Consider the following 72,089-nt stretch of genomic DNA (forward strand, 5'->3'; position numbering starts at 1 on the left):
ACCAGTGGTTCCAAATGTGCTTTGGGGCTATGGACATAGAGTACCATATTGTTGTCATAGAGTGAAATAATGATAGGCCTCAATCGGAAGCTCAATGTGGAAGTTGAATGCCTGCGGTTGGACCACACCCACTAGGGGCTCGAGAGGTTGAGCGCAAATAATATTGCGGACATTGGGCACCCCTGGAACATACCCCTGTGTATATGCAGCACCTCCAACGTATGACCAATGATGCACACCTGGACTACATGGCAGGCGCATCCATTTTAGGATTGCTTGGGGCATCCCCATTAGATGCAGAATTGTGAACATGTATGTCCACTCAAATGAATCAAAGGCTTTAGTGGCATAGAACCGGACTTCCGTCTCTTTCACAGCAGTGTCAAGCTGGGCAGTAGCGCGAACATTTTGCACAGATGATGTGTCTTGGAATTAGTGGGTATAAAACCCGACTGGTCTAGCAGGACTAGATTTGTCAGCACCGGGTAAAAACCCAGAAGCCAGTATTTCAGATCTATATTTATCAGCAAGAGGGGGCGATATGAATCACAGTGCATAGGCATTTTGTCAGGTTTAATAATGCCATGACTTAAGCTTCACAGAGGGAGGCGGCAATATCTGCTGAGTTAATGCTTCCTCATACATTGCATGTAGCTGATGGACAAACTCTTTACAAAATTCGCAAGTTAGGCCATCTAGTCCGGTGCCATACCACTGGGGAGCATTCAAATAGTGTATTTTACCTTGGCTTCTGTAATTGGTTGCACCAAATATTGGGGAGAGGAGATGGCCTAACGGCTAGGACGGTCGACTTCAAATCTGGGGAACCTGATTTGAGTCTTGGCAAGGACGTGCAACATCCTGTGATTCTGGCCTAACAAAAATTAATGTGTCCATATGCAACGAAATTGGTGCTCCTGTAAAGCTCTCTGATACCCAACACCTTCGGGTCAAGTTTGCGCTATATAAAACTCTGTAAAAGAAAAAAAAGAATATATATATATATATATATATATATATATATATATATATATATATATATATATATATATATATATATATATATATATATATATATATATATATATATATATATATTACCTACTGGCGATAGCCAGTAGGTATATATAGTTAGGATTTTTTTCCTATGGGATTTTTGAAAATTCTATGTCGAATAACTTTGGCTTATGAGGACAGAATTGGCTGAAATGTTCAGGAAAATGGAACATTTTGTTTCTGAGCAGCCCCTGAAAATTTGGAGGGGTTTCGTCAAGGGGGGGCCGAGAAAAAAGGGGGGTCCCAAAACGTGTTTTTCCCATGCAATTTTCCATAGGGCGGTTGGCCTCACTTTTAGCCTGAACGGCTGAATGGATTTACACCAAACTTGGCAAAATTGTAGGGACTGGTAGCCCGATGTGCCTTTGCTATGTCTCAAGATATAGGCTCCAGTGGTTTTTACGAAAATTAACTTTGAAAAATATATATTGGGCTACATTGGGCTATATATATGTTGGAGCCCAAATGTAGCCCAATGTAGCCCAATGTAGCCCAAAGATGGCCGCCAGAGATAAAAAAAACCAAATGTAGCCCAAATATCACCAGATGTAGCCCAACTATAGCCCAATGACAGATTGTCCCAGAGTGTTCTAAAGAACAACTAGAGTGCTAACAGTCCTACTTATTACAAAGGTATGGCACACCTGAAGCCATCTTGATTGGAATAAAGTGGTAACTCTTAAAACATTTAATTTAAAAAGGAACAAAATGAGGGGGTTCATTTTGCCATAGAAAGTATGATTAGCGAATATATGACGAAATCCCGCATACCATCAGTCCGCAAAAAAAATCCTGCATGTACTATTAGGCCGCAAATTAAAATAACGAAAACTTTTAGAACGAATATGCCTTTAGCATACACTAAACAACTAAACTACCCTAAACCCTAAAACACTACCCCCAGCATTACCCTACACTACACAAACAGTACAACACTACCCTAAACCCTAAAACACTACCCCCAGCATGACCCTACACTACACAAACACTACAACACTACCCTAAACCCTAAAACACTACCCCCAGCATGACCCTACACTACACAAACACTACAACACTACCCTAAACCCTAAAACACTACCCCCAGCATGACCCTACACTACACAAACACTACAACACTACCCTAAACCCTAAAACACTACCCCCAGCATGACCCTACACTACGCAAACACTACAACACTACCCAAAACCCTAAAACACTACACCCCAGCATGACCCTACACTACGCAAACACTACAACACAACCCTAAACCCTAAAACACTACCCCCAGCATGACCCTACACTACGCAAACACTACAACCCTAACCTAAACCCTAAAACACTACCCCCAGCATGACCCTACACTACGCAAACACTACAACACTACCCAAAACCCTAAAACACTACACCCCAGCATGACCCTACACTACGCAAACACTACAACACTACCCTAAACCCTAAAACACTACCCACAGCATGACCCTACAATACGCAAACACTACAACACTACCCTAAACCCTAAAACACTACCCCCAGCATGACCCTACACTACGCAAACACTACAACACTACCCTAAACCCTAAAACACTACCCCCAGCATGACCCTACACTACGCAAACACTACAACACTACCCTAAACCCTAAAACACTACCCCCAGCATGACCCTACACTACGCAAACACTACAACACTACCCTAAACCCTAAAACACTACCCTCAGCATGACCCTACACTACGCAAACACTACAACACTACCCAAAACCCTAAAACACTACCCCCAGCATGACCCTACACTACGCAAACACTACAACACTACCCAAAACCCTAAAACGCTACCCCCCAGCATGACCCTACACTACGCAAACACTACACCACTACCCAAAACCCTAAAACGCTACCCCCCAGCATGACCCTACACTACGCAAACACTACAACACTACCCTAAACCCGAAAACACTACCCCCAGCATGACCCTACACTACGCAAACACTACAACACTACCCAAAACCCTAAAACACTACACCCCAGCATGACCCTACACTACGCAAACACTACAACACTACCCTAAACCCTAAAACACTACCCCCAGCATGACCCTACACTACGCAAACACTACAACACTACCCACAACCCTAAAACACTACACCCCAGCATGGCCCTACACTACGCAAACACTACAACACTACCCTAAACCCTAAAACACTACCCCCAGCATGACCCTACACTACGCAAACACTACAACACTACCCTAAACCCTAAAACACTACCCCCAACATGACCCTACACTACGCAAACACTACAACACTACCCTAAACCCTAAAACACTACCCCCAGCATGACCCTACACTACGCAAACACTACAACACTACCCAAAACCCTAAAACACTACCCCCAGCATGACCCTACACTACGCAAACACTACAACACTACCCAAAACCCTAAAACACTACCCCCCAGCATGACCCTACACTACGCAAACACTACAACACTACCCAAAACCCTAAAACACTACCCCCAGCATGACCCTACACTACGCCAACACTACAACACTACCCAAAACCCTAAAACACTACCCCCCAGCATGACCCTACACTACGCAAACACTACAACACTACCCAAAACCCTAAAACACTACACCCCAGCATGACCCTACACTACGCAAACACTACAACACTACCCAAAACCCTAAAACACTACCCCCAGCATGACCCTACACTACGCAAACACTACAACACTACCCAAAACCCTAAAACACTACCCCCAGCATGACCCTACACTAAGCAAACACTACAACACTACCCTAAACCCTAAAACACTACACCCCAGCATGACCCTACACTACGCAAACACTACAACACTACCCAAAACCCTAAAACACTACCCCCAGCATGACCCTACACTACGCAAACACTACAACACTATCCTAAACCCTAAAACACTACGCCCAGCATGACCCTAAACTACGCAAACACTACAACACAACCCTAAATCCTAAAACACTAGCCCCAGCATGACCCTACACTACGCAAACACTACAACACAACCCTAAACCCTAAAACACTACCCCCAGCATGACCCTACACTACGCAAACACTACAACACTACCCTGAACCCTAAAACACTACCCCCAGCATGACCCTACACTAAGCAAACACTACAACACAACCCTAAACCCTAAAACACTACCCCCAGCATGACCCTACACTAAACAACCACCACAACTCTACACTACACTAACACAACACTACACTACACAACACTACACTACACTACACAATCACTAACCCACGAAAAAATTAACACAAACCCACTTACCTCTCTCGTCATCGTGGTTTTCAAAACGCAAATGCATTTACCATACATGCCTTTAAAACGTAATTCTTTGTAAAGGCATGCGCGATAAATGCACATGCGTTTTGAAAAAATGCGGGATAATGGTATGCGAGCTCAATGACCTTGCGGGATAATGGTATGCGGACTGAAAGTCTGCGGGATAAAAAATGCGGGAAAATGGCTGCAAACCATGATTAGCAGCAGACTTCCCTGGTGAGCACTAGCTTTACTACAGTGATCTAATGAGCAACTAGAGTGCTAACATTCAGAATTTATGGCAAATTTGTGACACATCTGAATGCCTTCTTGATAGAACCAAAGTAAACAAGCATTGAAAATGCAATAGATCTCGCCCTCGTTTAAGTTAAAGCCATTCTGTTTGTAATGAGGTGGCTTTTTAGCTTTGCTTTTATTAGTGTTTTTAAAACTTTCATGTAAATAACATGCATATGTATGCATATATGTATATGTATGCATGCATTTATATTTATATAGATATGCAAATTACATATGTTTATATATGTATATTACCTACTGGCGATAGCCAGTGGGTATATATAGTTAGGATTTTTTCTCTATGGGATTTCTGAAAATTCTATGTCTAATAACTTTGGCGTTTGTGGACGGAATTGGCTGAAATTTTCAGGAAAATGGCACATTTTTTTCTGAGCAGCCCCTGAAAATTTGGTGGGGTTTCGTCAAGGGGGGGCTGAGAACAAATGGGGGTCCCAAAACGTGTTTTTCCCATTCATTTTTCCATAGGGCGGTTGGACTCACTTTTAGCTCGAACGGCTGAATAGATTTACATGAAACTTGGCAAAATTGTAGATATGGTTTGCCCGACGTGCCTTTGCTATGTCTCAATATATGTGCTCCAGTGGATTTTGAGAAATTAACGTTTAAAAAAATATATATATCTGTGACAGCGCTCCGGTTAGCGCCCCGGTTCGCGTACCTGACGCGTAACGGAACTTCGCGAAGCGAATCTGATTGGGTCTCTGGTGTCTGTCAACAATCTAAACAAACCGGAGCAGCCGCCATCTTGTCTCTCGGCACGATCGAGAGACAAGATGTGGTGAAAAACGAAGGGGGAAATGAAGGAAAGGGGGCAAGGTAAACCACTCCTGACCCCCTAGGATTGATGAGGGGGATATTAAAGTGCCCCGCGGGGCAAAAAATTTAGCGATTTTACGCCGTAGAGGCGCGTCCCGGTACGCGAACCGGGCAGCTCACCGGGCAGCTAACCGGACAACTAACCGGCAGCGTAGCTGTCAACATTGTAAACAGTCCGGAGCGGCCGCCATCTTGTCTCTCGGTAGGTTCGAGAGACAAGATGTGGTGAAAAAAGAAGGGGGAAATGAAGGAAAGGGGGCAAGGTAAACCCCTCCTGACCCCCTAGGATTGATGAGGGGGATATTAAAATCCCCCGCGATTTTTCGCGGTAGAGGCGCTTCCCGGTACGCGAACCGGGCAGCTAACCGGCAGCATAACGGGAGTCCGCCATCTTGTGTTTTTGGAGCGTCCGGTTCGCGTACCGGGTAGCGTCCCGGTAAGCGTAACAAGGGGAAAACCAAGAGAAACAGTAAAAAAAAAATGAAGGGAATAGATTTCCAGCAAACTTGGCAAAATTGAAGGGACTGTTTGTTTGATGTGCCTTTGCAAGGCCTCAAGATATGTGCACGTGTGGATTTTGTCTAATTAAGGTTAAAAAAAATATATATATCTGTAAGCGTGCTCCGGCACGCTTACGTTACGGGTTTTGTTTGCGCTGCAGAACCGATACGTCACGGGTATGCGACGCGTCATGAGGCGTCTCACGTGGCTACGTGATACGTCACGTAATAAAGAATATATTTTACAGCTATAGATATTAGCTTTTAAAAAACCAATGAAATTCACTGAAAAAACCATAGGTTATAGACCATATATAGTTAGGAATTTGCATTTACAAAACCTTGAAAATTCACTGAAAAAACCATAGGTTAGAGACCATATATAGTTAGCTGGACATTTTATTGACATAAAACCAATGAAATTCCATATATAGTTAGTTGCACTAACTATATATCGCGCACCCGCAATCCACTGCTGATGATGTCACATATTACATCATTCATGACATGGTCAGTGACATCACTGATGACATCACTGATGACATCTCAAATGACATCACTGATGACATCTCAAATGACATCACTGATGACATCATGACACACCAATACCAGTTACTACATACGCACTTACTGATTCCTACGTCTACACCAACATTCACTCATTCACCCATACAATCACTCATACATACAGTCACTCATTATTACAACACTATCATATGCACTCATACACCTATGCAGACACTCACACACTGCCACTCATCCATGGAGTTACTCACACACCTAGTCAGTCCTGTAAAGAATCAATCACACTTCCATTTCCTCATCTATACAGTTAAACACAGAACACCATACTTCAGTGACATCACTGATGACATCACTGATGACATCTCAAATGACATCACTGATGACATCTCAAATGACATCACGACACACCAATACCAGTTACTACATACGCACTCACTGATTCCTACGTCTACACACACATTCACTCATTCACCCATACAATCACTCATACATACAGTCACTCATTATTACAACACTATCATATGCACTCATACACCTAGTCAGTCCTGTGAAGAATCAATCACACTTCGATTTCCTCATCTATACAGTTAAACACAGAACACCATACTTTTCACACATATACTAACACATACTTACTCTCTTATACAATCACTGATACAAGTACACATTGATATGCACAGAGTCACACACCTCCCAGCCAGCCACACACACACTCAGTCTTCCATACATCCACTCATTCTTCAATATGTAAAACATATTTAAACTTTACAAAAACACACAGACACTAGATGATGTCATCAGTGATGTCGTTTGAGATGTCATCAGTGATGTCATCAGTGATGTCATTTGAGATGTCATCAGTGATGTCATCAGTGATGTCACTGACCATGTCATGAATGATGTAATATGTGACATCATCAGCAGTGGATTGCGGGTGCGCGATATATAGTTAGTGCAACTAACTATATATGGAATTTCATTGGTTTTATGTCAATAAAATGTCCAGCTAACTATATATGGTCTCTAACCTATGGTTTTTTCAGTGAATATATATATATATATATTACCGCTGTCTGGAGGACAGCCATGCCTAGGCCATGTCATCCAGATATTCAACAATCTCTGCCTCCACAGCTGAGCTGGAGGTGGCACAGGGGTAGGAATAGAAATCCAGGAAAGTGGATAAAAGGTATTGTGCCATTACGGTACTCTCCCCCAGGATCAGTGATTTTGCCAATGTATGTGCCAAGTTTGTCTTCCACTTATTGACCAGGCTATGGCCTGGACAGCCTCCCTCCTCATATGTTCTCACCATATGTCGGTGAGAGAGGTAGTGCAGTTCCTGCTCCACTGTGTTATTATGTTTTGTGATTTGCTTTCCAATGGTAGTAAGCTTGCTCGTTTGGGGCATAGTCTCATAGTCCCGTTCCAGGTTCCCAAGCGTGTCCTCTATCTTGTGCGATTGAGTGTGTATGTCATGAAGGATTCCAGGCTGTTTACCTATGCAAAAACAAAAAACAATAATCTAACCACCCTTATTAGCTTCTCAATCAAGAGACACATTGACCCTCCTGGATGGAAGTTGTGTCACTGTGCCGGCCAGTCAAAGTCAGATACATGTGGAGCGAACCAGCATCATATAGAAGAGTTTTGTGCCATTGACAAAATACCAGACCAGCGCTCGTCATTCAACAGCACTACAAACAATTACACTTGGTGAGGAGAGTACCCTAGTCATTGTTCACCAGGCTACGTGAATGTCGGTCCTCATGTCTCAGTGCCCTTCTGGGCAATCAATAGCAGCAGGTGTAAGAGGAACCGCAACACAGGATCACCAACATTCTCTATATTCCCATCGCCTCAGGTATTCGTGTTGTAAAACTTCGGTGTCCAGTTATTTGCTACATTTTGTGAAAAGTATTTTAAGGAACTCCATTGCTGCCTTGAGTGTCATCAAGATTTTTGTGCCCCCCCCCCCCTATGTGGTCTATAAACAAGCGGGTTGGGGAAAGCATTGCTTAAGGTATCTCCTCTTTCGGCAACCTCTTTTTGACTGGCAGGAACTATTTTATGGGCTGATTGTGCTGCTGCTGTGAAGTCCAGGAAAACACCACACTATTCCATTGGTAGTTGATGTCTTTCTTGTCCCATGCCAGCCGGAGCACTGTGTCTTGATTGCTGCAATTTAGTAATTTTGCTATTATTGGGTGTAGGGCACTGGGAACAGGCTCTGCATGAGAGATCTATGTGCTCTCTCTACTACCAGCAAGTGTGACAGAATGTCAGAACCAAAGATGTCCACATATTGCTCCATTTTGCCTGTGTCTTTTTAACTCTGGTATACCAGTGATGTGTAAATTGTTATGGCAGGAGTGCACTTCTAATTCTAAATTCTTGGCCTGATTGACTGCCAGCACCGTCTCCATACTTAAACAGATTGCGTTCAATGATTGTATGTCATCTTCCACTGTAGATATGCACTGCTTCGCTGCTGTTATATGTGCCGTTTGCTTTCCAATTTGGTAGTCAGATGATACATGCGCAAGTTCAAAGTGTCTATCTTGCCATCAATAGATTGCAGACTCTGCTGCATGGCAAGAAGTTGGATCTCAAGCACAGCTACTCCCCGGGCCGGTGTATCTAGATCGTGGTCTGAGGCTGCATCCTGTGAGGCCTTGGTAGCATCCCCCACCGCAAATGTGAGTTGTGTCTGACTCCTATCCATTTTCCCCATTGTTGCTAGCAAGTGCAGTTCAATAATGTTAGAGGCAAGAGTGGTGCTCCGACTCTCACCTCTTTTGGGACATCACACCACCAATGCACCCAGGCCACAAGCACCACAGTGCTAGGATACACCGCATGCTTAAGATGACCACTGCCACTTATGCGAAGTGACGCATCGCTGCGTGAAAGCAAGGAGGTACAGATACATCAGTATTTCTGTTGTATGTGTATGGCGCAAAACTGAAACATTGCTTTAGTGTTAGAACAATAACAATTCCCAACAGGTTTCAATTTAAGGCAGTTAAGTAATGTATGCAGTCTGCATTACAAAAACAAGAAACAAGGAGGCTCATATGGTTTAAAAGCTTGTTATTCACCAAAATAAAGGGGGGTGTTACACATGGAAATACAGTTAAACAGCACTGTAGAGAGGAAATCATGTGACAACCCGAGGGCACTTGGTGAGTGAAGAATATATACGCTTAGTGAAAAGTGAAGACGCAAGTGCTGAAGGTGAACAGCGTGAACGGCGCAAGGTGACAAGAAAGTAATACAGTGATGGCTCCGCAGGGTTAAGTTAAATTCACTTAAATCGTGGAATAAACAGTTTTACAGGAGCACAAAACGTAAAGAGGCGCCCTAAAATTGCGCTGTGATGTCGACGGCGTTTCGATCCCCGTGAGTCGGGATCGTCATCAGGACAGGGTTGTCGATGCCAGACAGTGTGGCTCACGTGGTTCCGGAGCCTCGCACTAACCGCGAGCAGCCCATACATCAAGAGCCCTCAACGCCCTCGGCTGCCTAGCTTGATTCAGGCGCTGCCCAATCTACCAAGCCATCGACTGCGCGCTTATCCTCCAGACGCTGCATTCACAGATGTTACCAGGGCGTCCAGCGACTCACGGGATCTACACCACGTGAGCCACACTGCCTGACATCGACAACCCTGTCCTGATGACGATCCCGACTCACGGGGATCGAAACGCCGTTGACATCACAGTGCAATTTTAGGGCGCCTTTTTACGTTTTGTGCTCCTGTAAAACTGTTTATTCCATGATTTAAGTGAATTTAACTTAACCCTGCGGAGCCATCACTGTATTACTTTCTTGTCACCTTGCGCCGTTCAAGCTGTTCACCTTCAGCACTTGCGTCTTCACTTTTCACTAAGTGTATATATTCTTCACTCACCAAGTGCCCTCGGGTTGTCACATGATTTCCTCTGTACAGTGCTGTAATTCCATGTGTAACACCCCCCTTTATTTTGGTGAATAACAAGCTTTTAAACCATATGAGCCTCCTTGTTTCTTGTTTTTGTAATGCAGACTGCATACATTAATTAACTGTCTTAAATTGAAACCTGTTGGGAATCATCGAGAGGGAGGAGTCTAGGATGAAGCCCAGGTTACGTGCGTGATCTGTAGGTATGGGTGCTGTACCCAGGGCCGGTGGCCACCATGAGTCGTCCCAGGCAGAGGGGGATGATCCTAAGATGAGGACTTCCGTTTTGTCAGAGTTTAGTTTTAAATGGCTGTTCCTCATCCATTCGGCTACTTCTTTCATTCCTTCGTGTAGATTGGTTTTGGCGGTGTTTGGGTCTTTGGTGAGGGAGAGGATCAGCTGGGTGTCGTCTGCGTAGGAGATGATGTTGAGGTTGCGTTGTCGCGCGATGGATGCGAGGGGACTCATGTAAATGTTGAAGAGGGTGGGGTGGAGGGAAGATCCTTGTGGTAAGCTGCAGATGACTTCGGTGGCCTCTAATTTGAATGGGGGGAGGCGGAATTTCTGGGTTCTTCCGGCGAGGAACGAGATGATCCAGTCCAAAGCTTTTCCTTGTATTCCGACGTTGCTGAGGCGCTGTATGAGGGTGCTATGACAGACTGTGTCGAAGGCGGCAGAGAGGTCAAGTAAGATGAGGGCAACTGTTTCTCCGTGGTCTAGTAGCATTCGGATGTCGTCTGTAGCTGCGATGCGGGCGGTTTCGGTGCTGTGTTTGGCTTGGAAGCCGGACTGTGAAGGGCCGAGGGAATTGTTGGATTCGAGGAAGGCGGCGAGCTGATTATTGATGGCTTTCTCAATGACTTTGGCGGGGAATGGGAGGAGTGAGATGGGGTGGTAGTTCTTAAGTTCAGAGGGGTCTGCTGTGGGTTTCTTCAGAAGGGCGCTAAGTTCGGCATGTTTCCAGCTTTCCGGGAAGGTAGCGGAGTTGAAGGAACAGTTGATGACATCGCGGAGATGGGGTGCAATGATGGAGTCTGCTTTGTTGAAGATGTGGTGGGGATATGGGTCGGTTGGAGAACCTGAGTGGATGGAGTAAATCAGGCGGATGGTGTCTTCAGTAGTGATTGGGTTCCAGGTGCAAAGGTTGTGAGAGTGCTGTTTTGGTTCGGTGTGGGTGGAGTGGACTGTTCTTCGGGCTGGTTTTCAAAGCTGTTATGTATGTCGGCAATTTTGTTGTGGAAGAAAGAGGATAAAGAGTCGCAGAGGTCTTGGGAGGGAGTAATGTCGTTAGTGCCGGCGGTGGGGTTGGTAAATTCTTTGACGATGTTGAATAGTTCCTTGCTGTTGTGGGCGTTGTTGTCGAGTCGATCCTTGAATGCTGATTTCTTGGTGGAACGGATCAATTGGTGGTGTTTGCGGGTGGCGTCCTTGAAGGTGGTCAGGTTGTCAGTGGTTGGGTTTTTTCTCCAGGTTTTCTCGAGGGTGCGACATAACTTCTTGGATTTCTTAAGTTCATCGTTGAACCAGGGGGCCTTTTTGCTACCTTGTTTGATCTGGTGGTTTTTCAGGGGGGCTAATTCGTCAGCGCTGTGGGTGATCCATTGTGTGAGTTTGGTGGCGGCTTGGTTTGGGTCCGATGAAATGGCAGGAGGGTTTTGGGTAAGCGATGTGGTGAGTTGGTCGGTGGTGATTTTATTCCAGTTTCTTCAAGGAATAGGTTGTGGGGGGTGTGAGCAGGGCATATCATTTCAACACGTAGGGCAACTTGTATTGATCTCTGCATTATGTGCTATATCATAGACGCCCCACTCATTTCCACACCGTATAACATCTTTTAAATCATTTCTTCCACAGGGAGTAGCAACAGCCTCAAGAATGCAATGCCATAGGCAGTGTGAGCGGGGCACACAATTTCAGCGCAGGACCCCCCTTTTGATCACCGCAGTGTCTGTAGTTTTGTGCCATCTACCAATTGTCCCAACAATGCCCAAAATGCATGGCATTTCCCCGCAAGGAGCAGTGACAGTCTCAGGAGCGGAATGCAGTGGATTGGATTTGTCAGTAGACAGGGCTCTCCGCAGGCATCAATTGTCCATTCACCTCTCTCAGCCCACACAGCCACACATCATATTCACCAAGGGGGCTTAAATGTTCCATCAGCTCCCATCTGGTAGCAGTGTTTAAGGCTGTCACATGCCTCCCAGGGGGACTTCTTGGCCTGTGAAGTGCAGTCCCAATGCTCGGGTTGGCCCAATATTAGTCTATCACCAGACCTCTCGTCCATTGTCCAGAGCCCCTTTACAGTCAACTGCAGCTCAATGGGAAAGAGGACACTGTTTTTGGGACATATTATCAAGAACAGTGTTAAAATTATTGCTGATATAGCGGCAGGACCTTGCAGCTAAAGCGGTGATAATGGGCTTGATAATATGCCCTTGAGAATTCCAAACGAAGCCCAGGTTCACACCCGAACATGTGTCTCTATGGGAATTCACAAGGGCATATTATTAAGCCCATTATCACCGCATTAGCGGCAGTTTCCTACCTCTAAAGCGGCGATAATTCTGAAGCTGTTTCTTGATAATACGCCCCTGTTTCTGTCTGCTGCCATCTATTTCGCTTTGCCTCTCACAACACATATTTCCAACGTGACACTCCAGCGTCACAGTCCACTGGGGCCCTGACGGCTTCTCTCTCAGTATACAGCTGCACTGCAGTTAACTATTGGCATCTCCCACAGTGGCGAGCCCCACAGACCACGGGCACGGTAAGATCATTGCATTCGGGAGGATCATCACCGCAGCACATGACATGGCTGCCATCTTTGTCCCGGTAGGCCTTTCAGGTGGCTCAACCCTTATGGGCCAGGGTGCGCTCACCTCACTATGCCTGGGGCAAATTACGGGGCATGTAGTCCCCTAGGGCACCTTACACGCTTGAACCTTCATCTGCTGCATAGATAAATGCTGGATTGCAGGATAATTGATTGATTGGAGCTCCTTACCACCAGAGCTGCACTGAGGAGCAGCCACTTGCCATGGGCTCTCTAGCCCCGCCACGTTTTGGACAAAACGTCACATTTGTGCAAAAGAATATGGTAAAATCACACATGGTGAGAACAGCAGTTGCTTGTATTCTCTTCAATTGCTTTTTCCATGCTCCTGCCATTGGATTATTTACTTGAATGACAACTCAAATACTTGATGTGGTGTAATGGCATAATAATAAGACTGCTGTTCGTTATTCCTATGTGGCTGATTTAAAGTACTGCAGTGACTTAAACTGTAATACCATATAACAGCAAGGATGACATGCTTGTTTATCTCAATAATAACCTGCTGGCAAGGCAGTATTTCTGGCAGATATTCCTCATGTGAAAAAAAAGTTTGAATCTATGTTAATTGCACACATCCCAAATCCAGTAATATAATTACTGCATTAGTGGTATGACTGCGGGTGTAGCTTGGTGAGTATGATTCTATGGGGATTGAGCTTCAGTGATTGCTGGTGACCTTTAAAAGTGGTGAGGCGTAATTGTTGGCTCAAACTCATTAATGTAATACCTGCGCAGCTGAGGAAAATGGTGATACAATCCCTCCTCATCTGACATTTGGACTATGGAAACTCCCTCTATCTGGGTTCACCTAAATATGTCATTAGGAGGCTGCAAGTGGTACAGAATGCGTCCGCTAGACTCTTTTTAAAGATCCCCAACCTCATCTCTTCTGGGAAGCACTTAAACAGCTCCACTGGCTACCCATTGAGGCTAGAGTTAAGTGTAAAACTCTTTGCATCGCTTGTAAAGCTATAAACAATTCTGGGCCGGAAAAACCGAAGAACTGATAATCCAGGTACATTCCGCCTAGATATCTCAGATCCGGCCAGCAATTGCTCCTAAAAATGACCAGAGTTAAAAGAGCCAGATGGGGAGGTAGATCTTCCACCCATCTGGTACCTAGGTTGTGGAATGCCCTCTCACTGGAAATTCGTGCTGCTCCAAATGAACTAGCTTTCAGAAAGAATGTGAAAATCTGACTTTTTCCACAATAATTAGGCATTGGCTTAGCTTGTTCACTGTCAGAGCTCTTTTTAGCTCTGGGAAACCCCTGGGCAGCCATGCGCTCTATAAATCCAATAAATAGAATAGAATACAATAGAAACTCCAATGAGCCATGTTCTTGGAGGGTTCTCTTACATGCATACTAACACTAAGTTTACTCTCTCACTCTGACTCACTCACTCTTACTAGGTCTCACTTAATTCACGCAGTTTCACTCATTCTACTCTGACCCACTCTGTCTCACTCAGTCCTGCTCATTCCCTCTCATTCTGAATTGCTCACTGTTACTGTGATTCACTCAGTCTTATACCCTGTAACACTCAGTTACAGTCTTTCTCACATTCATTCTCACATACTCGCTCTTACTGTAAGTCATCCTCACTCACTCACTGACTCTCTCTCACTTTAACTCACACACACAGTCATACAGACATTTTTACAGTGCTGGGATTTCACCAGCCATAAATAATCTCTTTGATGGCTGGTGCAGGCATCCTCAGGCAATGTCACTAGCTCCCTCAGTTAGTTGCAGGACCCAAAGCGGGTCTGTATTCTATTTTTACTATATCAAAACTGAATAATTATTCCCTCTTGATATAATAAAAATAGACCAGAAAACAAAAAGGGTGCAGTGTAGCTGTGGAGCCCATAAAGAAAAGCTGCCACCAGTCCATTGACACCTATGCACATCCGAGAGCCTACTGTCCAATGCAATAAATATTGTACCTGATGAAATGAGAAACTCCTGTGTTCAGAATTTATTAGGAGTGATAATTATTGCCTACTCTGAGTTATCTCCTTGAAAATTGGGCATAACATCCTGATGTTGGGAATTTAGAACTAAAGCAGGGCAGCCGGATAATGACCTTTACTAACAACACTAAAACTAGAAGATAGAGTGTGTGTGGTGTCTGTTTTTGTCCATCCCAAAACAAGATAAGAGATGTTTTGCTTAAGATTCAACCAAATGATCTCATTAGTGTGAGTCACTGTTTTCACACACCCAACCCACTTCTACAGGGTATGATGAAATAGTCCTTTTTTACTCTGCATAAACTGCCTGGAACTAGAATCAAAAAAATGTTGTCCTCAAACCTGGGAACCAAAAATACAACATCCTGATACATTTATTTTCTAGAGCGCAGATGTTGGACTTGGTCCTTTTTGCAGGGTTATCACTGAACTTTTTGCCTTCCTACTCTTTTTTGTCTGACCTGTTTTTGTTGGTTTTATTACTCTGGGCACTTTACCACTGCTGATCAGTGCTAAAGTGCATATGTTCTCCCTATTGTGAATTGATGTATGGATTAATGATTCCATAATTGGCTTGTTTGGTTTACTGGTCAGACCCTAGTACAGTGCACTGAGTGTGCCCAGGGCTTGTAAACCATATGCTGCTAGTGGGCTTGCAGCACCGGTTGTGACACCTACAGAAGCAGCCTGTAAAAGTGTGTCTACGGCCTGCCATTGCAGAGCCTGCGTGCTGTCTGGTACTGTCATGCTGATTGGGCAAGTGCACCCACTTTCCAGTCCCTAAACCTTCCCTTTTCTTTATATCAGACACTCCTATGGTAGGCCCAAGGGCAGGGTGCATTGTAAGTATAAGATAGGACATGCCCTGGTGTGTGTGGCATGTCGTTATAGTGAATTACATCCATTTTTGTTTTTCACTATTGCAAGGCTAGCCATTCTCCTTAGGCCAGAATGGGCAGTTAGTTTATTACATCTTATAATCCTACTGACTCAGGGAAAATGGTAGAAATTCTAGTTTAGTATGCCTGAACTCAGAATGTTAAAATAACATTTTTAGTGAAGTTGGTTTTAACATTCTGTGTTTGAAAATACCACTTTTAGAAAGTAGGTATTTTCTTGTCTAACTATCCAAGCCTGCCTCTGCTAGGTTGTGTATTCTTTGTCTGGAGTTTGAGTGACGGGCTGGGGGATTCCAGGATACAGGGTGAGTCAGCTCAGTGGTGAATAGAGAGATCTGCATCTAGATGTGGTGCGTCTGATGTCTCTGCCCTGCACTCTGAAAGGAGAGAAGGAGTCATGTCAACAGAGTGCTCTAGGGCTGTGCCTTTCCTCCACAATGCTGGCTCCACAACCTGTGGGGTGTCTGATGTTTCTGCCCTGCACTGTGAAAGGAAAGAAGGAGTCATGTAAACAGAATGCTCCAGAACAGGTTTGGACTAGGCAAATGCCCCTCTGCCCTCAGAGGACAAAGGATGTTGGGGTATAAATATTGGGACCCTGATCCCAAGAAATTGGATCACTTTAGGACAACAAGAAGAAACCTTTGCTGAGGAGTGGAACCAGAGATACTGAAGAGACACTATCCCTAAGCTTAAGTGCTGCTTGGGGGATTGGCCTGCAGTGGTTGCCTGACTTCCAAAGGAAGGAGAAAGGAACTTTGTGTACTTTATTTCAACTTGTAAGGATCTCCAAGGGCTATAAACAGAGATTGCCTCCTGCTGAAGTCTCAGGGACAACAGACTTCACCCACCATCTCCCCAAGAGTTATTTGGAAGTGCCTGCAGTTGTGCTGGATTTTCTGAGGAACTGCGTGTCACAAGGAGCTGGAAGCGTGACTCAAGAACAGGAAGCGTGTTGCCGAACTGCCGCTGCCGCTTTACGACATGAAGCGCCTCATATTGCCGGAGAAAAGGATCGACGTTGCAGCAGACACCACCGCATCACCGGGAAGAGTGTCACAGAGGAATCGTTGAGTCATCGCAGGGCCACCGAAGCGCCTCGCATCGCCAGGGGAGAGGATCGACATCGCAGCAGACACCACTGCATCACTAGGAAGCGTGTCTCAGGGCCTGTTGCGGCTCATCGCCGGAGAAGAGGATCGACGTTGCATCAGATGCCGCAGCATCTCCAGGAAGCATGTTGCAGGGCCTGCCGCCTGTCACGGCTCATCGCCAGAGAAGAGAATCGACATCACAGCAGATGCCGCCGCATCACCGGGAACAGTGTCACAGGGCCAGTCGCGGCTCGCATCATTGTGGAAGCAACTTGCATTGCCAGGGGAGAGGATCGACATCGCAGCAGACGCCGCCGCATCACTAGGAAGTGTGTTGCAGGGCCTGTCGCGGCTCACATCGTGTAAATCATCTCGCATCGCCGGAGAAGAGGATCGACGTTGCAGCAGACGCCACCGCATCACCAGGCAGTGTGTTGCATCAAGGAGAAGCGGTACAAAAGGGGGTGGTGATGGACAGAGCATCTGAATCAAACACTCACACCCAGTCAAAAGATCTGGGTTTAATCCATCACCGTTCTTTAGCCTACTCTGCCAGCCCAGTTCAGACATGGCTATATGCAAATCAGTCTGACCCTGTGCCTCATGGGAACATCCAGCCCGTACTGCCAAGCCATGTCTTCCCTGGACCGGAAACAAGCTTCCGAGGACCGGTTTCTGGCATTCCAGCCGTCTTCAGCCCGGCTTGCTTGAATCCAGTGGCAAAGTGAGCAAGAGAGTCACGTCTGAGCAAACCCTGCCACACTTATGGCGGCCAAAAGCGGTACAAAAGGGGTGGTGATGGACGGGGCATCTGAATCAATCAAACACTCACACCCAGTCAAAAGATCTGGGTTTAATCCATCACCGTTCTTTTTTTTTTTTTGAAAAACCTTTATTGCAGCATTCAGGAAATACAAGGATGGGCCTACAACCGCAGGGGCCGGCCGCTAAACAGTATCAAACCTTGACGTTTCAGAACACAACACAGCTCTTCAGCCGACACCCCTGAGGTCCGGCAGCGATTCAGGATAGATATTGTATCAGGACGCATTGATAAGTCACAGGATATAATAAAGGTCTTCTTTTTATGATATTTAAATGATCGGAACAGATGCCATACAATCTAACAACAGGGTACGGGGACAGGTCAGGGAAACAGGATATGTGTGGGAAAACAGCCATTTGTGAGTCTCTGGCGTTGATACCTATATATCATTGTGAACAATAAAACAGTATACCTTATTGTGACCGCCAGCTCTTAAGGCCCGCCCCCCCAATAATACGAGTAACATAAGAAGCATTGACACTAATTTCAGAGCACAATGAAATCAGAATAAAACACAGACCATACCGATCCTAAAGGAAATATGGGAAGGGAGAAAATGCCATAGAAAACAAAAAAGGAAAAATAAACCCCCCCCTTCAACCCCCCACCCTGCACCCCTGCCGATGGCTATAGCCTAACCCCACTAGCAGCGTGCCTGTCGCCATACTAACCTAAACCCCTAAAAGAAGGGAAAAGAACAAGAATGGAGGAGGGCCTGATCATACGGTGTTCCCGAGTCCCCTTAGCTCCCCCGCCAAAACACAGACACCCCCTACAGCCAAAGACGGATGTGAAGCAACTTGTACAAAAAATCAAGAGGGGGGCACTGTGATACACCGCCCAGCTTCCAGTATTAAACAGTCCCAATTCGAACTTCCATAACCAGTGTTCCACACCATCTCAGTTCAGTTGATTCAACCTTGACCCTTTCGAATCATCACACGAACCCTCCCCAGCGTAACCCCAGAGGACACAAATAAGTCATAGACGAGAGGGAAAGCATCGAAAGGCAATCCATTACCCCATGTGGCTAGTGACTCCGAGAGGTCTTCACTCATGGAAAATTCCCCTCTCCAAATTGGACTGTCCCGATAGTTCCTGCCCCGGAATCGTAGAACGTCCAAAAAAGGGGGATACAACCACAAGGTGGGGGAAGAGTTTACAACACAGTTTCCTGGGGGGGAACGCCTTTCGAGACCTCCGAAGTCGATGATGATGAAAGGCACTGCGATACACTCGTGGTGCCAACGACATCGTCTTCCTGTGCGCCATCCGTTGAATCTGATATTAACATCCACTCTCGATCCCACACGGGGTCCTCGCCCGAAGTCGAAACGGCCGCGGCTTGAGGGGCTGTTGTTTGCTGGTACGACCGCTGGGCAGGGTCTGGCACGTCGAATAGGATCCCAGTCAGACTGACATCCATTTTAGCCATTAGCACAGTCGCTTGCGAGTGAAACGCCCAAAGTTTTGCTATTATTGTTTCCAGCGTTAGCCCAGACGCCGTTCGATCCACTACACCACGTTCGGTGGCAGTCACAATCGAATACCCGGGTGAATCAGGCATTTTAGGGGGGGACGAGCAGGATACTGAGGGGGCAAGCGTGGACAGCGACCCGTAGATATCCACAGCCGGGAGAGCCCAGCGCAGCATCGCAGTCCAGGGTCCCGACCCCCCGAACTCCGGCAGGAATCTATACCGGGTCTGCAGTACAGGGATCCCCACACACAATCAGTAGCAGTAGGTCACTTCTCTCACAACGCTGGGCACGGAAAACAATAGCCATCAAATTCGGGCATAGACAAAGTCTCCATGTCGGTAGACCGGACCCTGCCAGGGTCCCTCAGCCGATATTGTTGAACTGCAACCCGGCCTTACAGTTACTCGAGGCCCTGGCTTCACCGCTGGAACAGGCCACGATTCTTAACTCAGTGTAAGTTTGTGAAATCGAACGATAAAAGATTGGGGTTTTCACCACCGGAGTGAGGAACACTTCATCCAGGTAGAGGCTGGGTGTAAGATCAGGATATCGTACAGGATCTCGTGGCGGAATACGGAGGTCGGCTGAGCCGGGAACCTTAGCAGCCATCTTGGTTGATGTCGTAGCTCCCCCTCCATCACCGTTCTTTAGCCCACTCTGCCACCCCAGTTCAGACATGGCTATATGCAAATCAGTCTGACCCTGTGCCTCATGGGAACAGTGCAGCCCGAACTGCCAAGCCATGTCTTCCCTGGACCGGAAACAAGCTTCCGAGGAACGGTTTCTGGCATTCCAGCCGTCTTCAGCCCGGCTTGCTTGAATCCAGTGGCAAAGTGAGCAAGGGACTCACGTCTGAGCATACCCTGACACACTTATGGCGGCCAAAAGCCGTACCAAACGGGGTGGTGATGGACGGAGCATCTGAATCAATCAAACACTCACACCCAGTCAAAAGATCTGGGTTTAATCCATCACCGTTCTTTAGCCCACTCTGCCACCCCAGTTCAGACATGGCTATATGCAAATCAGTCTGACCCTGTGCCTCATGGGAACAGTCCAGCCCGAACTGCCAAGCCATGTCTTCCCTGGAATGGAAACAAGCTTCCGAGGACCGGTTTCCATCACCACCCCCTTTTGTACCACTTTTGGCCGCCATAATTGTGGCAGGGTATGCTCAAACGTGAGTCCCTTGCTCACTTTGCCACTGGATTCAAGCAAGCCAGGCTGAAGACGGCTGGAATGCCAGAAACCAGTCCTCGGAAGCTTGTTTCCGGTCCAGGGAAGACATGGCTTGGCAGTTCGGGCTGGACTGTTCCCATGAGGCACAGGGTCAGACTGATTTGCATATAGCCATGTCTGAACTGGGGTGGCAAAGTGGGCTAAAGAACGGTGATGGATTAAACCCAGATCTTTTGACTGGGTGTGAGTGTTTGATTGATTCAGATGCTCCGTCCATCAGCACCCCCTTTTGTACCGCTTTTGGCCGCCATAAGTGTGGCAGGGTATGCTCAGACGTGAGCCCCTTGCTCACTTTGCCACTGGATTCAAGCAAGCCGGGCTGAAGACGGCTGGAATGCCAGAAACTGGTCCTCGGAAGCTTGTTTCCGGTCCAGGGTCGACATGGCTTGGCAGTTCGGTCTGGACTGTTCCCATGAGGCACAGGGTCAGACTGATTTGCATATAGCCATGTCTGAACTGCGGTGGTAGAGTGGGCTAAAGAACGGTGATGGATTAAACCCAGATCTTTTGACTGGGTGTGAGTGTTTGATTGATTCAGATGCTCCGTCCATCACCACCCCGTTTCGTACCGCTTTTGGCCGCCATAAGTGTGGCAGGGTATGCTCAGACGTGAGTCCCTTGCTCACTTTGCCACTGGATTCAAGCAAGCCGGGCTGAAGACGGCTGGAATGCCAGAAACCGGTCCTCGGAAGCTTGTTTCCGGTCCAGGGAAGACATGGCTTGGCAGTTCAGGCTGGACTGGTCCCATGAGGCACAGGGTCAGACTGATTTGCATATAGCCATATCTGAACTGGGGTGGCAGAGTGGGCTAAAGAACGGTGATGGATTAAACCCAGATCTTTTGACTGGGTGTGAGTGTTTGATTGATTCAGATGCTCCGTCCATCACCACCCCCTTTTGTACCGCTTTTGGCCACCATAAGTGTGGCAGGGTATGCTCAGACGTGAGTCCCTTGCTCACTTTGCCCCTGGATTCAAGCAAGCCGGGCTGAAGGCGGCTGGAATGCCAGAAATCGGTCCTCGGAAGCTTGTTTCCGGTCAAGGGAAGACATGGCTTGGCAGTTCGGGCTGGACTGTTCCCATGAGGCACAGGGTCAGACTGATTTGCATATAGCCATGTCTGAACTGGGGTGGCAGAGTGGGCTAAAGAACGGTGATGGATTAAACCCAGATCTTTTGACTGGGTGTGAGTGTTTGATTGATTCAGAGGCTCCGTCCATCACCACTCCCTTTTGTATCGCATCACGGAGAAAGTACCATCTTTATTTCTTTGCACCAGATCTTCAGCGCATCACCGTCCTTGTGTGTAAGGGCTTTCCTGCAACACTCAAGTTGCCTTGCGTGTCGCATTTTAAGGTACATTGACTCAAAGTGTTACATTTTAAGATCTAAAAGAGAACTAAGCTAATTCTACCATTTTAAGTACAGTATTGTGGATTTTTGCTGTTTATGGTCTTGTGTTAAGTCTATATAAAATATACTTATTTTTTATATAAAACCTGTGTGGTGTCCATCTGTAATGTTGTCACTTGATTTCTGTATGTGTTCACAAATGCTTGCCTCTGAGATAAACCAGTCTGCTCGTGCAAAGCTACCAAGGGGGTGAGCAGGGGTTATTTTAGGAGTGTACCCCCTTACCCTGACTAGAGGCAAGGGTCCTTTTTGTCACAAGTACCTACATCTACCTTGATTTGGAAGAGGAGAGACTAGAATCCTACACTGTTAACTAGCTCAAGCACTTCTGCAGGAGGTTCAAAGTTTCTATGACTGCTGTCCCCAGAAAGGAGGATTTCCGAAAGTCACTGAGGGCCTGGGGCCTGGTTTGAAGCAAGGAATATCCCTGAGGATGAGAATGCAGGTGGGCAGCTAGAAGGGTCATTGGGTCCAGGAGGGAGGAAAGTAGCCTCCCCAGCAGGTAGCAGTGTCTCTGCCAGAGGCCTGTTCCCAGAGGAGCTGGCTGACAGGAAAAAAAACAGGATGCACGAATTGGAGCTGGCCAAACTCATGTTAAGTGGGCAGTAAGAATTTGAATTGCAAACTAGGAAGTTGGCCCTATAGGAAAAGAGGATACAGTTTGAGCCTGAGTTGAGAATGAGGGAGTTGATTTGGAACTCGAGAGGCTTGAGGCTGTGAGTGTCTCAGCCCAGAAAACAGAAATGTGTGTAGCTTAGGAAGTGAGCTTTGCTGAGTTGGAGGTGGCATCCAGCTTAGATGGTGGTAGCACAATTGAGTTCTCTACTGCTGAGGGAGCAGTACATACACCCAGAGATGTGGTGCCGGACTTGGAGGGGGTTAACATACACCAGGAGGTTCAAGGACATGAGGTAGCTCCAGTAGTGTGCAGTGTCCCTCAGGAGAATGGGGTAACTGGTGCAGGGGTTCATGGTCCTAGTGGTGAAAGGGACACTTTACTGGCTCAAGATGAGAGGTGCAGGGAGAGTGGCTCCCCCAAAGTTGAAGTCCTGGTATGTGAGTGTGAAGACCGCCCAGAAAAGTGTGGGTTGAGTGACAGGGACAGTTAGATACTGTCTTGCCAATCTCAGGAGAGTGATCTGGAGTACGAGGGCGAGGCACTGGATGGTGAGGTGAAGGATAGTTTGGTTAATCCCTGTGGGGGGATGTGTGATCCAATTGTGGGAGAACATATTGTAGGTCCCTGTTTTTCAGAGCTATGCCAACACCTGTTGGAGAGTGAGTTCTCTGACCCCAGGGAGCTCACTTTTGAGGCATACCATTTGGTGGAGTCCAGAGGATCTGGAGAGGCATGGGGGAGTGACCCTGTGGGAGGTGGCTCAGGTATCTTCCAACCCAGAGTGTTGGAAGTGTTGCAGAGTAGCCCAGCTAGGTCCGGTTGTAGTGGGAAGGGTGTAGGGATTCACGTCCTGTCTAAGTGGAGAAGAAGTGAGTGTGGAGCTGCATGTCCCAAGGTGCCTGAAACCCAGTCTCAGGGCCTCGGTGGTTATTTAGGGGAGCACCAGTTGGGGAGCCTAGGCTGTCCTGATGGGCCGCCCATTGAGGGGGATCCCCTAGTGTCTGGTGAACTCGGAGTATCTGTAAGCAGGTCTCCCTCGGTTCTGGTGTCTTTCAGTACCACTCCTAAGTGAAGTGTGCCAAAATTCAGACAGTGAGAAAGAGTCCCCAGTTGGAGAGCCAGTGGGTCAGGGGCCAGCCAGAAGGGCTGCGTCACCGTGAACGACCATGGTGACACCACTTCTGTCCTGGGGGATCTTTGCGCACTGTCAGATGGACAGGGGTCAGGATATCTGCATCAGGCAGACTATTACACAACACATGAAGTATGTGTTACCCTCAGGGGGCATGGGTGCTCCCAAGGAAGTCCTGGTGCACCGGGCAAGTGTTCAACCGCAAGGGTTTGTCCCTGGTTTGGGATGCCAGGTTCAGGTGTTGTCTGATTTGGAGGAAGGGGCAACTGTAATCAGTGTCCTGACTGGTGTAGCTTCCAAGGGTACCACTCCAGTTGGGAGGGTGCAGTGCTCTGGAAGGGGGTGCAGAGAGAGGGAGGCCTCACCTCTGACCGAGGTGCAGCTGAGGCTTTAGACCCTAGGTTGGCGGCCAGGTTCAGGGTGTCACCCCTGACCTGGAAGCCCAGTCGCATGGTAGCACCCCTGAACTGGTGGAGGAATTGTGCAGGACACCTGCCTTAGGTGCCCTGACAATTATTAAAGGGGGTACCGCTCCAGGTGGGAGGGTACAGAGCCCCAAGGAGGAGGACTGGGTGTGGGAGAGGCCACCCGATTCACTGGTCCAGCTGCCGGGTACAGGCCTAGGGCTGGTGGGTCAGTGACAGGATGTTGCACCTGACCTAACAGGAGTGAGAATGGACAGAGGGTGCCAAGCATTTGGGGCTACTGGCACCCGCTCTCTGATGCCACAGAGGTTTGAGAGCCCTGAGAGGCATACAGTCTGGGTCTCATCCCGGACTACTGTCAGTGGCCACTGTGACTTGCTGTCTGTCTGTTGGGACACCTGTGAGCAAGGTAAGGTTAGATGCTGCACAGGTGGTGTCAACAGGTGAAGAGAAGGGTTCCCCATGGATTAGCATGGTGGACCCTGAGAGTAGGGACAGAGGAATTAAAATGGGTTCAGATTGGCGTAGAACTGGAATATGCACCTGCTGTTGCGGGCCAGCTCCATGTTCTATTGCCCAAAGCAGGGAAGCCCGTCAAGGTAGTGATTGGTCTACCCTGCTTTTTGGCTGGAAGGGAGTTGTGTTGGACTTGGCCCTTTTTGCAGGGTCATCCCTGAACTTTTTGCCTTCCTCCTCTATTTTGTCTGACCTGTTTTTGTTGGTTTTATGTCTCTGGCCACTTTACCACTGCTGATCAGTGCTAAAGTGCATATGCTCTCCCTATTGTAAATTGATGTATGGATTAGTGATTCCATGATTGGCTTGTTTGGTTTACTGGTCAGACCCTAGTACAGGGCACTGAGTGTGCCCAGGGCTTGTAAACCGAATACTGCTAGTGGGCTTGCAGTGGTACAAAAGGGGGTGGTGAAGGACGGAGCATCGGAGTCAATCAAACACTCACAACCAGTCAAAAGATCTGGGTTTAATCCATCACCGTTCTTTAGCCCACTCTGCCACCCCAGTCCAGACATGGCTATATGCAAATCAGTCTGACCCTGTGCCTCATGGGAACAGTCCAGCCGGAACTGGCAAGCCATGTCTTCCCTGTACCAGAAACAAGCTTCCGAGGACCGGTTTCTGGCATTCCAGCCGTCTTCAGCCCGGCTTGCTTGAATGCAGTGGCAAAGTGAGCAAGGGACTCACATCTGAGCATACCCTGCCACACTTATGGCGGCCAAAAGCGGTATAAAAGGGGGTGGTGATGGACGGAGCATCTGAGTCAATCAAACACTCACACCCAGTCAAAAGGTCTGGGTTTAATCCATCACCGTTCTTTAGCCCACTCTGCCACCCCAGTTCAGACAATGGCTACACGCAAATCAGTCTGGCCCTGTGCCTCATGGGAACAGTCCAGCCCGAACTGCCTAGCCATGTCTTCCCTGGACCGGAAACAAGCTTCTGAGGACCGGTTTCTGGCATTCCAGCCATTTTCAGCTCGGCTTGTTTGAATCCAATGGCAAAGTGAGCAAGGGACTCACGTCTGAGCATACCCTGCCACACATATGGCGGCAAAAAGCGGTACGAAAGGGGTTGGTGATGGACGGAGCATCTAAGTCAATCAAATACTCACACCCAGTCAAAAGATCTGATTTTAATCCATCACCGTTCTTTAGCCCACTCTGCCACCCCAGTTCAGACATGGCTATGTGCAAATCAGTCTGACCCTGTGCCTCATGGGAACAGTCCAGCCCGAACTGCCAAGCCATGTCTTCCCAGGACCGGAAACAAGCTTCCGAGGACCGGTTTCTGGCATTCCAGCCGTCTTCAGCCCGGCTTGCTTGAATCCAGTGGCAAAGTGAGCAAGGGACTCACGCCTGAGCATACCCTGCCACACATATGGCGGCCAAAAGCCGTACAAAAGGGGGTGCTGATGGACGGGGCATCTTAGTCAATCAAACACTCAAACCCAGTCAAAAGATCTAGGTTTAATCCATCACCGTTCTTTAGCCCACTCCGCCACCCCAGTTCAGACATGGCTATATGCAAATCAGTCTGACCCTGTGCCTCATGGGAACAGTCCAGCCCAAACTACTAAGCCATGTCTTCCTTGGATTGGAAACAAGCATCCGAGGACCGGTTGTGCCAGAAACCAGTCCTCGGAAGCTTGTTTCCGGTCCAGGGAAGACATGGCTTGGCAGTTCGGGCTGGACTGTTCCCATGAGGCACAGGGTCAGACTGATTTGCATATAGCCATGTCTAAACTGGGGTGGAAGAGTGGGTTAAAGAACGGTGATGGATTAAACCCAGATCTTTTGACTGGGTGTGAGTGTTTGATTGATTCAGATGCTCCATCCATCAACACCCCTTTTTGTACCTCTTTTGGCCACCATAAGTGTGGCAGGGGATGCTCAGACTTGAGTACCTTGCTCACTTTGCCACTGGATTCAAGCAAGCCGGGCTGAAGGCGGCTGGAATGCCAGAAGCCGGTCTTCGGAAGCTTGTTTCCAGTCCAGGGAAGACATGTCTTGGCAGTTCCGGCTGGACTGTTCCCATGAGGCACAGGGTCAGACTGACTTGCATATAGCCATGTCTAAACTGGGGTGGCAGAGTGGGCTAAAGAACGGTGATGCATTTAAACCCAGATCATTTGACTGGGTGTGAGTGTTTGATTGATTCAGATGCTCCGTCCATCACCACCCCCTTTTGTACCGCTTTTGGCCACCAAGAGTGTGGCAGGGTATGCTTAGATGTGAGTCCCTTGCTCACTTTGCCACTGGATTCAAGCAAGCCGGGCTGAAGACGGCTGGATAGCCAGAAACCGGTCCTCAGGCGCTTGTTTCCGGTCCAGGGAAGACATGGCTTTGCAGTTCGGGCTGGACTGTTCCCATGAGGCACAGGGTCAGACTGATTTGCATATAGCCATGTCTGAACTGGGGTGGCAGAGTGGGCTAAAGAACGGTGATGGATTAAACCCAGATCTTTTGACTGGGTGTGAGTGTTTAATTGATTCAGATGCTCCATCCATCACCACCCCCTTTTGTACCGCTTTTGGCCACCATAAGTGTGGCAGGGTATGCTCGGACGTTAGTCCCTTGCTCACTTTGCCACTGGATTCAAGCAAGCCGGGTTCAAGACGGCTGGAATGCCAGAAACCAGTCCTCGGAAGCTTGTTTCCGGTCCAGGGAAGACATGGCTTGGCAGTTCGGGCTGGACTGTTCCCATGAGGCACAGGGTCAGACTGATTTGCATATAGCCATGTCTGAACTGGGGTGGCAAAGTGGGCTAACGAACGGTGATGGATTAAACCCAGATCTTTTGACTGGGTGTGAGTGTTTGATTGATTCAGATGCTCCGTCCATCACCACCCCCTTTTGTACCGCTTTTGACCGCCATACGTGTGGCAGGGTATGCTCAGACACGAGTCCCTTGCTCACTTTGCCACTGGATTCAAGCAAGCCGGGCTGAAGACGGCTGGAATGCCAGAAACCAGTCCTCGGAAGCTTGTTTCCGGTCCAGGGAAGACATGGTTTGGCAGTTCGGGCTGGACTGTTCCCATGAGGCACAGGGTCGAACTGATTTGCATATCGCCATGTCTGAACTGGGGTGGCAGAGTGGGCTAAAGAACGGTGATGGATTAAACCCAGATCTTTTGACTGGGTGTGAGTGTTTGATTGATTCAGATGCTCCGTCCATCACCACCCCCTTTTGTACCGCTTTTGACCGCCATACGTGTGGCAGGGTATGCTCAGACACGAGTCCCTTGCTCACTTTGCCACTGGATTCAAGCAAGCCGGGCTGAAGACGGCTGGAATGCCAGAAACCAGTCCTCGGAAGCTTGTTTCCGGTCCAGGGAAGACATGGCTTGGCAGTTCGGGCTGGACTGTTCCCATGAGGCACAGGGTCGAACTGATTTGCATATCGCCATGTCTGAACTGGGGTGGCAGAGTGGGCTAAAGAACGGTGATGGATTAAACCCAGAACTTTTGACTGGGTGTGAGTGTTTGATTGATTCAGATGCTCCGTCCATCACCACCCCCTTTTGTACCGCTTTTGGCCGCCATAAGTGTGGCAGGGTATGCTCAGACGTGAGTCCCTTGCTCACTTTGCCACTGGATTCAAGCAAGCCGGGCTGAAGATGGCTGGAATGCCAGAAACCGGTCCACGGAAGCTTGTTTCCGGTCCAGGGAAGACATGGCTTGGCAGTTTGGGCTGGACTGTTCCCATTAGGCACAGGGTCAGACTGATTTGCATATAGCCATGTCTGAACTGGGGTGGCAGAGTGGGCTAAAGAACGGTGATGGATTAAACCCAGATCTTTTGACTGGGTGTGAGTGTTTGATTGATTCACATGCTCAGTCCATCCCCACCCCCTTTTGTACCGCTTTTGGCCGCCATAACTGTGGCAGGGTATGCTCAGACGTGAGCCACTTGCTCACTTTGCCACTGGATTCAAGCATGCCGGGCTGAAGACGGCTGGAATGCCAGAAACCGGTCCTTGGAAGCTTGTTTCCGGTCCAGGGAAGACATGGCTTGGCAGTTCGGGCTGGACTGTTCCCATGAGGCACAGGGTCAGACTGATTTGCATATATCCATGTCTGAACTGGGGTGGCAGAGTGGGCTAAAGAACGGTGATGGATTAAACCCAGATGTTTTGACTGGGTGTGAGTGTTTGATTGATTCAGATGCTCCGTCCATCACCACCCCCTTTTGTACCGCTTTTGGCCGCCATAAGTGTGGCAGGGTATGCTCGGACGTGAGTCCCTTGCTCACTTTGCCACTGGATTCAAGCAAGCCGGGTTGAAGATGGCTGAAATGCCAGAAACCAGTCCTCGGAAGCTTGTTTCCGGTCCAGGGAAGACATGGCTTGGCAGTTCGGGCTGGACTGTTCCCATGAAGCACAGGGTCAGACTGATTTGCATATAGCCATGTCTGAACTGGGGTGGCAGAGTGGGCTAAAGAACGGTGATGGATTAAACCCAGATCTTTTGACTGGGTGTGAGTGTTTGATTGATTCAGATGCTCCGTCCATCACCACCTCCTTTTGTACCGCTTTTGGCCGCCATAAGTGTGGCTGGGTATGCTCAGACGTGAGTCCCTTGCTCACTTTGCCACTGGATTCAAGCAAGCCGGGTTGAAGACGGCTGAAATGCCAGAAACCAGTCCTCGGAAGCTTGTTTCCGGTCCAGGGAAGACATGGCTTGGCAGTTCGGGCTGGACTGTTCCCATGAGGCACAGGGTCAGACTGATTTGCATATAGCCATGTCTGAACTGGGGTGGCAGAGAACGGTGATGGATTAAACCCATATCTTTTGACTGGGTGTGAGTGTTTGATTGATTCAGATGCTCCCTCCATCACCACCCCCTTTTGTACCGCTAGTGGGCTTGCAGCACCATTTGTGCCACCCACAAAAGCAGCCTGTAAAACGTGTGTTTAAGGCCTGCCATTGCAAAGCCTGTGTGCAGTCTGGTACTGACATGCAGACTGGGAAAGTACACTGACTTGCCTGTCCCTAAACTTTCCCTTTCCTTCCTGTCAGACACCCCTATGGTAGGCCCAAGGGCAGGGTGCATTGCCCTGGTGTGTGTGGCATGTCCAGTGAATTACAGCCATTTTATTTGTTCACTATTGCAAGGCTACCTGTTCTCTATAGGCCTGAATGGGCAGTTACATTATTACATCTTATAATCCTAACTGACTCAGGAACATGGTAGAAATTCGAATTTAGCATGCCTGAACTCAGAATGATAAAATACAACTTTTAGTGAAGTTGGTTTTAACATTCTGTGTTTGAAAATACCACTTTTAGAAAGTAGGTATTTTCTTGTCTAACTATCCAATCCTGCCTCTGCTAGGGTCTGTATTCCTTGTCTGGAGTTTGAGTTAGAGGGCTACAGGATTCCAGGAGACAGGGTGAGTCAGCCCACTGGTGAATAGAGAGATATGCATCTAGATGGGAGGGAGGAGTTGCACCTGGGACCTGAATAGGAATGTGCCTGCCCTCCAGAGTGCTGGCACCGCCCCCTGTTGTGTGTTTGATGTCTCTGCCCTGCACTGTGAAAGGAGAGAAGGAGTCATGTCAACAGAGTGCTCCAGGGCTGTGCCTTCGCTCCATAATGCTGGCTCAACCTCCTGTGGGGCGTCTGATGTCTCTGCCCTGCACTGTGAAAGGAGAGAAGGAGTCATGTCAACAGAGTGCTCCAGGACTGTGCCTTTCCTCCAGAATGCTGGCTCCACCTCCTGTGGGGTGTCTGATGTTTCTGCCCTGCACTGTGAAAGGAAAGAAGGAGTCATGTAAACAGAGTGCTCCAGAACTGGTTTCGACTAGGCAAAGGCCCCTCTGCCCTCAGAGGACAAAGGATTTTGGGGTATAAATATTTGGACCCTGATCCCATGAAATTAGATCACTTTTGGACAACAAGAAGAAACCTTTTCTGAGGAGTGGAACCAGAGAGACTAAGGAGGAACTATACCTAAGTGTTGCTTCGGGGATTGGCCTGCAGTGGTTGCCTGACTTCCAAAGGAAGGAGAAAGGAACTTTGTGTACTTTATTTCAACTTCTAAGGATCTCCAAGGGCTTGGAACAGAGTTTGCCTCCTTCTGAAGTCTCAGGGACAACAGACTTCCCCCACCAGCTCCCCAAGAGTTGTTTGGAAGTGCCTGCAGTTGTGCTGAACTTTCTGAGGAAATGCATGTCGCAAGGAGCTGGAAGCGCGACTCAAGAGCAGGAAGCGTGTCGCTGAACTGCCGCTACCGCTTTACAACACGAAGCGCCTCGCATTGCCGGAGAAGAGGAACGACGTTGCAGCAGACGCCACCGCATCACCGGGAAGCGTGTCACAGAGCAATTGTTGAGCCATTGTAGGGCCACCGCAGCGCCTCGCATTGCCAGGGGAGAGGATCGACGTCACAGCAGATGGCGCCGCATCACTAGGAAGCGTGTTGCAGGGCCTGTCGCAGCTCATTGTCGGAGAAGAGGATCAACATTGCATCAGGGTGCACAGACAAAATATTGAGATTTAAATTTCGATATACAATTATATCGAAGTTTAAATTTTGAAGGGATACAATATCGAAGGTAAGTAATATCGACACTCTTAATATCGATATTAGTAATATCGAAGTTTTAAATATCGATGTCAGTAATATCGATGTAAATAATTTCGATGTTACTAATAACGTTTTTTAAATCATTTTTGTTTATATTTTATTATATTTATTATGTTTTTAAGTTTTTTCATGTAATTTAATTAAATTGTGTATTTTAGTACTGTAGCAGGTTGTGGGTTTATAGGGGAATAGGGTGGGAAGTAATTTAATTATGGTAAATTAATTATTAATTAGTAGGAATAATTAATTAAATGTAATTAATTAGTAATAATTTATAATAATTGTAATTAATTGATTAATAGATAAATATGTTCTGTAGCGGGTTATGGGTTTATAGGGTAATAGGGTGGGAAGTAATTTAATTATGTAAAAATAATTATTAATTAGTAGTTATTATTAATTAATTTTAAATATTTGGTAATTAAATTTAATTAATTGTTAAATCATTTCAATAAATTGATTAATTGATAAATATGTTCTGTAGCGGGTTGTGGGTTTATAGGGGAATAGGGTGGGAAGTAATTTAATTATGTTGAATTAATTATTAATTAGTAGGAATTATACATTAATTTGAATTAATTGGTAAATAATTTCCATTAAATTATTAATTGATAAATGTGTTCTGTTGCAGGTTGTGGGTTTATAGGGGAATATGGTGGGAAGTAATTTCAATGTAATTAAGTAATAATGTTTTTAAATTAAATGATTTGTTAATTATATAATTTTTAATTAATTATTAATTGGTAAATAAATATTATAAAATGGTATTTTTTAATAATATGTTTTAGTTAAACATATTTTGCTAATCATGTTTTCAATAATTATGTATAGGTATTGCAAATGGTTAATATTTATTTAATAGTTTATATTTTTATTTTTTTTTAAAAAGCATTTTTTTATAAGTATATAATTTCAACCTCTACGCTATCCAACACTTTCCCTACTGTTGCACTCTCTGGAGTTGGAATAGTAATTGTTACCCCTACGCTATCCAACACTTTCCCTACTGTTGCACTCTCTGGAGTTGGAATAATAATTTTTACCCCTACGCTATCCAACACTTTCCCTACTGTTGCACTCTCTGGAGTTGGAATAGTAATTGTTACCCCTACGCTATCCAACACTTTCCCTACTGTAGCACTCTCTGGAGTTGGAATAGTAATTGTTATCCCTACGCTATCCAACACTTTCCCTACTGTTGCACTCTCTGGAGTTGGAATAGTAATTGTTACCCCTACGCTATCCAACACTTTCCCTACTGTTGCACTCTCTGGAGTTGGAATAGTAATTTTTACCCCTACGCTATCCAACATTTTCCCTACTGTTGCACTCTCTGGAGTTGGAATAGTAATTGTTACCCCTACGCGATCCAACACTTTCCCTACTGTTGCACTCTCTGGAGTGGGAATAGTAATTGTTACCCCTACGCTATCCAACACTTTCCCTACTGTTGCACTCTCTGGAGTGGGAATAGTAATTGTTACCCCTACGCTAGCCAACACTTTCCCTACCGTTGCACGCTCTGGAGTGGGAATAGTAATTGTTACCCCTACGCTATCCAACATTTTCACTACTGTTGCACTCTCTGGAGTGGGAATAGTAATTTTTACCCCTACGGTACGCTATCCAACACTTTCCCCAACTGTTGCACTCTCTTGAGTGGGAATAGTAATTGTTACCCCTACGCTATCCAACACTTTCACTACTGTTGCACTCTCTGGAGTGGGAATAGTAATTTTTACCCCTACGCTATCCAACACTTTCCCTACTGTTGCACTCTCTGGAGTTGGAATAGTAATTGTTACCCCTACGCTATCCAACACTTTCCCTACTGTTGCACTCTCTGGAGTTGGAATAGTAATTTTTACCCCTACGCTATCCAACACTTTCCATACTGTTGCACTCTCTGGAGTTGGAATTGTAATTTTTACACCTACGCTATCCAACACTTTCCCTACTGTTGCACTCTCTGGAGTGGGAATACTAATTGTTACCCCTACGCTATCCAACACTTTCCCTACTGTTGCACTCTCTGGCGTGGGAATAGTAATTGTTACCCCTACGCTATCCAACACTTTCCCTACTGTTGCACTCTCTGGAGTGGGAATAGTAATTGTTACCCCTACGCTATCCAACATTTTCCCTACTGTTGCACTCTCTGGAGTGGGAATAGTAATTTTTACCCTTACGCTATCCAACACTTTCCCTACTGTTGCACTCTCTGGAGTGGGAATAGTAATTTTTACTCATACGCTATCTAAAATTTATTTATTTATTTTTATTAGTTTTATGTTGGTATTAATTGTTATTTATATTATTATTTTATGTATATACATTTATTTCTTTATTATTATATATTTATTTATTTATAAGTTATAAAAATAATTAATGTAAAGTTATTGTTAATGAAAAAAATACCATGCATTATATATTTATTATTATTAATTTGTATTACATTATCTATTTTTTTAAATATTATAATATAATTTTAAATACATTTATTACATTTATAAGTATTATTTTGTTAATATTACATTTTTATTTTAATAAAAGAAAACGATATTTTACAAAAACCGATATTTTTGACATTCTATATTTTTTTTTCTCGATATTTTTGTACTTACCTTTTAGGTATAGGATCCCCATATTTTTGCCATCGATATTTTTGTTGCGATAATTTTGTATGTCGGTATTAGTGTATTCGAAATTTTGTTATAGATTCCGCATCAGACACCGCCACATCTCTGGGAAAAGTTATGCAGGGCATGTCGTGGCTCGCATCATTGTAGAAGCAACTCGCATCGCCAGGTGAGAGGATCGACATAGCAGCAGACGCCGCCACATCACTGGGAAGCGCGTCGCAGGGCCTGTCTCGGCTCGCCTTATGTAAGCATCTCGCATCGCCAGAGAAGAGGATCGACGTCGCAGCAGACACTGCCACATCACCAGGAAGCGTGTCCCATCAAGGGGAAAGTGCCGTCTTTATTTCTTTGCACCAGATCTTCAACGCATCACCGTCCTTGCGTGTAAGGAACTACAGCATCACCTTTCCTGCAACTCTTTCGTTACCCTGCGTGTCGCATCTTAAGGTATTTTGACTCAAAGTGTCACATTTTAAGATCTAAAAGAGAACTAAGCTAATTCTACCATTTTAAGTACAGTATTGTGGATTTTTGCTGTTAATGGTCTTGTGTTACGTCTACATAAAATAAACTTATTTGTGATATAAAACCTGTGTGGTGTCCATCTGTAGTGTTGTCACTTGATTTCTGTATGTGTTCACAAATGCTTTACACACTGCCTCTGAGATAAGCCTGTCGGCTCGTGCCAAGCTACTAAGGGGGTGAGCAGGGTTTATTTTATTAGTGCCCCTTACCCTGACTAGAGGCAAGGGTCCCTATTTGTCACAAGTACTTACCTTTACCAACTAGAGACCCCCAAATCTAACAGCAGATTATTATGAATGTGAGTTCAAATGTGAGTTAGAAGCAAGTTGATGCTTGTTAGCAGTAATGCCATTACATGGGCCCTGGTGCAAGCAAGGAATGGCCACTTGGACTGCTGATGCGGTATTAAAATGCAGCAAGTGTCAGGATTCAATGAGGCCTTCGGGGCCTTGGTGTCACTACACATGCTGCACCAATGGCAGCTCTGCCCCAGCTTGCTAGAAAGAGGCAAATGAATGTAAAGAATCAGCGAAGCAGACAGAGATGAGGAGGGTTCTTATGGGTAAGTCATGATAGGGACAGGTAGCAAAAGTGAGTGAACGGGGAATGAGTGGGGAACGACCAAATGATAAAGTGTGATTTATACTGGGCCTATGAAGATTTTTGTAAAGTAATACATAGAAAACAAAAAGAGACAAATGAGTGTAATGGAAGCAGCAGAAAGAAGAACATGATGGAGAGACAGGGGTGCTTGTTAGGAAAGACTAATGAGTAATTAAAAGTCTGAGAGAGGACATTGCCTCTAACTTGATTTGTGGCATCCTGGCAGATCTCCGAATAAATCTGCTCAGCTCCAATTCTAGAGTGAAAGGCCAGCCAGTGAGCCACTTCCTAAATATTTTCGTTACTTCTTTTTCCCTGCAGGGATGGGAATTGGTATGCTTGCAAAGAGAGGGCATCTAAATCATCCTGCAGTGTGTAGCCCCATCTTGCACAGGTCAAGGCTTATGACAATATTTAGCATGGGCATTAAATGCCTTACTATATTTCCTCATGTCTCTTTTATCAGCAAAATGCAGAGGCTTAACTTATTTCCTGGTCCACAAGTGCAATTAATATTTGCAGCTGGTCCCTTCCTTCTTCAGGGTTTCTGCTGCAGCAAACAAGTCAAGACAAGGAACACTGTGAAGGAACAGGCTCAGGCTCAGCTCCATAATGTTTTATTTAAAAGTGTAACCAAATGCAGTACTTAAAAAGTGTTACTGCAACGAGAGAAGCCCCCTGCAACCCTCCTACAGCCGGCCCCTCAGTGATGATCAACAAATTGTTGCCACCCACTAACACCTCACCCCTCGCCCCTCACCCAGCCTTCGAAGTGAATGGAGTTTTGCTAACTCCTCCCAGGGCTACTGTATATGCGCACAAAAGCAACCGGATCAATGGCATTCTAATCCAGTACTCCCTCTCATATTTTGTAACTGCTGAGGCTTTTGCCAGCAGGTTGAAGAACACCTTGCCACGCTGGCACCTGCTGAGTTGGATATCTGCAAATTCATTACAGTTCATCGAAAAGATTCAGGACACTGTCTTGGAGCAGGCATTTCTTTTCAGCTGCTCCTTGTTTGCTTCTAGTTCTTGCCAGCCGCCCCTGGTGAGCTTCAGATTTTCCAAAAGTCACGCTGACATTATTTCAGAAGTAGAGAATAAGGGGCAATGGGAAGGGATAGCAGTGTGTATTAGTAGGTTTACTTAAAGGACAATTGGGCAGCTGTATTAACATTAGTAATAACAATTTCCTAATTGTGCTTCTCTCTGAATCGCAACTGGGAAATTGGTATTCCAATGTATGACACTCTTTTGAGTTTCATTACGGATTCCTAGTGGGTCACAAATAGACCTACCTCATGCTTATTAATGAGCTAGGTCACAATTTGCGACCCATTAGGAATTGCAGCCATCACAGGGATGGTGGCCTGCTGCTGAGGTCAGCAGACCACCATGTCTGTGATGGTTTTTTGATAAAGCAATCTTTCTGTTTTTTAAATGCAGCCCGTTTACCTGAAAGGAAAACCAGGATGCATTTAAAAAGAAAAAAAAATTAACTTTGCACTTTCATTCTTAAGAGTAGGCAGTGGTCCGTGGGACCACTGCCTGCTCTTAAAAATTATTTTTATTTACATTCTCAACAGGGAAGGGGTCCTTTGGGACCCCTACCCCTTTGCGAAGATGTACCACCAGTTTTAAACTGGTGGTAAAGTATTACTGTATTGGGGCCGGAATTCGGTTCCAAAACAGTAATACATACCATACCGGATCAGTATTTGGAAGGCATGCCCTAAACATGCCCCTTCCAAATACTAAATCGCAAATGGAATTCGGTAACAAGTTACTGAATTATATTTTCCATTTCGTACATTATAAAAAGCATTTTTCCATTTACAAACTGCCCAATTCTGTGAATTGGGCCATTTGCGATCGGAAAAATGCTTTGTACATCGGGCCCAATGTATTGTAAAATAACCAACAGTTTTAAGAACCTTCAGAACAGAGAGAAGAGAGACAGAATGTTTATACGTTTTTGCCTGCGTGTGCATGTAAAAATCCCAAGTGGAATCTGACACCACCTAACCATACCTGACTGAAAGCACCTGTACCCAACTATTTACTAGAGAATATATTTATTAGGAGTGTCTACCACTCTAAACACCCCCGCTGAATCTACGCCCCTGAGTCTGCATGAGTAAACAGAAACCATTACATGAAGGATTATGCATTTTAGTTAGTGCGTGAAGCAGTGCTTAATTTGTAAAATATTAAGGGCCAGGGCTCTGACCAGGAGGCCACTGCAGCGTGCCCCACCCATCATCCATGTCATAACTGCCAAAACAACTACTAACCTTCTCTCTCACATGTAAGTGTGACAGTTCAGATTATACTAGGTCCCCAAACCTAAAGGAATAGCTGGCGAGGCAGGCATTAGCAATTTTAGTGTAGTCTTAAACTACCATTGTTATGCTCATCTCTAAATTTGATAAGCAGCACCACTATGTCGTGGATTGTTCTAAGTATGGTGTTGACAATTAAGTGCCGGTGCCGAGCACTGGAAACCAATTAGGTGCTGGTGCTGAGCACTGGATAGCACCGGCTCAAATTAAGCACTGGCGCGAAAGTTCTCTTTGTGGTGGCAAGGGTTTATCTTATCCTAGGAGTTTCAGGATTTGCGTTGCTCTAATTTGCACTGCTTATAACTGTATGTCTTCCATGTTTACACATGCTCACATTTTACATTCACAAAGGAGTACCCCATGAAGTCCTTAAAGTAATTCCCTCAAGGTCTAGTGTTTATTTCAAATCACATAATATGAATTAACTCAGTTCAGTTATCTTTGCAGTCACAAATGCTGCCTAATAGATTACAAAGCAATGGATTGTTAATGCGCCTCTGCAGTTAAGTCTGAAACTGCAAAGCCCACTGTGCCATTTATACGCTGAACACCATACTTTATGATAATTTAAAACACATTATTTCAATGATCGCGTTCTGTGCAGCCTTCTGGACTAATTGCCTGCTTAGTAGGCAAAGAATGCGTACCACAGGCTCTGGTCACAGTCAGTAGCCCATTAACTGGCTGCTATTAAACTCATTATGATGCCGGATATATAACTGTTTCTACAAACTGCCCGCCTTTCCTAGCAAATCGTTTGGCATATCACTATGCTGTGTACAATAGAGTTGAACGTACTGAGTCACTTGTTTGAATTATTTGAGTTATTAGACATGTGCATCTAATTTTTGGTCTTTGCTGAAATGCAAGTCAAAAAGTCAACAATAGGTTTCGATCGCTAAAAGAATATATTTTACTCTTAGCATCTGTACATTTCATTAAAGGCTTGCAAGTGGAATTTTACACAGGTGAACCTTACCTCGCGAAAAGAAGATCTGATTCGGACGACCTATTTCACAGTGCATACTAAATGCAAATGGAATCCCACTGCAAATTAAACCCCACCTCAATCACCTCTTCTCCTTGTCTCCTCCTTTACCCATTCCTGCAAAATGTAACGGGTCCATGCATGCCTAGCTGCACTAATCCGAGTTTATTTCTGTTTTCTGGGATTTCAATCTCCTGGTTTTTTAATGAGACTATAAGTCCCAGAGGCAAAGAAAGAAAACTTTGGGCACAATTTAGAATTTGACAAAGAAGGTATTCTGTCGCAGAGCTAATAGAGTACTCTCTCCGGGTACTCAGTCGCAAAGATGATAGAGTACTGTTTTAGCAAAACTAACCTTCCAGCCTCATTTAGAGTCGGTTCAAACTTCAATATGTTAATGGTGGAGACTACTCCATCTCTGCATTTGGAATACACTTTTGATGTCCCGACAGACTAAGTATTGTTATAGGTTTTGCCATTTGTCCACCCAACTTTTTTAGAGTTAGCAAGCAAATGGCAGGTTATCACTGTCCATCGCGCAAGGTACAATTTGGCAGTAAGGGGCAGTAGAAATTGCAAAAAATTGACCTCACGCCATGAGAGAGTACTCTCATGGTGAGGGGGCCATTACTTTTTATTTTCAAAAACAAAATCCAGCTTTGGTCGGGGCAGGGTGGAAGGAGATGCCTAGTATCCTCGGGTGGGGGGTGGAAGTATCTGGAAACTTCACCAAAGTGGGCAGATGGTATAAATATTGGACCTCTGACCCCAACTCTTCCATTCACATCTGGACCTGTGGAATACTCAGAAGAAGGACTCCTGTGCTGTTTTGCTGCAAGAAGGGCTGCCACGTTGCTGACCTGCTGTGCTGCCCTGCTGCCCTCCTACCTGAGTAAGAAGGACTGGACCTGTATCTTGAACCCAGGGCCACTGCAGTAACTCTAGGGGCTAGTTGGCTGGCTTTCTGAGCACAGCCTCAGAGACAAAATTCTCCAACCACCTTCAATGCAGAAACTGGACTCTGTCTGCTGAGAGCCTTACCGCTGAAGTGGTGTCACCCCAGTTCTGGACCCTCAGAAGTGCGCCTGACTCAACTGCTCAACAGCTCAACTGGTGTGCCAGCAGAACTAACTCATAACCTCCCAGGAGCTCTGCAATCGGAGCTGTTATGCTGCGCATTGCCTCACCATACTCCGCATTGGAACTGCGGTACAGTGCATCCCTGACGTAGGATGTTGCAATGCAGCCTCCTCAGAACTGCTGTAGTGCAATGCATCTTTAATGTAGAACTTCCCATCGCAAGCCGCTCTTCGACAGCACCCTTGACGCCAAAGCAGGACTCCTCATAGCAAGCCCAGCAGCTTCTTCAGAACCAGCTGATGCGCTATACATCTTCAATGCAGGACTTTGCATTTCAAGCTCCTCATTGTCGGTGCCTCTTAATGATGACACAGGAACTCACATTACAGCCTTGCAGGTTCCAAGAACCACTACTGCTCTTCAAGACCTCGCATTGCCTCGGCTGCACGACACATCCTCAACACAGGACCTCTCAGCTCTCTGCAAGCAAGATTTAAGGTACTCTTGTTCAGCGAGCCTTACTGGGTTCCTGCAGCCAGCCCGCCCTCTATTGTAGGTGGTTTGAACTTGCAAATTTGTCCTGGTCCAGTGACCAGATAACCACAGATAGCTCTTTATGCTGTTAGGCACTATTTTTACTTAAACCTTTAAAATGCATATCTCTAGTTCTACTGTTTGGATTTTCGTCGTTTTGGTCTTAAATTACATTACATTTTACTCTATTTTCCTAAATTGGTATTGGATTTTTCTTGTGTCATATTTCACCGTATTACTGTTTCAAAGTACTGCATAAATACTTTACACACTGCCTCTCAGTTAAGCGTGACTGCTTTTGTGCCAACCTAGTAGAGGGTTATGCACAGGTTAATCTGGGAATTATTTATAATCAATAGTGTAGTAATGAACAAGCCTAAATATAGTCAGCATTGCAACATAGAGATTCGCTACATTCACTGCAAACCAGACCCCCATCAATACCCCTCATAAAACATATTCGTAAGCAAAGTTATTTCTCTTGAGGGCACTGGTTGCTTACTCAAGAATAAGTGTTATCAATGTTGTGCTTCTCTCCTCCCTTGCAACCAATCTCTCAATCATCTCAATTGCCTCTACTTTAGGGATGTTCGTGTACAATGATTTCATTTCAAGCATGACTGAAATGTAATTTTTATCATTGTAACTCACAATCTCCACCCCATATGATCCCTAACATAAGACCTAATCTTGGGGGCCTCATCTTGATATAGTTGTCTATATATTCACATATTACTCCAGCACTGAAACACATTCCGAGATAATCAGCCTGCCGGAAGGTTGGGGTGAATTTCTATATATCTTTGATAGTGTATAAATGACACGAGTTTTAAGGCAAAGGTTTGTTGGGGAAAACGTTTTCCTTGTCATTCTTGGTGCCTTCATCTAATGCTCTAAATGTAATCGACTTTATTTGTTTCTGGATGTCCTCCACTAGATTTGACGCTAACTGTTGCCTTATGTCTATCACCAGTCTGTATATTTCTTCCTAATCCTTTGTGACCTGGATAATATTGACACCCTCCCCACATCTGCCTGCATGATTGTTATATATGGATTGCAATACAGTGTGGAAAACGCCTGTCTTTCATTCTTTGAAATGCTGAAGGGAATTCATTTCTCACAGTTTTCTCATTCCATAGCCTGCTTGAGAACAGTGTTTTCAAATGTAATTATTTCCACACTGATTTGATTCAATGGGGGGGGGGGCAAACAGGGATTGTAATGACAATCCTGAGCCAGTTTTCGACTGGGGATCTGGGTTGTCTTTAAAGAAATACCACAGTGTTATTGTCCGACTTCTTTGTAACAACAAAATCCAGTACATTGCTCAAAATACTGTTCTCAGCATGGTTAAAAAAAACATGGATATATTAAATGGGGATCTCTGTCAGTCCAATGTCGCTACCAGCTATAAAATTGGTTCTATGTTAGCTTCTCCCCAGGTCAGTAGTTGTTGTCATGCCATTCTTTCTTCTGGTCCCAACCTCACCACACGGAGTATTGGAAAACCTGTCTGTGATGTAAGTATTGATGTCACTCTGAGTTGACCAGCTATGATTCTCATGAGCATGATCAATTTTGGCACGTAATGGCATTGACCTGCAACATTATAGAAGTCACACAAGATGGCCCAAATTACGAGCTGCTCATTGTACTCTGACTTATTCATAAACCCCTTTTTATGCATGGTTCAAAATTAGGAGTTTAAATATATTTAACACATCTGATACATATCAAACACATTAAATAACTCAACCTTTGTTAAATTTCAGCAGGCAAAAGCTGCAATATTTTAACATGGGAAAAATATTCTATATTTACCATATCTTGAGGATTTTGGTGCATTAAACACCTAAAACTGCATGTTATTCCCTAATAACCCTTAATAGGTGTTATTTATCACATCCAAAAAATAATGGACCCCATGGCATTGTTACTTATCAGGGGCAATATATATTACACCGAAACTCATAATCAGGCCCTTTATGGGAATCTAAAGGCACCAGTTAATTTCACTTGAGCATTTATTTAAGCAGTGTGTAGCAGCAACTTGGATATTGATGAGTCCCCTGTGCATGAATGTTGCACACTTAGAATACGAATACGAGATGAATTGAGGCTGCATTAACATAGCAGGTGATGAGTAGACTTGATTGGGATTCATCCATTCATGATGCACATTGAACTTGAAAGTGCCATTTAGGGTCTGCAAATTTAAGCTGTGCAGATTGTGCATAGGAAGGTAATTGGACGTTTTGCCTTTGTTGCAGAAGTTTAAGCATTCAGGTTGAACTCCTGTGAGTGCATTTATTCTCTTAGTACTCACTAAGGGGTAACTGTTCCTATGAGATAGGAGACAACCTATTCTGGTTGTGTAGCTAAAGATACTAAAGTGTGGTCTCGTTTTGCAAATGCGGTTGGATCTCGATGAAGGTGGGGGAATTTCTCCTTTTAGAGATAGTGCCCTCACTTACCCTTGCGAGTGTCATGCTTCATCATCATCCGTTTGCTCCTCATGGGGGTGGCGCTGCAGTTCCCCATGACAAGCAAGAGGACTATTTGTCTGAGATCTTTTAGGAAAGAAGCCGCAGTTGTGCATGTGGGTGTGTGGGCCTAAAAAAGTATGTGACTGAGTTACAATTACTTCCCGGGTACCAAGAAACCGAGTTTTATTCAGGGGTCCGGAAGGTAAGATAAAAAAACAAAGGAAAAGGAGCACCTCTCTCAACCAAATGTAGTAGAGGGATGGGTATGATCCGGCTGCTCTCTTATCCGTGAGTGTGAGTGAAAGTGAAATTAGATCAACATGTTTTGTGCTTAGTATTTGTCCCTAATGAATCCCAGTGCGCTTCTTCAGGACCGTCATATGGAATACAAATGGATGTACCATGTTACAACGCATACCGTTACAACTACCTACCATTACAACGCGACCATTACAACGCATACCATTACAACGCATAGCGCTTTGAGGTGCTGGATAGTGGTAAGTATAATTTACTATTCTAACTCCAGTCCCCGTGGACACTAGGGAAGGTGTTGGATAGTAAATTATACTTATTTCCTATCCTAGAGCGCCCCCCAGCGCAATGCGTTGTAATGGTATGCGTTGTAAAAGATGCGTTGTAGTGGTAGTGCGTTGTAACGAATGCGTTGTAACAGGTGTATACCAATACAAATATAAAAATAGGAATTAGGGAGGGCAACACCCTATATTCCTATGGTAACTATAGTCAGGTGTGTTGCGTATAAGCACCTATTGGAACACAGACAGGTAAAGACAACCATGTAGGGATTATGTGAATAGAGTCATTCACTTCAAATAGAATGCTGTCAACTTGGCATTGCATGATACAAGTCACCTCCGGCTCTGCCTAGACAGGCATAGGTGACACACTGCCTGTGTATGTTATAATGTACCGGCCATTATAAGTGCAGTTATTTTTGCCATGCACGATCATGTTGTAAAATGATGGAAGGGGAATGTCACACCAAGCGTGCCTCAATGATTATCTGTCCATGTGAATCCCAACATGTTTGTCACTTTTTGTCTCATTACCAGGTTGGAAACAGGTACGCAATTCAGATGTTCTTATAGGCGCTTAGACACAGCACACCTGTTGGACTTGGCCCTTTTTTGGCTAAAGTTCCCTAAACTTTTTGCTTTCCCCCTAGACCTTTTTTCTGACATGATGTTGTCAACTTAGATGCTTTGGGTCTTTGCCACTGCTGATCAGTGTCAAATTGCAAGTGCTCCCTGTATAAAGTGAAATGGTAATTGGTTGCCCATGATTGGTATGTTTACCTTACTAGTAAAGTCCCTTGTAAAGTGCACTATGTGTGCCAGGGCTGGTAATGCAAATGCTACTAGTGGAACTGCAGCCACACAAGTAACCTTAAAGAGAGAACTCATTCTTAGCCCCTGCACAGCCTGCGCACAGTTTGTTAAACTGCCATGTTGTCCTGACAAGTGCACCCACTGGCCAGCCTTTACCCTTCCCTTTCTATGTACATCAGACACCCCTATGGTATGTCCAAGGTACCCCCTGGGCATGGTGCAGTGCATGTGAAAGGTAGGACATGGACTAAGGTGTGTACCATGTCCTGACACTGAAATATCTCCATTTCGTTTTTCACTTTTGAAAGGCCATCTTGCCCATGGGACAGAATTGGGAGGCTGTGCAATATGCTTTTAAGCCTATCTTCCCAAAGGCTTACGACAGAGAGGTGAAGTTTAGTGTGCCTGAACTCACAATGTAATTATACATCTTTTTAAGAAGGTGGTTTTGCATTGTGTGTTTAGAAACCACTCTTTTAGAAGTGGCTGGGTTTTTGTGGTCTAACATTTCTGTGTGTCTCTGCCTGGTATTGGATTGACAGTCTTGATTTGAAAGTGATAGGATCTTGGGAATGTCTTGACCCATGGGAGGAGGTGAGACTGCAACAGGCTGACCTGCAATTGGAGTGTAGGGGGGAGGAGTAGCCCCTAGAGGTGAAGCGGCCTGGGTTGCTACCATAAAACAACAGTCCCATCTCCCACTGAGTGATTGGGAATGCAGACTCCCACTAATCAGTGGAAGAAAGTGTCACTGGCAGGGAGGCATCCATAACTGGTTTAAACAGGGGTCTGTGCCCCCCTGAACACAAAGACTTCAAAGACATTTAGGGGTATAACTATGAGAGCTGAAGCCCCTGAACTTTGGCAAAATGGATTGATCAAGACTGAAAAGGATTGAACCTACTTCCTGGTCAAGAGGAACCTCTGCCAAGAAAGAAACAGCTGGAGAGATTGAAGGAAAGGACTGACCCTTGCTGTGTGTTCTGCGGCTGGCCTGCAGTTTGCTGCTTTAACCAAGGAGAGGCTAAAGAGACTTTGCTGTGTGCTGTGTCCCCCTGCTTGAAAGGACTTTGCTGTGTGCTGTGTCAGGAAGTAACTTATCCCCAGGGGCCCGAGGTGAGCTGACTCCCTGTTGTGGAGACTCAGGAACACAAAAGTTTCCAGGAGAGTCTCAGCAACGCTGTGTGTGTGCTTTTTGCAGCCTGAGACCCTTGTAAAAATTGCCCTGTGATCGTCGGCAACTGGAGTACCAGCGAGTCTCAGCGACGCTGTGTCTGTGTGCTTTTTGCAGCATGAGCCCCTCGTGAGGATTGCCCTGTTATCGTGCACCCGGAGTTCAAGTGAGTCTCAGCTAGGCTGTGTGCCTGAGCTTCATGGAGCCTGAGACCATCATGAGGAGTGCCCTGTAATTGTGCACAACCAAAGCTCAAGTGAGTCTCAGCGACGCTGTGTGCGTGTGCCCTGTTGCAGCCGGAGATCTTCATAGCACCAGCGACCAGGACTGGCAGCCCCAGAGGAGCTGTACCACTGGCCCAAACCGCCGTTGCCAGACAGGGACCTAGAACCAACCCCGTTGAGGGAGGGCCTGAGTTCCACTGCCTGGAATCCACAAGGTTGCATCGGAGGCCCAAGTCTCAGGGAGAGGAGAGCGAGGTCCCACCGCCAGGTAACTTATGTCGCCACATGGGGTGGCGTGCGGGCATGGAGAGAGATGCTCTCTGCCTCTCCCAGTCCCGCAGGATTAGTCTCTGCTTCTGCTTCGTATCGCGGCCCATACATGCCAAGGAGTGGCAGTACCAGGGCCGGAGTGCAGAACTGCACTTTAGTTTACACAATACCTGTGTGGGGCCATTTATTGACGGAAGCTGACCACGAGTCAGTACGAGTGGCAGAGAGACCCCCTAAGGCACCATGATCGGTGCTGGATTGTATTACATATTGTATTATTTCTGCATTACGAACTACCTGATTGTTGTATTACGCATTGCCTTATCTCTGCTTTACAAACTACCTGATTAGTGTATTACGCATTGCATTACTTCTGCATTACGAACTACCTGATCGTTGCATTACGCATTGCATTACTTCTGCATTACAAACAAACCTGATGGTTGCACTACGCATTGCATTATTTCTACTTTACGAACGGCTTGATTGTTGCATAACGAACTGCATTATTTTTGCATTGCGAAGTGCCTGATTCTTGCATTATGAACTGCTTAGCATTCCATTTGGACTGCGGTGGATCATCTACAATTGCTCAGTAATATCGCCAGATTTTACAATGGCTGGCTGGCCTAACAACCGGCCAGGAGGAATTTTACAAATACGCACATTTTGGATGTATATCGTGTGGTCTCATCGTATATCTTTTTATATAAATTTATAATTGTTTTTATGAAACTTGTGTGGAGTCCATTTGTGGTGTCATCACTGGGTTACTGAGAGTGTGGTTGCAATTACTTTACACACTTGCCTTGAAGATAAGCCCGGCTGCTCATGCCAAGCTACCAAGGGAGTGAGTGGGGGCTTCTGATAAGATGTCCTTCCTTTCCCTGATGTGGAAGCAAGGGTCCTTATTTCGTCTAGGGGGTCAACTACCGACCCCCAGGTCTAACAACGCCTAACTATAGGTACCATAGGAATATAGGGTGTCGCCAGCCCTAATTCCTATTTTTATATTTCTATTCCACATTACAGTCCTGTAGAAGTGCACTGGGATCCATTAGGGAACAATACTGTGCGCAAAATATGTTGATCTAATCTCACTTTCACTCACACTCACGGATAAGAAAGCAGCAGGATAACATCCACCCTCTACTACATTTGTTTGTAAGAGTTGCTCCTTAACCTTTGTTTTTTAATCTTTCCTTCTGGACCCCTGAAAAAAACTCAGTTTCTGGGTACCGGGGAGGTAATTTTAGCTCACTCACATACTTTTTGTAGGCCCTCATACCCACTTGAATAATTGCGGCGTCTCTCCTAAAAGATCTCTGACAAAGAGCCCTCTTGCTGGGTCCGTGGAGGACAGCAGCACCACCCCCACGACTGGCAAATGCCCGATGATGAAGCATGACACTTGCAAGGATGTGTGTGGGTACTATTTATGAAAGGAGAAACTCCCCTACCTTCATCTAGATCCAACCGCGTTTGCAAAACGAGACCACACTTTAGTATCTTTAGCTACGCAATCAGAATAGGTTGTGTCCTATCTCATAGGAACAGTTAGCCCTGATTACTACGTGATTCCTTGGGAGCATCGGTACTGGACCTTCCATTTTCTATTAGCTCCCAGTCCCTCCCTCTCTACATTGTGTTGTGTATTTATTCTCTCACTGAGTTTGGTGAGTAGATCCATTTGTTAGTCACCTTGCTTTGGATGGTAGGAAACAGTGGTTTATTGATTGAGTCTACTTTTCTCTTTTACTATAGGTGCATTATTTGGATGGCAAAGGTTCTTATGAGACACGTCATGTTGATATGCGTTTGTAGCAGGGTTTCCGTTCTCCCACAGAACTGTGCATAGAGATCTAGAACCTCAGTGAGTTAGGATGATCCAAAACTCATCTCAGTGTCAGAAATCCCCTTACCTAGCTAGCTACAGTGTCTCATGGATCATTATGGAATGATGCATGTCTTAGACAAACCAGAACATGATCTTTAGAATACCTCAGGAATCGTGGAACACATGAACACTCTTTCGTTATATAATCATTTCAAACCAAAACTGGGAGTCAAAGAACACAAGTGCAAGTTTGAAATATTTATTATTCAATGCAAAGTTCTCAAACACAGTATCTTGTATAATACCAAAATGCAGACTATAAAAATCAGAGTCAGCAGCATAGTCACTAATCCATAGTAAGCAAAAGGTGCTAGCATGTTATAATGCAAATTCTATAGAAATCTATAGCACCTATATTTCGCGCACCCTATCTAGCATATTATTTTATATATATGAAGGTCTCATTCGGGCTTTAGCAGGGCGGCCCCATACCTCTCAATGTCAGTAGGAGCAGTTCACATCAACAGCTACCAGCTCTCTTCATGCGCAGCACCAAGTGTCTACGTTCATTCCGTGTAACTCTATCTTAAACCCGCGTAGAGCCCAAAATGTTGGCATCAACATTATTTGTGTTATGTCTAATGTGGTGCGAGGATCAGGCCTCCCAGCAACCTTGTGTTAGGTTAATCTTAGAGTGTGCAGCTCTCAGTGTGCAGACAGTTGTACCAAGTGTACCAGGCAAAGCTGATAGCATAGAAATAACATATTATTCTCAAATAAACCACCTCACCGCTTCTAGGGTGAAAGCTACAACAACAAGTATGTGTCGTGTGCAAAACTAAAGCCGAAGGCAAAACCGGCTGTTTAAACATGTAATACACTCATGCTAACTTAACGCAATATATGTAATGAAGTATCCATATGACACCCCCCCATTGGTCCGAGCACCGTCAAACATAAGGGAAAAGGCAATACTAAATCAGATACAAAAATTGAAAGCAAAGTTCAATAATCTTGAGCTAAAATAAGCTAAAAATATGTATGCATGAATATGTATGAATGCCTACAGTGGCCTCAAGTCTAAAAATGAAAATCAAAACTTTCGAACCAAAAGTTATTCGCCAGGCCTCAAAATATGAAAGTAGGACCAGGCCTCATCAATCCAAATGTCAGTAAGAGAAAAAACAAGGCACTTATCCGATATCCAAAGTCATGTGCCACAATGACGTTATCCTCAGCGACATCACGTGATTGAATTCTCCATCAGCTGAACACACTCCATCTCTCCAAGTCAGCGAGGGGAAAGTCATATTTCACAACAAAGCACTCCTCCTAGGCATGTCATGAATGGAAAGTATATGCAAAGAAAGTTGCAACGGCCTCCAGTATGAAATCACTGCCATCATCCGAAAATAGTTCTGCAATCCAATTTAGCAACGGGAAAGAACATACGTGCTCCTCCAGCATCGGATCCTCCTGTATCGTCAGAGGACAACTCGGTGGGTTCACCAGATCGCTGTGTGTCAGAAAGGCATCCGCCGCTGCAGAGATCTCCCATTGGCCCAGAACTCCATTTATTGCTGCCAAGGCCATAACTCTCTCGCCAGAACAGATCAACTCATGAGCCACCACGGGACGCATTAGCTGATCAAAATCGACGTCAGGAGCAGTCCTCAAGCATAGGCACAAATCAATGGCCCAATCGAACTCGCAGCTCAGGCAGTGAAACACAGGTTGGACACACGTGAAGTCGGTGAACCGAAATGACAATCTATAGGCCGTGCTTAATGCTGCAAGCGGCAATGTTCCATAGTAATTGAGCATCCGATTACGGCACAGTGTCAGGAGGCGTTGAACGGCGTCTTGCGCAGGATGGGCATCCATGTTTTATGAAGAAAAACACCAACAGAATGCCTGCTGCTACAGCCAGCAACACAGGTAGTCCACCGAACAGACTCGAAAAAATAGTGTGGAAAAACGTGGGAATGATACCAAAAACCTTTTCAAACGTAGTCACAAGGCCACTGCTGACTAACTTGAAAAAATGTGCCAGCCCAGTCGTTGAAGAAGCATTAAATATCTGGTGTACCAGCTCGCAGAAATGAAACGGCAAATCAGTATTTAAAAGCGCCTGCACCTCTGTGCGGGTGTTGGCTATGTGAAGGACATAAGTTTCCCGGGCCGAACTCAGGGTCACTTGTTTCTGAGACAAAAGGGCCCTTATTCTGCTTAAACCATTGAATTTTGCTTCCAAGGTTGGGATCCGTGGCCAGATGGAGACATCTGAAGAACCATGCGTGGGTGGGTATAGAACATTCTTGCAGCACACTACACGCTCTGATACAGTTACCACATATGCCACACCAATTAATAAACCACAACATACTTCGTTGTTTAAAAGCAAATAACTACCATTAGCTAATAATGTGAATGTGGGAACCACTGCTGGAACTGGCGTGCCTTTTAAAACACATGCTAAATTTGGGCGGTCCTGATTACAAGAACCGTGTAACTGAATATGTCTGCATATTAATGAATGGTCAGGCGACTGTGTGCATTCCTCACCATTAAGATTCACTTCTTTCCCATCCTTCAGACATCTGTATGTGTATGGTAATGACCATGCCTCATGTAAGAATGCATTGCCTAGTGGTTCATATCGTCCTATAGCAATATACCGCATACAGTTAGTAAATTTATATAAAGGAAATGGTAATGTAATTAAACCATGAATAAGCCACGTGGCAGTAGTGGTTTCAGCAACAGAAAAAGGCAAGGATTCTAGCTTCTCAATATGTAACATAGAAAATGATGCATCACGCATTGAAAGCATGCGCTGTTTTTCAGTAAGATTAAAAGGGGCGAAAAGGGATGAAACGTTCAATGAGGTCCAGGGAACTCGACCAGCCTTAATTGTCTGTAGAGTCCAGGCAAACTGCATTACAGAGCGCAATTGATTTTGACCATGGTATAACGTGGACACTTCATCATGTACAATATCAACAACAGAAGACACAATATTATCCAACATGTAAATTCTGGAAGAAAGCATGTTAATACTGTTATCGACCACAGCAAGCACCTTTTCCAAATTTGCTTGATCAATAGCTCTCAGGCGTTTAGCTGCCTCAACTTGTGAAAATTTCCAAATTTCATTGTATACCGCATAAATAAAGCGTTTAGATCTACCCCTAGTCGGGCCTTTTATAAAATCATTTAGCTCTATATTCTCATTCAACTGGGACAGATGCAGTTTAACTGCAGCCAAAGTGGAATGTTGTAACCAGTTCTGACACAATTTACCTACTGAATAAGTGGTAACAGTGTGATCTGTTTCGAACCTGGGATCTGGCCTGATGTGCGTAAAACCTTCAGATAAACCCAAAAACCTACGTTGGCAAGCATCAGTGCTTCTTTGCCACAAAAGCCACCCCTCCGGATCAAAATGGGAAATATTAAAGGAGGAATTCTGCAAAAGCGCTTGTATCCCACTGATGGATATTGTAGTGAAATTACTCCAACCTGAATACTCTTCCAAGTCAGGGATAGTAGGGGTATTTAATTTTTTAGATGTAGCCAATCCAAAACATGTTGTTTGAGAAATAGTAGAATTTAAAAACAACATGTGATTCGGGATGAGACATGCACGATGCAAAGCCTCAGTGCCTTGTACCTGCCAATCTTTGGTACCCCAAACCGATTTAAGGTCAATAATATCCTTCCATAACTCATAGCCATCCACGGATAACCTTTCTAGAAAGGACTTTGAATACAGCAATTTTGTGTCAGTTAGTCTAACTTTGGGCATGAATTTCTGGTTCACTTTAAAATAAAATGACTCAGGATTTGATTGATTAAAATTTGTAAAATAAGAGTATTTTCCCAGAAATGTACTTGAGCTCCCCTGTAAGGGAGTAGGGCAATGTTCCCACTGAGTGTAATTCACAGGAACCCTCCTGGAACTTGTCTTGTGTAAGAAATGATTCCCATAATGTTGATAACAAAACAAATCACCATAATTGACAGAATCTAAGTACAAATCCTCAGCATCAAAGGCCGCATAATATTTCAAATCAGAGAACAATGCTTCTACGGCCTGAAGATCCCAATCATCAGAACGAACATTTTGCTTAATCACATCTCCCATGTTTACTCTAAGCACATTAGGAACATTAATAACTTCTGTGGGGCCATGTATCTGAAACCTAACCGCATCCCACACAATCCCATCAAGGACTGGCCAAGCAGTAATCTGTACTGAATGTAAGTCTCTCTTTAGTCTGTGTACTGAATGTGAGGAGGATAGAGGGGCCAATGTTCCATTAAGGTACCGAATTCCTGTTCTTTCTTTCACATAATGGCCATCGATCAGTCGGAAAAAATAAAACACAAAACCAATCGACATAAAAAGATGAAATAAAAATAGTATTAGCCAAATGTATGTCCAAGGTGGAATTAAAAAATGTTTTTTAAACAACGTGGCATATTTTGCAACAGTCGATGGTTTCTTTGAAAGTTCCGAATCAGAGTCAAAAGAGAATCTTGATTGGTTAGCCAAACGAGCTTGTAAATCGGACATGGATAAATCAGCAGGATCTGCATAGGTCACCTCATCAATGTTAGTAACAGGAATAGTATTTAATAAAGGTCTGGATATGGCAGGCATCTCGAGGGACACCTCCTGATCTGCACCAGATGTAATAGCCAGCACAGAATGCCTCACCATGGAAGGACAGGATACAGCCGGTGTCATGCTATGAAGAATCGGCCACCCTGTGTGTCTTGACATTGTCAATAGAAATAAATCTGTTTTCTTTACGACCTGGTAGTGGTGGTAAAATGACTGTTCTTGTGCCCTTCACTCCAAGTACTCGGACTGGTGCTCGATATGAGGGACCAAACTCTTTCTTGTTATCGATCTTCTCTCGAACCAGTTCTCCAACTTGGGGTAGCCAGCCAACTACCGGGATCTGCAACGCATCATCCGACGTGGAGGGCAAGTGTTCCTTTGCAAGACTGTCTCTGGTCTTTTGTAGATTCTGTAAAACATTGCAATGTTCATCTACGTCAAAGGCCCCGGCCTGGGCCTTGTAGTCCGGCCCATCAAGGTCAGGTACATACATCTTGATACCAAAGAGCATTTCGTATGGGGTCCGCCAACCCAGAGACCTTCTAGGGAGATTATTAAGCGCACGCTGCACGCCATAGAGGTGGGTCAGCCAGTTTCTACCAGTGCCTATAACACGGGCTGTCAAAGATTGCTTTAAGTCGCGGTTCATTCTTTCTACTACAGAATTGCCCTCAGGCCTGTAGGGGCTTGAAAACTTCACCTGTACTCCCAACGAAACCATAGCATCCTTATACGCCTTAGAGGCGAAAGCCGGACCCTGGTCCGAATGGAAAGTACCACAAGCAAAGATTCCCACAAAGACACGCAAATCCTTAATGACAGTTCGCGAATCAGCGCTTCGATGCGGCCATACCCATACAAAGCGTGTGCATGAGTCAACTGCTACTAAGATGTATTTATACGCAGTATCAGAAGAAAAAGGACCGCAGTGATCCAAATAAACACAACCAAGTGGTTTATTAGAGATGTACAACTGTGTCTGAGGCGGACGCGCAGCAGTAGAAGGCTTGATCTGCTGACAAATGTCACACATAAGGACATAATCGCGCGTCTGTTTGTACAGTCCCCGCCACCAGAACCTCTGTTGTAGCTGAGATACAGTGGCTGAGACGCCCGCATGCGCAGACGCCACACCTTCATGAGCCGCTGTAATCAGAGAAGCTCTGCGATCCGAGTTGGGAACTAGACGCTCTCCAACTTCAGGAATTTTCACATAAGGAACCTTATCGGGACTTAAGTGGTATGTGTACTTCGAAGGGAACCCCGCAGGATATTTACCTCCCTTCTCTGTGGCAGCAACAGCCGCCAAGATGTCATCATCTATTTTGCTTTTGGACCTCGTGACCGCTGCAACTAAGTATTTTGATACCGCTGACTTCGCTGCTTCATCAGCAAGCGAGTTGCCAACAGCGTGGACCCCCACGCGCTGGTGGCCAAGAGTATGAATCACAAACACGAGCGGCAGTTTCTCTTTAAGTTCCGCCACTCGGACCCAGATCATTTTATGTTTTATTGTGCTACCCTTGGAATCACGAAAATCATTCTGAATCCAAAAGAACAAGTTCTCATTGTAAGACTGGACACAGTAGTAAGAATCACTTACGATTAAAGTCGTCACACAAGGATCAGCGTACTCCAATGCGAGCATAAGAGCACGGAGCTCTGCTAATTGTGCGGTGCAGTCCCCTAGCGTTTGCGTATGCACAACACTGGACTTGAACTCATCGTTCACCATGGCACCGACCACAATGGCGCAAGCGGAAACGTAGGCGTGTTTAGAGCCATGCGCAACCTGCGCCGAACCATCCATGTAAATGATACAATGGAAATCCTCCAACGGCCGCATTGCTAAAGGAGCAGGATGAACGAATTCATACTGTAAGTACTCCTGCGACCGTAAAGCGGCGTCAAAAATAAACGTGACATCCTGAGATGTCAAGGATGTAGCCCACTGAATCCACCGAGGGTGCAAAGCTTTAGAATTCGGTACACTGGCTTTCGTGACCGCCTCCAAGGCTGGACACGGGGTGACAACCAACATGTGCTTTCCCTGCGACAGAGCACGTTCCTTAAGAATTGCCATCTGCACAGCCGTTAAAACTTTCTCCACAGTGGAAAAACGCAGTTCAGCCGAAGTGTACAAGTGTGACTTGTAAGCAATAGGTACAGTATCCCCTTCATTAAAAGTCAGGTACGTGAAACCCACCGTCCCAGGGATAATTCTTATCACCAGGTTGTTCTGGTTATCACGAGTCTGTAAGTAGTCAGAAGCTAGCATATCAGCCTGCAAGGACTGCAGAATGGCTGAATGCTCAGGCAGCCAGCATGATTTGGAAAAAGATGGTTGTACCAAGGCATATAAAGGCTTGATACGCTGGGCATATTCCGGAATGTATGTCCTCCCGAAATTCAAAAAACCCAGCAAAGACTGTAATTTTTTCAGCGTTGTCGGAGAGCGCAACTGCGCGCACTTCTCCAGGAACTGAGGAGCCAATCCCTTTCCTTCATGGTTAAGTTCATAACCTAGAAACAACACTGTGTACTCCGCAATGTGCGATTTTGCAAAGTTAAACTTGTAACCCATGTCTGCAAAGTTACAAATTATGCTGTTTACTCGACACAGATGCACCCAAAGCTCGTCGTCTGTGAGATAAATATCATCCACATACGAACATGCAACTGGATCGAAACTCTCTAAAAGAGAGACTATGCGGGCGGAAAACACTCCAGGACTATTTTTATATCCCATTGGGAGTCGATTAAACTTTTTTTTGTACGCCGCCGCACGTAAAACTGGTCCATTGGGAACTTAGACCATCTAATCTATGTGCATAAAAACCATTGGAAATGTCAAGCGTGGTTTTGAACCGTTTACGCTCAAGACTATTCACTAGGGCAGAGCCGTGAGTATTCTGTACTGCACAGTTACGGCAATGCGAGTTCAAATGCCGGTAATCCAAAACAAGACGATATGAGCCGTCCGGCTTGTTAACAGTAAAAAGGGGGTTATTCATCGGTGACACACACGTTTCAATTACACCTTGATATTCCAATTGTTCAAGGATAGCCGCGACCGAAGCTTTAGCTTCACGCCGTATGGGATACTGGGGTTGTGGCTGCGGCTGTGACCGTAAAGGAATCTCATGGCTAGGGGACAATTCATCCCAGCCACACTGATTTCGGTACACAGCCGGCGCAAGCGCCAGAGCCCACTCTTCTGCAAAATGCATCGCTTCCACTCTCGATACAGTGTGCGCGAAACTGGGGAGGATTACCTCCTCCCCTCGCGGAGCTGCGAGAACAAAAGGTGGGGGCCAGTCAGCCTCCGAAAGCAAAATGTCATACGTATCTGAAAGATTTTCCCAAAATACCCCTTTTACAGTTCGCTGCATGTCACCTTCAATTAACAGGACAATTTCAAAAAGTCTTTCAGGGGGAGCAACATGTGTATCAGCTGTTTCAATCACAATAAAAGTCTCAGTCGCTGTCACCTTCAACAGTGGACGGAGGGCCTCTCTCACTATGGTAATCTCCGCCGCGCTGTCCAGCAAGGTCAGAGCCCACGTCAGATTCCGAAGCCGCGTTCTCACTATCTGGGGCATATCGATGCACCGTTAAGGCTGCGACTTTCTTCTTGGCAAACTGCGGTCTCTTTGGCGTAGAGTCGTCCCGCTGATCCCCTTCACTTCGCGTGCGGGGCTGGCCACGTCCTTGCTGGCCACCCCTGCCGCCCCCTCCACCACCGGTTGACGGAGCCGATGAGTCCTGAAAGGAACGAGGAGAGCGTTGGTCAGATGCCTGATATCTGTCAGGCGATTTAATCGTAGCGCGATCGCGCAATTCATAAACTCGATCCGACTGCGCAGGTTGTGAAGGCGCCGGACTAGAAACCTGTGTTTGTTGTTGTTGTTGCTTACCCTGATTCTGTTTTTTAGGCCAATTTAGTTTTTTGGACTTGGGCTGTCCACCTGTTTCCGAAGACTGTCCCTGGGGCTGCTTCTTTTCTTTTTCAAGAAAAACTTTTGCACCCTTAGAATTGCGGCCAACCGTTTTATAAGCCGCCACAATAATTCTTGCCAGCTGACGGGGTTTCTCGGCATCGGGAATTAACGCCAGACCATTGGCCACCTGAAAGTTCACAGCATCCCCTTTTACATTGGCAAGGATAATACCGCAAACTGTCTCAAATGAACCGTTCAGGTGCATACCCAACTCAATCGCCGACTCAGGTCCGTGATCATCTTGAACACGTTTGAGGATCGCAGACAGGTTCGACACTGTCGGTGTGCCAAAGCACCTCGAGTAAACCGCTGCAAAAGTCTTACCCCATGTTTCACAGTCAGCAAGTTCAGGGGCTAAATCCTTCGGTAAACTAAGCGTAAGAATCCGGTGTTTTTCACCCGAAGTCGTATTAGGAAACACAGCCTCCAGCTGGTCGAATTTCTCGGCAAGCCAGTAAGGAAAATCATCCTTATTTTCTGGCTTTCTGCCCATTACGGAATTCACCAAGACAGGACTGATTTTCATACCAGCCTGTTCCGCTCGAAGCTGCGCACCTGCGGGGGCTGCGCCATGTATATTACGACCAATGTAATGAACAAGCGCTCTAATCACGTCAACCGCGACATCATGCAGTCGCCGCAGATCACCCACATTACAAGTGGCGCGATTAGGATGTGGAGTAAATCCACCCAAGGCGGGCCAGGCCGTGCCCGCAATGGACAACGGACCTAACCTCGGAGCCGTTAAAGAATGAGGTAGGGCGCCACCAAACCAAACTCCGTGCTGCCAAACATCTATAGGTACTTCCAGTGCTCTGTACGGAGCATAAGCCGCCGGAACAGCCGAGGCAGTGTATGAGTGGTAGACGCCCGAATTAGCGTTTACTTCCGGAAACGTCACCCAGGAATAAAACAATTCGTACGGGTACGCATGTTCCGCACTCACCACTAGAACCACAGCCAAACCTTCCGCAGGGACATTATATGCCCGCAAATGGTCGCGAACCGCGACGCGGCTATGCTGCGCTATGTCCACGGCCATGTTAGCACCGGAAGTGAAAAAAAAAAGACAAAGAACACTTTGTAGCACAACTGGGTAGTAATTCAAAGAAACCGTTTAAAGTAGAATTCAAGCTTGAAAAGACCTATTTCAAAAATAGGTAGGTTTTACCGACACCACCGTTTACCGGAAACGGGAATGAAGGTGTTAAGGTTTGAATGATATACTACTCGAGTGTCATGAAATACGGCCAACCAATCCGTTGGGCGCCATGTAGCAGGGTTTCCGTTCTCCCACAGAACTGTGCATAGAGATCTAGAACCTCAGTGAGTTAGGATGATCCAAAACTCATCTCAGTGTCAGAAATCCCCTTACCTAGCTAGCTACAGTGTCTCATGGATCATTATGGAATGATGCATGTCTTAGACAAACCAGAACATGATCTTTAGAATACCTCAGGAATCGTGGAACACATGAACACTCTTTCGTTATATAATCATTTCAAACCAAAACTGGGAGTCAAAGAACACAAGTGCAAGTTTGAAATATTTATTATTCAATGCAAAGTTCTCAAACGCAGTATCTTGTATAATACCAAAATGCAGACTATAAAAATCAGAGTCAGCAGCATAGTCACTAATCCATAGTAAGCAAAAGGTGCTAGCATGTTATAATGCAAATTCTATAGAAATCTATAGCACCTATATTTCGCGCACCCTATCTAGCATATTATTTTATATATATGAAGGTCTCATTCGGGCTTTAGCAGGGCGGCCCCATACCTCTCAATGTCAGTAGGAGCAGTTCACATCAACAGCTACCAGCTCTCTTCATGCGCAGCACCAAGTGTCTACGTTCATTCCGTGTAACTCTATCTTAAACCCGCGTAGAGCCCAAAATGTTGGCATCAACATTATTTGTGTTATGTCTAATGTGGTGCGAGGATCAGGCCTCCCAGCAACCTTGTGTTAGGTTAATCTTAGAGTGTGCAGCTCTCAGTGTGCAGACAGTTGTACCAAGTGTACCAGGCAAAGCTGATAGCATAGAAATAACATATTATTCTCAAATAAACCACCTCACCGCTTCTAGGGTGAAAGCTACAACAACAAGTATGTGTCGTGTGCAAAACTAAAGCCGAAGGCAAAACCGGCTGTTTAAACATGTAATACACTCATGCTAACTTAACGCAATATATGTAATGAAGTATCCATATGACACGTTGAAATGTCAGCATCTTCTTCCTTGGTTGTTTAGTGTTTTTGAATTCACAAGGAGTTTATATACCACAGATACCAACTCTGATCATAAGTGTTTCCAATCATCTTACAACCAGGGGCTTTGTACAATGTCTTCTTTATGATTTTTAAAAATATGTTCACTGTGTTCTTTGCACTATTGTTACACTGCATATATTGTACGCTATGGGGTAATAGTGCTTTTCCATGCAAGCAGTGCGCTCCTACCCACTTTCACTGATAAAAGGCTCTTGTGAGCCGCCCCCAAGCTGATGAGCTTTGGAACGCCTGCATGCTATGAGTGGGATTATACCTGAGAAAATTGGCAGCATATCCAGCAACCCGAAAATGTTCTCTCCTGATGAGGGTGGAATCCCGACACACTGGTGTGGAAAGACAGCATTAGATGAAAAATATTATTACTGTGTGTGAAAAACTGTATTAAAACTATCAAGACGCTATCGTGTAATGGTGCTGTTTCATGCAAGCAGTGCGCTCCTACCCACTTTCTCACATATTGTACTGTGTTCCTACAAAGCAAATTAATTATTTGTTGAAACAACCCCCAAGAACACACTGCACATATGAGAACAGCTTTACATCATTTGCTGCAGAATGATTTATATGTCAAATTAGAGAAATGTGTATTTAATGTTAAAACTATAGAATTTCTTGGATATTTCTTTCTCCTCAAGCAGTTATCATAGATATGAAGAAGGCAAAAGCAGTGATTAATTGGTCTTCACCAGAAAATGCCAATGAAGTTCACTGTTTCATTGGTTTCGCTTATTTCTACAGAAGGTCTATATAAGGTTTTTCATACAAGATTATTCCTATTACTCGTTTGCTTAAGAAGGGAACAAGATTTCATTGGTCTGAAGAAGCAAAAGTAGCTTTTCAATATCTAAAAAAAAGTTTTATTTCAGTTCCTATTATACTATTGCTGAAAAAGAGTTGTTGGCAGTAAAAGATGCCTTTTAAGAATGGGGACAATATTTGCTGGGAGCTAAGCATGTAGTGACTGTATACACAGATCACAAAAACCTACAGTTTTTAAGAGCTGCAAAAACTCTAACTCCTCGTCAGTTATGATGTTCCCTTTACTTTGCTGATTTCAATTTTGTTATCACTTATTGTCCCGCAAATAAAGATGGAAAAGCAGATGCACTTTCCAGTCTTCAAATCACGTCACAAGAACATCAAACACCTGAACAACCTATAATTACTGAATTAAAAATTATTCTACAATTTCTTTGGTAAATTGTGAAGAGGAAGTTAAAAGAAATATGAATTCTGAAGAAGTGATGACTTAGTCTCAACAAGAAATAGGAAGAGGGATATGTAATCAGTTACCCTACCATCAAGGAGTTTTATTTTTACCCACTCCAGGTCTTCAAGAAAAAGCTTCACAGGAATGACATACCATCCTCTAGCTGGTCATAACGTGGTTTTGCAAAATCTGGACATGATCAAAAGATATTTTTGGTGTCCGAATCTGAATTATCATGTTAGACAGTATGTTAGCACTTGTGAGGCATGTGTCAGAAGAAAGACAGTCCGACAGGCTCCTCAGGGTTTTCTTCAACCTTTGCCTACCCACCTCATCCTTGGCATACTGTCACTATGCACCTTATTGTAGATTTACCATCTAGCAGAGGTTACAATACCATTTTAGTATTTGTCAACACATTCACAAAGATAAATTATTTCATTCTATTAAAAGGGGTTCCATCTGCTAAGGAAATAGCTACACAGTTCAGTGGGAAGGTAGTGAAAAGCCATGGAGTACCTAGAAAAGCCATTCCAGAAAGGGAGCCACAATTTGTTTCACATTTCTGGAGAGCCTTTATGCAAGAGTTGGGTGTTGAAGTCGGACATTCTACCAGTTACCATCATGAGACAGATGGGCAAACAGCAAGAACAATTCACAATTCAAGAATTAGAGCAATACCTCTGATTATTCCAGCTGGATCATGAGGGTGAATGGTGAGAATTGATATGGATGGCTGAGTTCGTACATTATAACTCTAAAAATGTTTCTATTTAATTTTTACCTTTTTCCTCAACTTTGGCAGACATCCTTTTATAGGTCAAGGGAGTCAAGGGTTCCAGCTGTACAGAATTAAATGGAGTTAACAAGCTCTCATGAGACAGCAGCAAAAGATTTGACAAAAGAACAAATTTAAAGAACAGGCAAATCATCATAGGAAACATGCACCTAGATATGAGGTGGGAGATGGGGTTTAGTTATCCTCATGCCATCTTCATTTAAAAGGAAACAGGAAGTTCCAACCATGTTTTGTAGGACCCTTTGAAATTGAAAAGGTATTAGGGCCAGTGACAGTAAAGCTGAAATTCCCACATAGTACAGACAAACATCCAGTATTTCATATATCATTGTTAAAAAGAATGACACTGAACACTAGAATCTACAAACCTCTGACACCTTTGCTAGTTGATGGGCAAGTAGAGTACGAAGTTAAGAAGATAATATTTTCTAGAAGAACGATAGTCAAACTTCATTATCTCATAGATTGGAAGGGTTATGGGCCTGAATAATGCTTGTGGGAACTCACAGATGATGTTTATGTCCCCTCGACTTACGAAAAGGTTCCATGCACAGCATCCTTTGAAATCAAGGCCCATTATCCGCCATCGAGAGAGGGTACTGTCAGGAATCAGGGAAATCTACCTATTATTAGCAAGGGAGGCAAGAGACTTGTGCTGGTTATGCACCCAATGATTAATCACTGCAGAACAGTAGCATTGGCATGAGTTCTTGCACGTTAAAGTATATCTGCCATCCACCTTTCCTAAGTAATCTATTGTTGTTGGAATGTTCTTGAGAAGCATTCTAAGTTTGTTGGTGCATGCGCTCTATTCTGTGCACTTCAGCCAAAATCTTGAAGAGAATGGAGTCGCCTATCTTCCCAAAGGCTTACGACAGAGAGGTGAAGTTTAGTGTGCCTGAACTCACAATGTAATTATACATCTTTTTAAGAAGGTGGTTTTGCATTGTGTGTTTAGAAACCACTCTTTTAGAAGTGGCTGGGTTTTTGTGGTCTAACATTTCTGTGTGTCTCTGCCTGGTATTGGATTGACAGTCTTGATTTGAAAGTGATAGGATCTTGGGAATGTCTTGACCCATGGGAGGAGGTGAGACTGCAACAGGCTGACCTGCAATTGGAGTGTAGGGGGGAGGAGTAGCCCCTAGAGGTGAAGCGGCCTGGGTTGCTACCATAAAACAACAGTCCCATCTCCCACTGAGTGATTGGGAATGCAGACTCCCACTAATCAGTGGAAGAAAGTGTCACTGGCAGGGAGGCATCCATAACTGGTTTAAACAGGGGTCTGTGCCCCCCTGAACACAAAGACTTCAAAGACATTTAGGGGTATAACTATGAGAGCTGAAGCCCCTGAACTTTGGCAAAATGGATTGATCAAGACTGAAAAGGATTGAACCTACTTCCTGGTCAAGAGGAACCTCTGCCAAGAAAGAAACAGCTGGAGAGATTGAAGGAAAGGACTGACCCTTGCTGTGTGTTCTGCGGCTGGCCTGCAGTTTGCTGCTTTAACCAAGGAGAGGCTAAAGAGACTTTGCTGTGTGCTGTGTCCCCCTGCTTGAAAGGACTTTGCTGTGTGCTGTGTCAGGAAGTAACTTATCCCCAGGGGCCCGAGGTGAGCTGACTCCCTGTTGTGGAGACTCAGGAACACAAAAGTTTCCAGGAGAGTCTCAGCAACGCTGTGTGTGTGCTTTTTGCAGCCTGAGACCCTTGTAAAAATTGCCCTGTGATCGTCGGCAACTGGAGTACCAGCGAGTCTCAGCGACGCTGTGTCTGTGTGCTTTTTGCAGCATGAGCCCCTCGTGAGGATTGCCCTGTTATCGTGCACCCGGAGTTCAAGTGAGTCTCAGCTAGGCTGTGTGCCTGAGCTTCATGGAGCCTGAGACCATCATGAGGAGTGCCCTGTAATTGTGCACAACCAAAGCTCAAGTGAGTCTCAGCGACGCTGTGTGCGTGTGCCCTGTTGCAGCCGGAGATCTTCATAGCACCAGCGACCAGGACTGGCAGCCCCAGAGGAGCTGTACCACTGGCCCAAACCGCCGTTGCCAGACAGGGACCTAGAACCAACCCCGTTGAGGGAGGGCCTGAGTTCCACTGCCTGGAATCCACAAGGTTGCATCGGAGGCCCAAGTCTCAGGGAGAGGAGAGCGAGGTCCCACCGCCAGGTAACTTATGTCGCCACATGGGGTGGCGTGCGGGCATGGAGAGAGATGCTCTCTGCCTCTCCCAGTCCCGCAGGATTAGTCTCTGCTTCTGCTTCGTATCGCGGCCCATACATGCCAAGGAGTGGCAGTACCAGGGCCGGAGTGCAGAACTGCACTTTAGTTTACACAATACCTGTGTGGGGCCATTTATTGACGGAAGCTGACCACGAGTCAGTACGAGTGGCAGAGAGACCCCCTAAGGCACCATGATCGGTGCTGGATTGTATTACATATTGTATTATTTCTGCATTACGAACTACCTGATTGTTGTATTACGCATTGCCTTATCTCTGCTTTACAAACTACCTGATTAGTGTATTACGCATTGCATTACTTCTGCATTACGAACTACCTGATCGTTGCATTACGCATTGCATTACTTCTGCATTACAAACAAACCTGATGGTTGCACTACGCATTGCATTATTTCTACTTTACGAACGGCTTGATTGTTGCATAACGAACTGCATTATTTTTGCATTGCGAAGTGCCTGATTCTTGCATTATGAACTGCTTAGCATTCCATTTGGACTGCGGTGGATCATCTACAATTGCTCAGTAATATCGCCAGATTTTACAATGGCTGGCTGGCCTAACAACCGGCCAGGAGGAATTTTACAAATACGCACATTTTGGATGTATATCGTGTGGTCTCATCGTATATCTTTTTATATAAATTTATAATTGTTTTTATGAAACTTGTGTGGAGTCCATTTGTGGTGTCATCACTGGGTTACTGAGAGTGTGGTTGCAATTACTTTACACACTTGCCTTGAAGATAAGCCCGGCTGCTCATGCCAAGCTACCAAGGGAGTGAGTGGGGGCTTCTGATAAGATGTCCTTCCTTTCCCTGATGTGGAAGCAAGGGTCCTTATTTCGTCTAGGGGGTCAACTACCGACCCCCAGGTCTAACAACGCCTAACTATAGGTACCATAGGAATATAGGGTGTCGCCAGCCCTAATTCCTATTTTTATATTTCTATTCCACATTACAGTCCTGTAGAAGTGCACTGGGATCCATTAGGGAACAATACTGTGCGCAAAATATGTTGATCTAATCTCACTTTCACTCACACTCACGGATAAGAAAGCAGCAGGATAACATCCACCCTCTACTACATTTGTTTGTAAGAGTTGCTCCTTAACCTTTGTTTTTTAATCTTTCCTTCTGGACCCCTGAAAAAAACTCAGTTTCTGGGTACCGGGGAGGTAATTTTAGCTCACTCACATACTTTTTGTAGGCCCTCATACCCACTTGAATAATTGCGGCGTCTCTCCTAAAAGATCTCTGACAAAGAGCCCTCTTGCTGGGTCCGTGGAGGACAGCAGCACCACCCCCACGACTGGCAAATGCCCGATGATGAAGCATGACACTTGCAAGGATGTGTGTGGGTACTATTTATGAAAGGAGAAACTCCCCTACCTTCATCTAGATCCAACCGCGTTTGCAAAACGAGACCACACTTTAGTATCTTTAGCTACGCAATCAGAATAGGTTGTGTCCTATCTCATAGGAACAGTTAGCCCTGATTACTACGTGATTCCTTGGGAGCATCGGTACTGGACCTTCCATTTTCTATTAGCTCCCAGTCCCTCCCTCTCTACATTGTGTTGTGTATTTATTCTCTCACTGAGTTTGGTGAGTAGATCCATTTGTTAGTCACCTTGCTTTGGATGGTAGGAAACAGTGGTTTATTGATTGAGTCTACTTTTCTCTTTTACTATAGGTGCATTATTTGGATGGCAAAGGTTCTTATGAGACACGTCATGTTGATATGCGTTTGTAGCAGGGTTTCCGTTCTCCCACAGAACTGTGCATAGAGATCTAGAACCTCAGTGAGTTAGGATGATCCAAAACTCATCTCAGTGTCAGAAATCCCCTTACCTAGCTAGCTACAGTGTCTCATGGATCATTATGGAATGATGCATGTCTTAGACAAACCAGAACATGATCTTTAGAATACCTCAGGAATCGTGGAACACATGAACACTCTTTCGTTATATAATCATTTCAAACCAAAACTGGGAGTCAAAGAACACAAGTGCAAGTTTGAAATATTTATTATTCAATGCAAAGTTCTCAAACACAGTATCTTGTATAATACCAAAATGCAGACTATAAAAATCAGAGTCAGCAGCATAGTCACTAATCCATAGTAAGCAAAAGGTGCTAGCATGTTATAATGCAAATTCTATAGAAATCTATAGCACCTATATTTCGCGCACCCTATCTAGCATATTATTTTATATATATGAAGGTCTCATTCGGGCTTTAGCAGGGCGGCCCCATACCTCTCAATGTCAGTAGGAGCAGTTCACATCAACAGCTACCAGCTCTCTTCATGCGCAGCACCAAGTGTCTACGTTCATTCCGTGTAACTCTATCTTAAACCCGCGTAGAGCCCAAAATGTTGGCATCAACATTATTTGTGTTATGTCTAATGTGGTGCGAGGATCAGGCCTCCCAGCAACCTTGTGTTAGGTTAATCTTAGAGTGTGCAGCTCTCAGTGTGCAGACAGTTGTACCAAGTGTACCAGGCAAAGCTGATAGCATAGAAATAACATATTATTCTCAAATAAACCACCTCACCGCTTCTAGGGTGAAAGCTACAACAACAAGTATGTGTCGTGTGCAAAACTAAAGCCGAAGGCAAAACCGGCTGTTTAAACATGTAATACACTCATGCTAACTTAACGCAATATATGTAATGAAGTATCCATATGACACCCCCCCATTGGTCCGAGCACCGTCAAACATAAGGGAAAAGGCAATACTAAATCAGATACAAAAATTGAAAGCAAAGTTCAATAATCTTGAGCTAAAATAAGCTAAAAATATGTATGCATGAATATGTATGAATGCCTACAGTGGCCTCAAGTCTAAAAATGAAAATCAAAACTTTCGAACCAAAAGTTATTCGCCAGGCCTCAAAATATGAAAGTAGGACCAGGCCTCATCAATCCAAATGTCAGTAAGAGAAAAAACAAGGCACTTATCCGATATCCAAAGTCATGTGCCACAATGACGTTATCCTCAGCGACATCACGTGATTGAATTCTCCATCAGCTGAACACACTCCATCTCTCCAAGTCAGCGAGGGGAAAGTCATATTTCACAACAAAGCACTCCTCCTAGGCATGTCATGAATGGAAAGTATATGCAAAGAAAGTTGCAACGGCCTCCAGTATGAAATCACTGCCATCATCCGAAAATAGTTCTGCAATCCAATTTAGCAACGGGAAAGAACATACGTGCTCCTCCAGCATCGGATCCTCCTGTATCGTCAGAGGACAACTCGGTGGGTTCACCAGATCGCTGTGTGTCAGAAAGGCATCCGCCGCTGCAGAGATCTCCCATTGGCCCAGAACTCCATTTATTGCTGCCAAGGCCATAACTCTCTCGCCAGAACAGATCAACTCATGAGCCACCACGGGACGCATTAGCTGATCAAAATCGACGTCAGGAGCAGTCCTCAAGCATAGGCACAAATCAATGGCCCAATCGAACTCGCAGCTCAGGCAGTGAAACACAGGTTGGACACACGTGAAGTCGGTGAACCGAAATGACAATCTATAGGCCGTGCTTAATGCTGCAAGCGGCAATGTTCCATAGTAATTGAGCATCCGATTACGGCACAGTGTCAGGATGCGTTGAACGGCGTCTTGCGCAGGATGGGCATCCATGTTTTATGAAGAAAAACACCAACAGAATGCCTGCTGCTACAGCCAGCAACACAGGTAGTCCACCGAACAGACTCGAAAAAATAGTGTGGAAAAACGTGGGAATGATACCAAAAACCTTTTCAAACGTAGTCACAAGGCCACTGCTGACTAACTTGAAAAAATGTGCCAGCCCAGTCGTTGAAGAAGCATTAAATATCTGGTGTACCAGCTCGCAGAAATGAAACGGCAAATCAGTATTTAAAAGCGCCTGCACCTCTGTGCGGGTGTTGGCTATGTGAAGGACATAAGTTTCCCGGGCCGAACTCAGGGTCACTTGTTTCTGAGACAAAAGGGCCCTTATTCTGCTTAAACCATTGAATTTTGCTTCCAAGGTTGGGATCCGTGGCCAGATGGAGACATCTGAAGAACCATGCGTGGGTGGGTATAGAACATTCTTGCAGCACACTACACGCTCTGATACAGTTACCACATATGCCACACCAATTAATAAACCACAACATACTTCGTTGTTTAAAAGCAAATAACTACCATTAGCTAATAATGTGAATGTGGGAACCACTGCTGGAACTGGCGTGCCTTTTAAAACACATGCTAAATTTGGGCGGTCCTGATTACAAGAACCGTGTAACTGAATATGTCTGCATATTAATGAATGGTCAGGCGACTGTGTGCATTCCTCACCATTAAGATTCACTTCTTTCCCATCCTTCAGACATCTGTATGTGTATGGTAATGACCATGCCTCATGTAAGAATGCATTGCCTAGTGGTTCATATCGTCCTATAGCAATATACCGCATACAGTTAGTAAATTTATATAAAGGAAATGGTAATGTAATTAAACCATGAATAAGCCACGTGGCAGTAGTGGTTTCAGCAACAGAAAAAGGCAAGGATTCTAGCTTCTCAATATGTAACATAGAAAATGATGCATCACGCATTGAAAGCATGCGCTGTTTTTCAGTAAGATTAAAAGGGGCGAAAAGGGATGAAACGTTCAATGAGGTCCAGGGAACTCGACCAGCCTTAATTGTCTGTAGAGTCCAGGCAAACTGCATTACAGAGCGCAATTGATTTTGACCATGGTATAACGTGGACACTTCATCATGTACAATATCAACAACAGAAGACACAATATTATCCAACATGTAAATTCTGGAAGAAAGCATGTTAATACTGTTATCGACCACAGCAAGCACCTTTTCCAAATTTGCTTGATCAATAGCTCTCAGGCGTTTAGCTGCCTCAACTTGTGAAAATTTCCAAATTTCATTGTATACCGCATAAATAAAGCGTTTAGATCTACCCCTAGTCGGGCCTTTTATAAAATCATTTAGCTCTATATTCTCATTCAACTGGGACAGATGCAGTTTAACTGCAGCCAAAGTGGAATGTTGTAACCAGTTCTGACACAATTTACCTACTGAATAAGTGGTAACAGTGTGATCTGTTTCGAACCTGGGATCTGGCCTGATGTGCGTAAAACCTTCAGATAAACCCAAAAACCTACGTTGGCAAGCATCAGTGCTTCTTTGCCACAAAAGCCACCCCTCCGGATCAAAATGGGAAATATTAAAGGAGGAATTCTGCAAAAGCGCTTGTATCCCACTGATGGATATTGTAGTGAAATTACTCCAACCTGAATACTCTTCCAAGTCAGGGATAGTAGGGGTATTTAATTTTTTAGATGTAGCCAATCCAAAACATGTTGTTTGAGAAATAGTAGAATTTAAAAACAACATGTGATTCGGGATGAGACATGCACGATGCAAAGCCTCAGTGCCTTGTACCTGCCAATCTTTGGTACCCCAAACCGATTTAAGGTCAATAATATCCTTCCATAACTCATAGCCATCCACGGATAACCTTTCTAGAAAGGACTTTGAATACAGCAATTTTGTGTCAGTTAGTCTAACTTTGGGCATGAATTTCTGGTTCACTTTAAAATAAAATGACTCAGGATTTGATTGATTAAAATTTGTAAAATAAGAGTATTTTCCCAGAAATGTACTTGAGCTCCCCTGTAAGGGAGTAGGGCAATGTTCCCACTGAGTGTAATTCACAGGAACCCTCCTGGAACTTGTCTTGTGTAAGAAATGATTCCCATAATGTTGATAACAAAACAAATCACCATAATTGACAGAATCTAAGTACAAATCCTCAGCATCAAAGGCCGCATAATATTTCAAATCAGAGAACAATGCTTCTACGGCCTGAAGATCCCAATCATCAGAACGAACATTTTGCTTAATCACATCTCCCATGTTTACTCTAAGCACATTAGGAACATTAATAACTTCTGTGGGGCCATGTATCTGAAACCTAACCGCATCCCACACAATCCCATCAAGGACTGGCCAAGCAGTAATCTGTACTGAATGTAAGTCTCTCTTTAGTCTGTGTACTGAATGTGAGGAGGATAGAGGGGCCAATGTTCCATTAAGGTACCGAATTCCTGTTCTTTCTTTCACATAATGGCCATCGATCAGTCGGAAAAAATAAAACACAAAACCAATCGACATAAAAAGATGAAATAAAAATAGTATTAGCCAAATGTATGTCCAAGGTGGAATTAAAAAATGTTTTTTAAACAACGTGGCATATTTTGCAACAGTCGATGGTTTCTTTGAAAGTTCCGAATCAGAGTCAAAAGAGAATCTTGATTGGTTAGCCAAACGAGCTTGTAAATCGGACATGGATAAATCAGCAGGATCTGCATAGGTCACCTCATCAATGTTAGTAACAGGAATAGTATTTAATAAAGGTCTGGATATGGCAGGCATCTCGAGGGACACCTCCTGATCTGCACCAGATGTAATAGCCAGCACAGAATGCCTCACCATGGAAGGACAGGATACAGCCGGTGTCATGCTATGAAGAATCGGCCACCCTGTGTGTCTTGACATTGTCAATAGAAATAAATCTGTTTTCTTTACGACCTGGTAGTGGTGGTAAAATGACTGTTCTTGTGCCCTTCACTCCAAGTACTCGGACTGGTGCTCGATATGAGGGACCAAACTCTTTCTTGTTATCGATCTTCTCTCGAACCAGTTCTCCAACTTGGGGTAGCCAGCCAACTACCGGGATCTGCAACGCATCATCCGACGTGGAGGGCAAGTGTTCCTTTGCAAGACTGTCTCTGGTCTTTTGTAGATTCTGTAAAACATTGCAATGTTCATCTACGTCAAAGGCCCCGGCCTGGGCCTTGTAGTCCGGCCCATCAAGGTCAGGTACATACATCTTGATACCAAAGAGCATTTCGTATGGGGTCCGCCAACCCAGAGACCTTCTAGGGAGATTATTAAGCGCACGCTGCACGCCATAGAGGTGGGTCAGCCAGTTTCTACCAGTGCCTATAACACGGGCTGTCAAAGATTGCTTTAAGTCGCGGTTCATTCTTTCTACTACAGAATTGCCCTCAGGCCTGTAGGGGCTTGAAAACTTCACCTGTACTCCCAACGAAACCATAGCATCCTTATACGCCTTAGAGGCGAAAGCCGGACCCTGGTCCGAATGGAAAGTACCACAAGCAAAGATTCCCACAAAGACACGCAAATCCTTAATGACAGTTCGCGAATCAGCGCTTCGATGCGGCCATACCCATACAAAGCGTGTGCATGAGTCAACTGCTACTAAGATGTATTTATACGCAGTATCAGAAGAAAAAGGACCGCAGTGATCCAAATAAACACAACCAAGTGGTTTATTAGAGATGTACAACTGTGTCTGAGGCGGACGCGCAGCAGTAGAAGGCTTGATCTGCTGACAAATGTCACACATAAGGACATAATCGCGCGTCTGTTTGTACAGTCCCCGCCACCAGAACCTCTGTTGTAGCTGAGATACAGTGGCTGAGACGCCCGCATGCGCAGACGCCACACCTTCATGAGCCGCTGTAATCAGAGAAGCTCTGCGATCCGAGTTGGGAACTAGACGCTCTCCAACTTCAGGAATTTTCACATAAGGAACCTTATCGGGACTTAAGTGGTATGTGTACTTCGAAGGGAACCCCGCAGGATATTTACCTCCCTTCTCTGTGGCAGCAACAGCCGCCAAGATGTCATCATCTATTTTGCTTTTGGACCTCGTGACCGCTGCAACTAAGTATTTTGATACCGCTGACTTCGCTGCTTCATCAGCAAGCGAGTTGCCAACAGCGTGGACCCCCACGCGCTGGTGGCCAAGAGTATGAATCACAAACACGAGCGGCAGTTTCTCTTTAAGTTCCGCCACTCGGACCCAGATCATTTTATGTTTTATTGTGCTACCCTTGGAATCACGAAAATCATTCTGAATCCAAAAGAACAAGTTCTCATTGTAAGACTGGACACAGTAGTAAGAATCACTTACGATTAAAGTCGTCACACAAGGATCAGCGTACTCCAATGCGAGCATAAGAGCACGGAGCTCTGCTAATTGTGCGGTGCAGTCCCCTAGCGTTTGCGTATGCACAACACTGGACTTGAACTCATCGTTCACCATGGCACCGACCACAATGGCGCAAGCGGAAACGTAGGCGTGTTTAGAGCCATGCGCAACCTGCGCCGAACCATCCATGTAAATGATACAATGGAAATCCTCCAACGGCCGCATTGCTAAAGGAGCAGGATGAACGAATTCATACTGTAAGTACTCCTGCGACCGTAAAGCGGCGTCAAAAATAAACGTGACATCCTGAGATGTCAAGGATGTAGCCCACTGAATCCACCGAGGGTGCAAAGCTTTAGAATTCGGTACACTGGCTTTCGTGACCGCCTCCAAGGCTGGACACGGGGTGACAACCAACATGTGCTTTCCCTGCGACAGAGCACGTTCCTTAAGAATTGCCATCTGCACAGCCGTTAAAACTTTCTCCACAGTGGAAAAACGCAGTTCAGCCGAAGTGTACAAGTGTGACTTGTAAGCAATAGGTACAGTATCCCCTTCATTAAAAGTCAGGTACGTGAAACCCACCGTCCCAGGGATAATTCTTATCACCAGGTTGTTCTGGTTATCACGAGTCTGTAAGTAGTCAGAAGCTAGCATATCAGCCTGCAAGGACTGCAGAATGGCTGAATGCTCAGGCAGCCAGCATGATTTGGAAAAAGATGGTTGTACCAAGGCATATAAAGGCTTGATACGCTGGGCATATTCCGGAATGTATGTCCTCCCGAAATTCAAAAAACCCAGCAAAGACTGTAATTTTTTCAGCGTTGTCGGAGAGCGCAACTGCGCGCACTTCTCCAGGAACTGAGGAGCCAATCCCTTTCCTTCATGGTTAAGTTCATAACCTAGAAACAACACTGTGTACTCCGCAATGTGCGATTTTGCAAAGTTAAACTTGTAACCCATGTCTGCAAAGTTACAAATTATGCTGTTTACTCGACACAGATGCACCCAAAGCTCGTCGTCTGTGAGATAAATATCATCCACATACGAACATGCAACTGGATCGAAACTCTCTAAAAGAGAGACTATGCGGGCGGAAAACACTCCAGGACTATTTTTATATCCCATTGGGAGTCGATTAAACTTTTTTTTGTACGCCGCCGCACGTAAAACTGGTCCATTGGGAACTTAGACCATCTAATCTATGTGCATAAAAACCATTGGAAATGTCAAGCGTGGTTTTGAACCGTTTACGCTCAAGACTATTCACTAGGGCAGAGCCGTGAGTATTCTGTACTGCACAGTTACGGCAATGCGAGTTCAAATGCCGGTAATCCAAAACAAGACG

Source organism: Lissotriton vulgaris, chromosome 3_1, assembly GCF_964263255.1.
Source record: "Lissotriton vulgaris chromosome 3_1, aLisVul1.2, whole genome shotgun sequence".
Taxonomy (NCBI): Eukaryota; Metazoa; Chordata; class Amphibia; order Caudata; family Salamandridae; genus Lissotriton; species Lissotriton vulgaris.